This window comes from Vitis riparia, chromosome 12 (genome assembly GCF_004353265.1).
Source record: "Vitis riparia cultivar Riparia Gloire de Montpellier isolate 1030 chromosome 12, EGFV_Vit.rip_1.0, whole genome shotgun sequence".
Taxonomy (NCBI): domain Eukaryota; kingdom Viridiplantae; phylum Streptophyta; class Magnoliopsida; order Vitales; family Vitaceae; genus Vitis; species Vitis riparia.
The window spans coordinates 746,308-818,396 of NC_048442.1; the positions used below are offsets into that span (position 1 = coordinate 746,308).

Below are 72,089 nucleotides of genomic sequence, written 5' to 3' on the forward strand. Positions count from 1 at the left end.
GCAAATCTCCTCATCGCTGAATTTATTCTTCCTTGTCTGCTCATTTCTCTTTGGAAGAGGGTGATATTAAAGTCACCCCCTAAGCACCAAGGTTCTTCCCAAACTCCTCTAATTGCCCCAATCTCTTCCCACAAGCATTCTCTTTCCTCTTTGGTGAACTGCCCATAGACTCCCGTGAACACCTAGACAACCTTGTCTTCCACATTCCTGAATCTGCAAGATAAGGAGAATTGACTCTCCTCCCAATCCAAAATTTCCAAAGACCTTTTGTCCCAACAAATCAAGATACCTCCCGTAGCCCTATCCGCATCCAATGCCCTCCAATCTAAGAATCTCCTTGAGCCTAAGCTTCTCACCATACCCTCTGACATTGGTTGAATTTTTGTCTCTTGAATACACAGTAAATCAACCTTTTGGAGCTATCATTTGCTCCCCTCACATTCCAACTTAACAACTTTAGCTTCATTGGGCTACTACAATTTGACTCCATTTGCCCAATGAGGAGCCTTTCTACTTATTTCTTCCCTCATAATTGACTGAGCACTCCAACCTCTTTAACTCCCTTTCGAATTTTGACTTCTCCACCAGCTCTTTGCTATGAATCCTCTCCCGTCTCTTTCTAATTTTGATAAAAAAAAACTCAGAATTTCTTTTTCCAAACCCTCTGTCGAGAAACCTAAAAAATGGCTGAACTTTGCCAGACTACTTTCCTCCCATCTAAACTCCTTCTCGTTTCTAAAATCTTGAGGCTCGGACAAAGCTGAATCCCACTCCCCACCCTTAACCTTGTTACTGACGCTATTAATTTCTACCAAGTCCCAACAGCCATTGCCCTCTTCTTCGGGCCCATCATCAGCTGTCAATCGCATTTGATTCTCCATCCAGATTTCCTCCCCTAAAGCCCCAAAATGATCGTAATACTCCTCATCCGGAGCCCGATCAAAAGGAAAAGAATTAAGATGAGAAGTCCTAAAAACCCTATTTCCCCCCGTATTTAGAACAGACCCATACCTCAAGGCTTCCTCAACAAGAGCCTTGTCTATCGTTGAGTGAATAACTTTCGATTATTGTTTCCTCAGATTCTCTGTTTCTTAGGAAACGAGAGGCTTTGCCACTGAGAAGCACTCTCTTTTGGTTATTTTGCAATCCAGAAGCCAGGCTTTCTCCTGAGGGCCTCTGTCTAGGGCCTGGGTTGTAGACTTATTTGGGCTGATCCCATCCAGATCAGCTAGCCTAATTGGCGTTGGGCTGTCCACATCTGCAGCCCACCACTTGGTCGATGGCCCAGCCTTTGCCCCAGTAGCGTCAGCCATAGCTCCTTTTAACTTTAGGCCATTTGAAGGACATTGCATGGAAGGCCCACCAACCCTTTTCAATTCTTTTGAGCCCATGATCGGGCCTAATGATGGAGGCCCAAACACCAATGCATCAAAGGAGGCCCGAGTTGCCGATTCTTGGGCCCAGTTTGCAGTCACCTCTCGGCCCAACCCACTCTTCTGCACACTCATCCCATCAACTGGCAGAAACAACGCCTCAAGCCGCGTAGTTCTTGACTCTTCCTCTATGCGCGAACCAGCGCGCGAGGAGTCATCACCCCTAACCTCACCACTTTTTCGTTCGGTCGTTTCATGACTATCCACCATGGCTTTCCTCAAAGACGATTTGAGCTCCCATTGAAGTCCAAGGGAGTAAACGTCCTTTTCAACTCCAATCTCCAGCACACTTGGCAAGGATTCTCCGTTCGTCTTTACCAAGATCCGAGCCCATTGAAGCTCCTCCAACTTCTCCGTCTGAGGGTCGATTGCAATGAAGCCACCACACTCTTCCCCTACTCTTCTCAAAATGGTCGGTCCCACAACGAAATTGGGAGCCCAACAATTTTAACCCAGGCTTCATTTCTTATCTCTTTCTCTTCCCGACAGCTGGCCCTAGGGCTCCGGTGCTCCAGTCCCAAATGGAGCCCTCCCATTGAACGCTTCCCTGAAGAGAGAACGCGTTTGGCTTCATCCAAAAATTCAAACTCCAACAAAACCCTATTCTTCTCCAATCTTGCCAACCCTAATTTTCCTTTTAACCCCCAAGAATTTGCCAATAACCTCCCCAGCTTATCCAAATCCTCTCCTCCAACTGACCTAGGGTTCCAACTCCCAACAATACAATGTTCCAATTTTCGCAAGTTTCAGTGGGTTTCCTTTCTTCGTACTTCCACTCTGACTGAGTTTCTATCACTACCTCTCGGTCTCTTTACCACTTCCGCATACGATCTCTTCAACACAGGTTTCCCCAAATCCCTTTCTTCTTGCTTGTTTTCTTTTCTGCCAATAGATCCTCCCATTAGTTTCATCATTCATATCCATAAATGCTAAATTTGGTTGATGGGTTAGAATACAATAAGATACGTATATCATAAGATATCATATCTAATTGTATGGAAAATATATATTCTAAGATGTGATTTTCAATGGGATATGATATTTTTAAATATTAAATCTAATGAACATGATACTTTAATGTAGATTATATTATCTATGAAATAAGTAATAAGATAACTTATTCTATTCCATTATTAATCAAACATGGAAAAATATATTGATTGGACGAACAATGGGCTATATTATCCTATTTCTTATCCAATATTGTATTGTATCAGGTAGAATGCAACTTAGGTGGGCTGACCCCATCCACCTTGAAACCAACCTGAGATTTGGGCTAGCTTAGGCAATCATTTTCAATATTTAGGTTGAGCTTGGATTAGGTTTTTTCAACTCAATTTCAATTTGGGTTGGGCTTAAGGTAAGGTTCAAACAACCTGAGCCCAATCCGAACTCAATTTAATATTTTTATAATATTTATAATACATCTTATTTTACCAATAATATTTATTTTCCTTTTCTATTTTTAAGAAAAAAAGATCAAATTATATTATATCATATGTTTTTCATTATTTTTAGAAAATGTATAAATTTATATTTATTTTTTTTTTTAAATAAAATTGTCCTATTTATTATTTAAAATTTCATATAAATACATTAAAATAATATCATAAATAAATTTTAAATTATGCAACCCGATTCACTTGAGCTTAAACTTAATATTAGCTTAGAAAAATAAGATTGGATTAGAATTGTATTGATTATTTCTTAATTCGGATCGGTTCGAATTAGTCATCAACTCAACCAAGTGCCCAATTTGCAGCCTAATAAACATATCCTAAGTATTAAAAAAAAAAATTCACATCCGAGACAGGCCGTTTTATCTTGATGGGCTGCTGTTAGTGGGCCCAGCCATAAAAATGGGCCTAATACCCGAAAAAAAAAAAAAACACATAAAAGACGTTCAGTTTGAGACGGGCAGGGTTTTGATGAGTTCGTCTCTCTTGTGAACTGTCAGGATTTAATCCACATATCAATTCTTTTGCGCTCTCTCTCTTCTTTTCAAGTAATCACAACACCAAAATCAGTCTTTGAAAGGAGAAATATGCAAGGCGGAGAAGAGCTAAGCATCGATGAACTCGCCTCCAATCTCTCCACTTACAAGGATCAGCTTCAACAGGTTTTTTTTTTTTTCCCTTAATTTGTAATATTGAATGAATTTTTGGTTTTTGAGTTCTGTGCTATGTTTGGTTTCTGTGAAAATTGTGATGGAAATTAGAAACGGCGGAAAAGAGAAATAAAAAACAAACTTGGAAGAGCCCGATTGGGGGTTTCTGAGTTTTGCCATTTCTATTCTTTTCCTGTTGTTTCTCGGCAACCAAACGGGATGGGGGTTCAGTTTTTTGCTGATACTGCTTCAATTCGGGGTTTTTTTTTTGTTTTTGGTTTGGGTTTGATTTGGGTGTGTTTTGTTGGAATTTACTGAATTAGGGTTTATTTAAATACCTGTTTGTTGAAATTCTGCTTGGTTCCTGTGAAACGAGGGGAAACGAACATAAAAAAGGTTTTTTTTTTTGTGTTTTTTTTCGCCTGGGGGGAGGTGAAGGGAGTTTTGATGGAGGGAGAAAAGGGAAAAGGGGATCCTTTCTTACTTTTTTTTCTCTCTCTTAAATTAGTTCGCGTCAAAAAATTCATTTGGTTTTAAACAAACTAATTAACTAACTTTGAGCATTATTGGATTTTCCACGAAAATTGAATTGTCAATTGATGTTTTCTCTATGCTTTTGGTGCAATACATGTGTGCAACATTTACCGTTAAAAAATTAGCAGTCTTCTCTGTAAATTGGAGTGAGATACTTAATACTCTAATATCGTGGAATGAAAAATGAAACAAAAGAGAGGCATGACCAATCGTTAAAGCATTTAAAAGGTTTGATGAAGCTCCAAGACAGGGAGTTTTACAATGACATAATAACCGAAGCAGAACCCATGACTGGGAGAAGCAATGACTTGGGCATTTTCCTTGGGGGTGCTTGATGATCTCACAAGGGTCTGTGGATTCTATGGTGGAGCAGAAATTGATCAACTTTACTCCATGACCTTTGACATTGAAGGTTAGTCTAATCCTTTTGGGGTCTCATTGAGGAAGGAGAAAAGGTATTCATGGTTTTAAAGGGTTGGGTTGGGTGAGTCTTTTAAGTTGGAGATATGCGGGATTTTAAAGGAAGTATTGATGAATAACATTAGTGAAAGAAGTCATCCTTATCAATAATCAGGAATGAAACAGAATAGTGAGGGAATACTTCCTGCAAGATTCCTCTGGAAGTGGAAACAATTTGTTAGTGTTTTTTTTCCCTCCCAAGAAAGTATGCATTTGATGTGTGCTTTGTTTCTGCATGTGTTTTCCTCTTTTTTGGATGCAAAACTTTAAGTTATTGGCGATATTTATTAACTCATTTAGCAGGGTCAAATCACTGTTCCAAAACTTAAGAGTTTATATTAAATGCTACATGAGTTGGTAGAAAAATGAGTTTGGGTTTGCGGCTGAAATAATTGGTCAGTGCCTACCACAATATTGCTAAGGCATCTAATTAAGTTGATAATTAAGCCACCTATCCTGATTGGATGAATCTGAATAGTACTTGAGATTTTATATGGCTCGAAGGATGAGAAAACTAGAGTTATTACTTGTGGTTATGATGACCATTTAACCACCTTTTTTTCTTTCTTCTGCGAATGAAATCTATGAGCTGTTTACTTTTTCTTTTTTTTTGTTGGAGTTGGGGTGGGGGAGGTGTTTTGTTCTACACACACTTGTCTTGTTTATTAATTTAATATCTTTAATAGGGAAATAAACATATTTATCAATAAAAGTGCCGACTAAAAAGGGGATAAAATCCAAGTACACTGGTGTATACTTGGTGCACCATGGAATAACTGATTTAACATGACCCTAGACTATCTACAAAATCTACAGAGGACAGGTTAACATCTAACAATACATGTTTTGATCACAAGAATAGACCTTTTATAAACTGATTTTTCACCATCAAGATTGATGACTCCACAATTTTGAAGAATCCGTTTTCCTTTCTATCCAAACTTGTCTTAAGAAGATGTATGTAATTCGGAAGCAGGGAAGACTGAATTCTTTGTATTTATATTGGATGAGGATATAAGGTTGTACAGATCTGCTTATAGTTCTTTGTGTGCGCTTTGGTGTATTGATTAGTTGCTTTGTTCTTAGGAAATAGGTGGACTAAACATGGGATACTTAGAGTGCCAAAAAAGGTGAAAATTCTCAACAAACAATTAATCCTATGACTATAAATACACACATCTTAATCTTAAGTACATTTTCTCTGTTGATTTTGGTGTGTGTAAATTATTGCAATACTGTTGTCTAAATGTTTTTTTATCTTAAATGACTCCATCCCACTTATGTATCAGGTCAGAAAGCTTTTGGTTGATGACCCAGGGAACTCTGAATATGTGGACATGGAAAAGGAGCTTGAAGAGGTGATTTTTATCCATATTTCTTCTCCTTTACATCTGTTTATCATTTTTTTTTTCTGAATCTTTCTTCAGACATGGAGAAGGAGCTCCAAGAGGTGATTCTTTTCCATATTTGTTCTCTTTACATCTGCTCTCTCTCTCTCTCTCTCTCTCTCTTTCTCTCTCTTTTAATCTTTCTTTGTTTGATTTCTCATAATGTTCATCTCCTAGATTTTCTCATCAAAATTTACAGTCTAGAGTTTTTATTTTGAGACAAGATAGAGGACTTTTCATAGATGTGATTATTTGGTTGTTTTCCACTACAATTATATTTCTTGATTTTATGTCTATTTTTTATCTTTCTTTTAAGGACTCATTTTGTTGCTCAAAAAGAAGCAGCGTTAATGGCTGAGAAAATTTCTGTGGAGGATTGTTGTGATTTTTGGTTGAAAAGGTGAGGATGGCCTTCATGTAAGAAAAGAGTTTAAAATATTGATTTCAGGGTATGTTTCAAGGCTTAAAAATTAAAAACATATAGGTGGGGCTACTGGTGCAAGATTTTTATTTTTATTTTAGAAGAGAGTTAGCAATAAAATATCAAGATGAAAGCTTTTGAAGAAGCAATCTAATTGTTAAAAATATGTAAATATTAAAAACATGCATTATTAAACAAGGTAAGTGTGATATGTTGCAGTTAGCTGTTAAAATAATTCAAGTGATGAATTATCTGTCAAAAAATAATTCAAGTGATGAATGCCACTGGATGCTCAAGTGCAGGGTCAATATATCAAAGTGTTAGAAAGAAGCCTTGTGTAATATCGAGTTCTCATTGTTGGAGTTCAACTAATATTTTTAAGTATGTGTTGAGTTGCATTTAAATATGAGAGGTTGCTTGAGTTTCTAAATAATCACTGATATTGCTATATCTGTTGTATGTTGTTAAGCATATCTGTAATATCATTAGTGTCTCCAATCAAAAAAATATCATTAGTGTCTCCATCATCTGGAAATTGCTTATACATGGACAGAAATTATGACATCGGTAGATACTCTGACATTTCAATATTGATCTTCTAATACCTACAACTATTCTAGATATTGGATATATGGATGGGGATGGTAATATTGATATTTCAAGGGCATCTAAAATCATAAACTCTGGAAATGGTAGGTCTGTGGACAATTTAGAAAATAATACTTAAATCTGCATGTGAAAATTAGAAGTATTATCACGATGCCCATCATTTGTATCTTGGTTCCTGTGCAGGTGTGCTATGTGTCGTGATGGCCAGCCTGCTTCTCTCTCCCCCTGATTTCAGATGTTCACACTGAGATTAGAAGTTCGAAATTCAACGATAATTTAGCCTTTATGATGTATATAATTGTATTTACTATCTAGACTTGGGCTAAAGTATGTGAGACTGCAGGTGATTGTGTTAACGGAAGAACTCTTGGCAACTGCAAAGCAAAGTGAGATATCTCTACCAGCATTTGGGACAAATGCTGATGCATCTCCCATTCAGCACCAGTCTGGGGGAAGCTCTGAGCATTTAATGGTAAATCTGTTTTTAAAGTATCCTTTATCCATGCTTAATGTGCCATTGTTATTACCTCTTTAATGTTTGTTTGCCTTGCATGTAAGATCTTTAGATTTTTGTAGAGGCAGTATTTAATTTTGAGTGGTAAAAGAGAGAGAAATTCACTCTGGCAAGCTGCGGATTCAGCTTTGGACATAACTGCTAGACAAGTGAACATGTGTTGGACAATCTCCACAGATCTAGAGTTTTAAAATAATATTTTCTGTACCATATGGATGTACATTGGTCCAACCCACCATGGACATGCCAGAATAGAAGTATTGTTTAAATAAAAAAACCAGGAAGAAAACACTTCATTAGAGATTAGTACTAGTAGTATATATAATATAATTATGTACTACATTTGTCAAACTACTCATTCCAAGTCATGCAATTGTATAGAAATTTTGATAAACTAATAAAAAAATTTACATATTTCATATATATAATATATAATAAATACTCTCTCTCTCTCTCTCACTCACTCATTTTTTTATTTTATTGTTTACAAATAGGAGCCAGGAAACAACTCTGATCATTACGGAAAATTCCCTATTGGCACAAAAGTTCAAGCAGTTTGGAGTGAAGATGGGGAATGGTGAGTAAAATAAAGACATCTAAACTTCTAATCAAATTCTGATTATTTTTTCATTTGTTTTATCTATTTTTTATTGTCTGTTTTGATTAGTTGATTCCTCAGGTATGAAGCAACAATCGATTCCTTGACCCCAGATGGGTATTATGTTTCCTATGATGGATGGGGGAATAAAGAAGAGGTATGATTTCTCTCATTATTCTCTTGTATTGTTGAAGACTTATTTCTACTGAGATATTTTTGCAACCCTCAAACAATGCTCATCAGGGGCTTTACTCAACATCTTTCTCCCCCATCTCTCGGTGAACCAATGCTTGTTTGTAGGTTTATGGGATAATCCACTTAAAAAATAGAAAGAAATATAGACCACAGGTAATGAGCCACTGGGTAGTGAAGCAACATTATGATCCATGGTGTTGTCGTTTGACAAATGCAGACAACACTCTTTTGGGGTAATTCACCCTTTTCTAACTAGCTGGTTAATGGTGAATTCTCCAACCTTAGCTGCTGCCTGCGCAGAGCATCCCCCCTCTGTAGGAACCCAGGTATCTTTGGCTGGATTCATCAGTACCTCCTTGATTGTCTCCTTATAGAAAGACTTAACCAAGAAATTCTTTTCTGAAGTCAGCATCCATAAGAAGAAGCCTTTAAAAAAATCCATAAGAAGTCATCCTGTCTATTTGTACATGCATTCACAAGCTAAATTTGATTAAGAAAGGCTACTGAAAGATTGTCTAGATCCTAATCCTGAAAATTTTAAAAATAAATCTCAGATTCACTGTCTAACCAACCTCTCAATTTCCAATATTCAGCTACTCTAACGTCCTTACCAACTGTAATCAATCTGCGGCCCATGTTCCACCTTGAACCTGTCAGTGAGCACTGCCCCTGAGCTCAATCCTGATTTATTTCCATAACCCCAGTGCAAAGGAAACTTTCATTGCCTTGGACCACTATTCTTCCAATTCTTCCCTCATACTATCTGACCACTCTTCTTCAGCAATTGTCCTTCTCAGTAATAAATCTTTTGAAGGAATAAATCTAGTTTTGATAGGTAAATAATAATTGTATTATCAATGAAAGGAAATGTTTTAAGTATGTTCTATAAATGATGTATACAATGAAGCCAAAAGACCAAAAAACAGTGTGAAGGCACAAAAAACAGCACCCACTCCCTTCGTAGAACCTAACCAATCCACAAAGTCCTACATAGACAAGGAACAATCCCCTATAGACACTCTTGGCCATTCCAAAAAGATACACAAGAAAGAACGTTCAATTGCTTGGTCCATTTTTTCTTAATTTTCATAAGCTCTCCTGTTTCTCTCCCTCCAAAATGGTCCAAAACAAACACAAAGGAGCAGCCTTTTATGCCTTTTTCTCTTCTTTCCTACCCATGCCTGCTCAAATGAGCACCCCTAATTGAAGAGTGCATCATCCACTGCACACCAAAAGAGCATAAATTAGCTGCCACAAAATGCTTGCTTTCAAACAAAAAATCTACTAAGCCAGTTTCCCAGAATAGCCTTATTCATTGCCTCAATTTCTGATACCTACCAAAACAACCAAAAGAAACTGAACAAAACAAAGCCCAACAAACACCACTCAACAATGCAAGGGTGTTAGTAGTTTCCTTTTCACACAACTTGGAGTTCCATACACCATTTTGTCAAAATGTTCTCCTCCAGATTTTCTGATCTTTGCACCTGGCTTAAAGAAGCCTCTAAACCTTGGGAAAGGTTTAAAGCCTCCCCATCCAATGATTAGAATGCAAGATCACTATTCCCTATAGTACCCTAAGAAATGATAGCCAAGGAATTTCCCCTAGTGACAAGGTTATGATAGCCAAGGAATTTCCCCTAGTGACAAGGTTATCCCCCATAACAGCAACCTCTTTTAGACCCTCCAGCAGATGTAGATCTCTGCTTTGGTAACAAAATCACTTAGGATAGAAAGAACACAAGCCTAATTATTACCATTAAAAGTTCTTCTATTCCCATTTGACAAGGATTGGCCCCTAAAAAGTTCCAAAATTAAGCAGAAGTTTACTTGAATGGGGAGGGATCCACTGACTGAAAATGGGCTGATACTTCAGAATGATGCTCAAAGAAATTCCAACAATATCTTTGTTCACTGTTAGCTAAATAGAAGTTAGGTTATCCGGTGACCCATGGTTTTCATCAAAGATCCTGTCATCCCTTGCCGACTAAAGTACTCCTAACATAGCTGTAATGGCACAGGACCATAGATATCTCCTCTTGTTAGTGCAAAGTGACCAAGGATGTGACCATAACATCTGAAATTTCCTTTTGGCGCACACAAAGCATGCAACTCGTCTTGTTTATAATAGTTCATGGAATATACTATGTAAATATGTGTAGATCCTAACTACTGCTGACAGAACATTAGCTGCCACTCTGATCACCGCTTCTTCCACTGCTGTTACCATAACCACCTCTTCACAGTCTCCTCCTCCATTGATCCTACCATCTGCACTAACATTGTTGTCAATTGAACCACCATGATCGTCGTCAGACCACAGCAACGCATACTTTCTTGCTTTTAAGAAAATATATCTGTTTGCAAAACAAATTCTGCCTGGCCATTCCACCTTTTGAGTTTATTATTTTATTATTATGTCAATAGTGATATTATGCAAATTTTGTTCATGTTCTTTTATCCTTTTATGGCATATGGAGTTCATCTTTTTGCCTGATTATTGTTCATGTATTTAGTTTTCAAACGAAATATTGGGAGCATGGTAATTTACTAACATTGGCTAATTCCAGGTGGATCCTGGCAATGTAAGGCCAATTCAAGAAGAAGTAAACGCTTTGCTGGAAGCAGAGAAGGAAGCAGAAGCTACAAAACAGGCAATCAAAAGGAAGATTGCACAGGCTGCTGCCACTGACTTCCAATCACGAAGTTTACCAGCAAAGCTTCGTATAGAACCTGATGATCCTGAAGATGTGGTGGGTGGAGTTACTATTCAAATTTTCACCATTTTCTTTTGGAATGAGTTACAGCTAAATTAAAAGCCTTGCATAGGATGCATTTCTCTTGCCATTATGAAATCCTATATTTTTTTTTAATTGAGAAATTAGCTTAAATCATATTTTCACAGCTTTGGTCCAAATTATAGAAATTGTTTGTGAACATAGGTGCTTTGGTTCCAAAATTTGTCATCCTTCTGAAAATATAGAGTGCCTCCCTTCTGGACAGACTTCTGAAGTATGATTTTGAATAAGCTATTCTGGTTTTACAATTCTTGAAGTAGTACCTTTAGGCAAAAATAAGGAAGGACCCATTGTCCTAATTCCATTGATGATGTGTTTCTTTTAGGTCATCCTCCCAACTCCCCAGCCACCAACCATATCTAATTTCTTTTCTTATGTCAATTTGATGAGTTTGTTTACAATGACTCAATCAATAATTTGGCCACCTAGAATGTTTCATTGTCCATGGGTTGTCTTTTACTTGTCAAGAAACTATGATGATACGCTTGTTGACCATAATATTTGCAGAAAATTGCTAAGCGCAAAAAGATACATGCTTTTAAGTCGAAGATGCGGTTTGAGCAACTTGAAGTCACACAGAATAAGCGGCAGAATGCTTGGCAGCAGTTCCAGACAACCAAAGGAAGGGCTAAAAAGGTGTGTTGGGAGCCATTTTTGCATTTGCAAACTGTCTTCTGTTGCTTTATTTTATTTATTTATTTTTTTTTATTATTATTTTTTTATAGCTTGTGGTTGGCCTGAGGCCTGCATTTGGCCTCCTGTCTTGTGGCCTCCTTCTTTTTCCCTCCATTTGGGTTTTCCTTGTATGCTTCCTGCATGCTCAGGTTCATCCCTTTTATGGTACCCTTCTATGATATAATTTCTTACCTGTTCACTCCCATCCCGTCTCCTGCCTCCCCCCTCTTTCTTTCCTGTCCTGCACCCAAGAAAAGATGGGTAAATACATGCACACATGTGGGCTACTTTTAAAAACATATCCACCCTATGAAAAGCAGAAGTGGGAAATGACATGGGAAACCAAAATGGGAAGCATAAACCAAAAAAATGTATGGGAAATGGAAAGAGCCATTGTCTTAAAATATGTATGGGAAACTCCCAGTCTAATGAGAAACTTAGACAAAGCCAGTAGAGGCATTGTTAAGGTCAAGAAAAATAAACATGAGAAATGATTAAAGAAATAAAAGGCTTGAGAAGCATGAAACGGATACATTTTGGGAATTGTCTTCCCTTGGTGTTGGGGCCGCTTTCACCCACAAAACATATTTTCTCAGTGTTTCATTTTCTGTTTCTTTAAACACATTTTTAGAAGTTCTGGAGATTTCTAGTTTATTAGTGTCTCCAGTACTTCCACTCATACAGAACTACCTAATAGACCTATACTTTTTGAGTAGAGCATGCACACCTCCTTCACTCTGTTAGCTTTTGTCCTACCTTTGATCTACATGGCTCTTATACCCTTTTTTTCTTTTCTTCTTTGTATCTGTAATGTTTTTAAATTCCCAGATTGGTTTCTTTTCGGGCCGCAAGCGAGAAAGCATCTTCAAGTCTCCTGATGATCCAAACGGCAAGGTTGGTGTGACTGGAAGCGGGAAAGGATTGACAGAGTTTCAGAAAAGGGAAAAGCACTTGCATCTCAAGGGAGGAAGCGCTGATACTGACGATTAAAGATTGGGACCCCTTTCCTGTATGTTAATTGTATGTTACTTCTTCAGTCTTGCCCATTGCCAACCAGTTCAACATAGAGAGAGTTTAGAGAACACAAAAGTACATGGTTCCCGAGGATTTTATCTTACTGAACAGATGCTTTAATCTTAACAACACTTCCAATTCTTACTATGAAGGCCCTTGTTCTTTTGATTTCTCTTCACCTCAACCCTTGTTGCCATTGCTTCCATCTTAAGAATCTAATTGCTGGTGGCCCTTGCTTTTTCTTGTTGACAAGTCTCTTTCAAAGGGTCTCGAGCAGATACACGTCTTTTGGGATGCTGTTCTTGTCAGCCTACTGGAATTGAATGCAAACAAATCAATGTTGAAACATGTGCAAATAATTACTATTTAAAAAATTAGAATGAAATCTGTTGTCCATGACACAAGGAATCTTCAATGGTGTCCACACAGGTCTGAGTGTGGTGGGATTTGTATTGCATCGGATAATCTTGTTTAAAAGGAGAAGAATGATTTTTCTTTGTCATTCATGTAATTAAATTCTAAGATCTGACAAATGAATGATTAAACACCAAGACACATACATTCATCCGAATCTATAGAACATGATTTGACCCACACCAACACCCGAACCCATGTAACATAATCCATCTTATGCTTTCTAGAGTTACTATTAGAATATGATTTAATCAAAAGAGGTATAGGTGGTGAAATAGGCCTAATTCATCTAACCAACCTATAACACTAATCATCCTTTATTTGAAAGCTTAAGAGACAAACAACATCTTCAGAGTACGAATGATATGAGACAGGATAAAATGGATAAGTTGTGATAAAATGGATAAGTCGTGCTATGATAGAGGATGTGGGTCACTTCTTTATGAGCTCCCGTGAGCTTCCTTTACATCAGATTTTGTCATTCTTATGCTACCAATGCCCCCCACTCATCTCTTACCTCATTTTCTAAACCTTCATGTTCAATGTACCTAACCTTGATTCTTAGTATTTCTTAGAACTTTAGGGTTTGGATTGGAAGTGAATGGCACCCTTTCGATATCATATTGAAAAAGCACCACCAATTAGGGGTGTTAGGTGTGCTTCCAAATCCCATTGCTTCATAATGTTTTTATAGCTTTATACTTGATATGTAGTCTTTTTTTTCTTTACACTTTTGTCTTATTTCTTTGTACCATCATTCAGTGGTTTAAATTTTGTCATATATTTAAATGGCCTAAATTAAAATTTGATTTGATACTAAATCGATACTACATGTTTTTTCGAAACTTTATTCATTTCCTAGATTTAATTTAAGAAATCTCGATCCATACATTTAGGCCTCGTTTGATAACTATTTTCCCAAATAGTTTTGAAAAAATAGTTTTTGAGAATAGTTTTTTTAAATCGGTTCTCTAATATTTTGTGGAGCGAAAAATTTATTTGGAAACATGAAATGTTTTTAACCAATTTTTAATACTTTAAAATATGTTTTAAAAATAATTTTTATATCTAGTACTTTATTTTTAATAATTTTACATGTTTGTATAATTATTTTTTAAAATAATTTTCAAAAAACAAGTGAAAATAATTGAAAATAAGTAAAAGATGTTATGTGAAAATACCATGTTTTATGTTTTTAAGAACAAAAAACTGTTTTCTGATTTATTTTTTAAATACAAACCTATTCTCGAAAATAATTATAAAAGAGATCTTAACTTTTTACAATTGCATTTGGAACTTAAATTTTATATCTATCTCGACTTTTGGCTCTGAGACTTAAAATCGATGTCTATTTGACCTCTTAGAAAGAGACAATTTAGATTAAAATACTTGTTATGTAATGGGGCACACACTCAACTTGGTATAGAATGATGTTAATTGAAGAGGTACAGGGTACTTAGTAGTGGTTAATTGAGTATTTAAGTAGAGGGAAACAAGGAGGAGGAGATTGGTGGAGATAGAATGATAAAAGGAAACCACAAACCAATCTTTTGGTCTATATGGCCACATCACTTTGCTGTGTCCTTTCCATTTTTTCTTTTTCTGTTTTTTTCTTCTGGTATATGCTAGATTACATTCTACTAGTGGAGCAATCTAGTGATCCATGCCATGAAAAGTTGTATGTTTTGGGTTGAGGAGAGGGACATTTGTTAGGCTTTTAGGCAACACTTTTATGAACAACATGGCAGTGGTGTTAGGAGGAGAGCAATGGCAAAGGGGGTTGCAGGGGGGGCCCTACCTCCAACACCAAAACATGTTTGGACATGTTCCATTGCAGAAAGGTAAATCATTAACAGAAGAACAAAAAAAAGAAAGTAAAAAAGGAAAAATGGGAACATCTTCCTGATAGATTCTCTCTCTCTCTCTCTCTCTCTCTCTCTCCCCCTCTCTCTTTATATATCTTTTTGACATTATTTATAGGGGTTTGATGATGTTCCATTTACATGCATCACATCACAATGTGGTTTAGATTGTGACAAAAGCAGTGGTGGCCATATTCCTCTTTTCATCATTCAAGAAAAAACTATGTGATGAGCTCCTCCCCATGATCAAGGAATTATACTATTAAAATTTAAGCAGAATTTGATGGCCATTGCAAATGGGCTTTGCCTCTGTTGAGTCTCTCACAGATCCATGGCACCCTTGTAACAAAAAAAGAAAGTGCATCATCTTCAATTTCCTCTTTAAACATACATATCTTCAACACCCCATTTGAGCTTTCTCAAATCTGCTTAACAAGAACAAGGACAAGACACTGGCCTTAAACAGCAAGGAGATGAGAAAACCCACATAATATTACCACCCCCACAAGCTCCCCTCAAGGCCATTCTTCTTCACATCTTTACAAAAACTATAAGCCTAAAACAACCCCGGGTTTTATCTATATATATATATATGTTTATATAGTATCAATACGGACCATAGAGAAATTCATCATTCAAGGTATGCTATTAACATCTGCAACAATTTTTGAGGAGTTGAAGCCTTGGCCCATGAATTCTTCCCCATGAGCATCACTCTGAAGTGGGACAGAGGAAGATGGCTTGTATGAATACCACCACCCGGCCCAGAAGAGATAGTTCAGGAAGTTGATGAAGCTCAGAACTGCTAGCAACCAGTAGAAAAGATCGAGTCGGTCCTTGTTGAGATCGTCGTCTTTGAGCCAACCATCAGAAGAGGAACTAGAGGTGATCTTGTTCACCAGAGAAACCAATACAGAGCTAAAGTAGAATCCAAAGGAGTAGGAGAAGTATGTAATGGCTGTCAAAAAGGCCTGCATCCCTGTACTGGACTGTTTGTAAAAGAACTCAATGAGGCCAACTGCAGTAAACATTTCAGATAAACCGAAAATTAGGAACTGGGGAGTGATCCAAAAGATGGACAGAATTTTTTTCTCATTCACCGCCGCATTCCTTCTCTTGTCCTCCATAATGGCAGCTGCCACCATGGAGAACGTCGCAACGAAGAGGCCAAAGCCTATTCGCTGTAAAGGGGAGATTCCAGAGACATTTCCAGTGAATCTTCTTGCGAAAGGCACGAAGAAAGCATCATAGAGAGGGACTAAAAATATGAGTATAATGTAAGGGATGGCTTGAAGGGAAGCTGGAGGGATGTGGAAGTTTTTTGTGAGCTGGGTGTTCATAGAACTCCCTTGTTGGACAGAAAAGGTCTGCATCTGAGCCAGAATGGTGTTGAAGACTATGGTGCAGGCAAAAATCGGGATAACTGATAGCAGTATCTTCACTTGCTGAACTTGTGCCACTGTGCATAGTCTCCATGGACTTTCTTTCACATTATTCCCATCTTGGATCTTGATGCAGGCCTTGTCCAAGAACCTATATTTGCTCAGTCATTAGGAACATCATATGAACCATTCAAAAATGGCAAAAAAGCCTCAGAAAGTATGCAAAATCTCTGAATTACTCAAAATATCAGAAAGAAAAGAAAGGGACAATAACAAAAACAAAATGTATGAAGATGGGGTCAAGCCATACAAGATTTGGATGAAGGGGACAGACACAGACAAATTGAAGAAATGGAACGAAAAAACTTACTTGAATTTTGACGTGGCAACGCTGCCAACCAGCACATTGTTCTGGCTCCCATGAAGCATATGTGGGCTAGGTGGGCACCTTTGCTTTCTCTTAAGAATTGCAGCCACAAAAACCTGAAAAGGAGTCCAATTTTGATTACTTCAGCCATCACCCAACAAATAAAAATGGTGGAATTACGACAATAGAGAGGTTATAAAGACTTTTTTCAAGGCAGGCAGGACTTGTGTTCTTATATCCACATGATCTTATTATATTCAACAAACCATCAGTTAGTTTTTTTGTGATCAGCACAAGGGAACAAGATTGCATACATAAGCAGCAGAATCAAATAGTTCAATTCATTAAAATAGTTCAAATGGAGTGGTTTCTGACCATTAGCATAGGGAAAATGGTAAACAATCCAGTCTAGTCCTAATCAAACAGCTAGTAAAATGGTGTCAAACACTAGAAAAAATGGGAAAATTTTGATGAAGTCAATAGAAATTACTTGTGCAATGGGGGTGAGGATGCTGCCTTGAGGGGGCTTATTCCTGTAAAGGAGGGTGCCAGAGACCAGGCTGATCAGCCCCATTGCCATGGCAGCTGCAGAGACTCCGAAGCCGACGTCCATGCCAGAATGGGTTTGCACCCAAACAAGGACAGTGAGGGCAATAAGTTCACCTATGGAGAAGGCAAAGTATGCAGCATTGAAGTAGGAGGAGAGGCTCTTGGACTGTTTGGGGCTGTCCCTGTTGAATTGGTCAGCCCCATGGGCAACCATGTTGGGCTTCACACATCCACTCCCTAATGCCACCAAGTAGAGAGCCAAATAGAAGATAAAGGCCTTGAAACCCTTTGCCTCTACACAACGCTCTCCATCTGATACCATGTTGCACTGGGGTGGTTTCAGTTGGGGGAGATGGGCTTGGACTGATAGCAATATGAAACCCTTCACAACACAAAAAAAACCAAAAAGAAAAGAACACCACTTTGTTAGAATACTCATACCTTACACACAAAACACATATGTTTTTATTATCATCATTATAGAATTTGAGCCACTTTTGTTGAATGACTGGAAGGGTCAGAGAAAGACAAAAAGTGCAGAAAACCAAAAGGAAGAAAGAGAGAGAGAGAGATGATGAGAGAAGAGGCTTACAGAGAGCTCAACAAACCCAAAGATGAGCATGGTCCAGAAACTCCCAAGATAAGAATCAGAGATGCAGCCACCAAGAAGGGCGAGGAGGAAGACAGTCCCTATAAAGTTGGTGACTATGTTTGCAGACGTTGACAAGGGGAAGTGCATCTCGTTTATCACATATGTTATCAGGTTGTTCCCTACTGCTGCAATTCCCATAATCTCAAATGCTTGAAGCCCTGCAAAAAAAAATCACAAAAATCCTGAGTCGACCACCACATATATATCAAGAAATGAAACAATTCTACAAACTACACCATAAAAAAAAACCCACTTCCATTAACCACTTTTTCTCAACAAGTACATCAACCCATGAGCCAAAGAGAGATACAAACCAAGAACAAAGGAAGCAGCTCTCATTCCACCATGCTTCTCAGGATTAGAGGGTCTGCCTCTCCAATCAACAGTAGTAGCAGTAGCAGTATCTTCATGACCAGTATTTACACCCATGCCCTCCTCTCCCTTGTTAGTCTGCCTTCTTGTCTCCATTTCTCTCTTTCTTTGCAAAACCAGAAATATTAATTTCTACAGACCCACAAGTACAAAAACCAATTAAACTTCCTCTTTGATCACATTCAATACTACTGGAAGAAAGTTTTCCAACTTTGCTGATTTTGAGGCAAGCTGGAGAGTCCCATATTTATAGCTACAAGGCTTTGTTGGAGACTTGTGTGGGGGACACAAACAACACAAAATTGCAAAGCCCACATGCATTATAACTGCTGTTGACTGCACCCTCTCGAGTCTCATCAATGTTCATTGAATTTTCAGCCAATACAAAGGCCCTTTGTGTCTCACCATTGTTTTTTTTTTTCCTCGAAACTTATTGGATAAAGTTGACACCTCCACTATTCTGTTCTCTCCTCATTTCTTTTGGCTTCTCCACATTCAATGCATTTTCTTTGGAATTTAATTTCTTGATGACTTTTCCTTTTTCTTTTTCTTTTTCCTGAAAAAAAAGGGTCATAATTATTGGCTTAAACTTATTATTATTATTTTGGGTGAAATAAGATGGGGTTGTTAGTAGGTTAATTGTAATAATTAACATGATTTTGTTGAATTTTATGGGGTTGAATTAATTATGATTTTTTTTTATTACAAAAGAAATATTATTTTGCAAAAGTAGAAGATTTACTTTTCATATTTTTCTCATAAATATAACACTTTTATTTACATAAATATCAATAATATATTAGTATAATTGTAATAATAAATAGGTTTATTAAGTTTGTTTACCATGTAATTAAATTTTATCGGGCTTAATTCCTTTTTTTTTATTAAGAAAAAATATCTGTGTAAAGATAGAAAATGACAATAATTATGACACCAATTTTTCTTTTTAACTTATTTGTAAATATTCATCAATAGTTAGTAAAAAAAAAAAGAAATATTTTACTAATAATAATTAAAATTAAAAAAGGATTTGAGTTGATAATAAAGAAAAATGGAAATAAGTTTCATTAATATTGTAGATTTTATTATATTTTGGATTGTAAAAAAAATAAAAAAATAAAAAATGATTGATTTGCTTTACAAAAACAAATCTTTATTTGTCTTTCCACCACTTGAAAAAGTCAACTAAATTTGAGAAGTGGATTGGGCATGAGAAGTCAACTTTGGTACACTATTTTTGCTTTGTAAAGCACAAGAAAGTGAGTTCATTGGGCCGCAACACATTTCCATTATTGGTCAGACCAAAATTTATGGTGCCCAAAATTCAAAATTTTCAAATGGGTTTTTCACCAATCTCTTAATTTTCATTTCAAAAATTACCCAACTTTTAAGACCGACAGCATGATTTCTTTTATCCAATTATTTATATTTCTATTCATTTTTTTCTACACCTTAATCATACTTTTTCATACTTTAATTCCGATCTTACTTTATACATATCCAAATAAAATTACACCAATGAATTCGATACGCATTGAAACGTGTTACTATTATGAGAAATTAAACCGACATAGTGTTATATTTTAATTTTAATTTCGTAATCAAAATCATAATTGGTTGACAAAAAAAAATCTATCAACTATTTGAGAAATTAACCCAAAGAATCTTATACAACTTGTAACAACTATTATCATGAATTTTAAATACATTCATATAGAATGGTAATAAATTAATTCTAATTTATAAAGTTTAACAAATGAAGATATACATTTCAATTTTTCATCATCTTAAAATTTATGGCATGTTTGGAATACTAGAATGAAAATGGAAATCTTTTCAACTTTTCATTTTTTGTCATGTTATCATTTATGTTGAAAGTAAGAACAGATATGAAATTTCCCTTTAAATTCATTTTATAGTGATAATAAATTAATTGCAATTGTTAATATTTGACAAATTAAGATATACTTTTCAATTTTTCATCATCTTAAAATTTATGGCATATTTTGAATACTACAATGAAAATAGAAATCTTTTCTACTTTTTTTTTTTGTTATATTATCGTTTATGTTGAAAATAAGAATAAATATGAAATTTCCTATAAATTCATTTTATGGTATAGTATGATAATAAATTCATTGTAATTGTTAATATTTAATAAATCAATATGTACTTTTCAATTTTTCATGGTCTTAAAATTTATGGCATATTTGAAATGCTAGAATGAAAATGAAAAGGAGAAATCTTTTCCGACTTTCAATCTTTGTTGTGTTATCATTTATGTTGAAAATAAGGACGGATATAAAATTTTCACTTTCATGGAAACCAAAATTCATTTTTCATTGTAATTTAATTTTTTTTTAATGTATTATTCTTGTTTAAGTTAATATAAATCACTTTTATTTGTAGTCAAAGTTCAACTTAACACACTTTTACTTACTTATCTTTTGAATATATATTTTTTTTTTATTTTTAATATTTGTTTATAATATCTAGTAGCTTTTAGGAATGGTAACAGGACGGAATGAGTCACTCTCATCCCAACCCCACCCCGTTTAATCAAAATAATTCTCATTCATGTCTTATTAAAAAAAAAAAAATGGGGTAAGGTGGAATGGGTATGAGAATTTTAAAATTTCTTTTAAAATTTTTAATTACATTAAAATAAATATATTTTATAAAGAATTAAATAATTATAATGTTTTATTATTATATATTAAAAATAAAAAATTAAATTAATTTTAAATTTTAATTTTATATATAATCGGGACGAGACAAGGTAATACCCAAAACTCCCCTTGCCATCTTAGGCGGCATAAGAAAGATGAGAAGTTTTATTAAGGTTAAATATTTTTTAAATATTGTGGATTATTTTTTTGAAATTCCCCATGCAAATGGTTGTTGATTCCTTATAAATGAAGACACACAATTAATAATTAATTTTGCATAAATTTTAGAAAATAGTCAAAAGTGCTTTTGTTATTTAATGCCGACAACTTTTGACTAATGTTTTGGAAAAATTGTCTTTGTTAACATCCCATACATAATATTATCATAATAATAATAATAATAATTAATAATTGTGGTGCACTCACATGATCTTTTTGCTAGTACCAATCCAACTCTCCTTTTTTTTTGGATTTTTTTAATTACTTAATATATTTTAATTATAAAAAATAATTAAAATTTCATATTAATTATTTATCAGTTATTAATTTTTTTTCTCTTTTTTTAGATTCATCATTATTAAATTTGTCTCCGCCATTGGTTTCAACCCCTTGTTTCATGCAAATTGCAAATTTTAATTAAAAAATAAAATAAAATAATAATAATTATGTGTTGTGATGCATGTGCCTCCAAATTATCCAAATATTTTTGGGGCCAACTTGGAAGATTAATTTAAATTTATGTGGATATGTGTGTAAGTATGTAAAATAGAATATTAACTAATATTAATTTATTTTTAAATTTTGGAAATTGGTGGACTAAAAAAAAAAAAATAGTCAACCCACTAAATGATTTTACTTTAATATCTTTTTGTTTTGTCCTATGTTGTAAAAAAATAGTAATAATTGGGATTAAATTATAAACTTCTCTTTTACAAGTTCATTTTGTCCTTATCCAATATGGCCTATTTTGTCTTTTTATTTTTTATTTTTTTAATTTTGTTGTCTTATTATAGAAATTTTTTTTATCTAATTGTGTATCACTAATTTAAAATTTGTATTTTGTGTGTTTCAATGACTCCCAATTAAATTAATTTTTAAAACTTGAACAAATTATTTTAAAAAATTATAAAATTTTAATTTTTTATCAAAATAATAAAAATATTTTTTTTAACACCCTTTTAATTATTTTAGTTTAATATCGATTTTAAGAGTTAAAAAGAATAAGTTTATACATTTTGAGAGTAGGGGACATTGGCATTTGAATCAAATTATTTATTTTTTATTTTTAGGAAAATTAAGATTTATAGAGTTTGTGTTTTGATAATTTTTTTTATAAGTTTAACTAGAATTAAGAAAAAATGAAAAATAGACAAAGGGTACATTAGGTTTTGAATAGAGAAATGTTGAGAGAGTTTGAACTACGTGCGTGACCCTCATGTGCATCATGCGGGCATGCACAACCTATGCATGGCCCGTGTGTGCACCGTATTGGTGATTATACCAAATCGTAAATAAGGTATTGTAATTTTTTTTTTCCAACAAGTGTTATGAGAGCTTTTGCATGCTCACCACACAAGATTTCTAATTTCTATATGAATTCATATTTAAAAATATATTTTCTTTATTTTTTCATAAAATGAAAAATGTCAGGCTGGTTTATTTGGAAATCTTTATAACTATTTTATAACATTAACAATTAAAAATAATAAAATAGTAAAAAATGTGAATATTTCCTCTCTTTTTTTTTATGAAATTCTGCATTAGGGAGCGGCAATAAGGAACCTGTTCAATGAAAAAGGTATCATCATCAAGTGCCTTCAAACCTAACCACAAAATCTTTGTCAAAATATGCTTTAATAAATCCAAAAATAAAAAAATAAAAATTGAAGTACAAGGCCAGCATATCAAAGTGTTTTGAGTTGAAATTGGGTGACAAAGTGGGGACAAGCTTTTGAAATATTGGAGGTGAAACCCATAAACCCACTACTCCCAAATACATGAATTCAATTGTGTGAACTTGTGTTACTCCTAAATAAAAAAATTAAAATAATAATAATAAATAAATAAATAAATAAATAAAAACCAAAAGAGTATGTATGACACATTGGCACATACTCTTACTCATCCAATCTTCCTAGGATTAATGTCAAGTTCCATTATATAAGGTTTTTATATGATATTAAGAAATTGTTTTTGGTTATCCAAAAATAATCATTTGATCATAATAACTCTTGCTTCTTTGCATTCTTTGATTTAATTTTTATTTATTTGTACCTTTATTCTACCTAACTCTCAATTCGGCTCAAATTTCAAGTTTGATATGATTCCAAATCAGTTCTTAGATTTTTCCACATGCAAATCTACCTCCTACCATTAATGTTAGCATCAAAATCTGTACTTTGTTTCCCTTAGACATTCCTCATCAAGGACATTTATTTATTTGCTTGTAATTCTTAGTCTTTGACCCAACATTTGAAAGTACAAATTTGCCTATTATAATAATAATAGTAATATATATATATATATTAAAATTTTAAAATTAGACAATAAAAAGACCCTTTGTATGATTAAATCACATAAAAATTTGTGTTAGTTTTAAAATATTATAATGTTAGGGGTGGTTTGTGGTTACAAAAAAAGGGAGTCTTTAGATTCCTTTGAACATTGAAAGCAAAGCAATATATGCTAAGTATACTATTACTCTATACATTGAATTGTGGTAAAATGAGCTTCATTCAAAGCACCAAGCCTTCTTTACCAACAACCAACACCTCCATGTCTCTGTTCAATACATTACTAGTCAAAAAGGCTCCAAACTAAGTTGGTAGTTAGCCACTCAAAACCCAAAAGTGCCCTACACCATTCCACTCACTTTCTCACATTCCCCACTTTTCTTTTTTCTTCCAAAATCTATGGCCGAAGTAGGCATATTCCACCCATAATTACACCAACCACACACTTCATTACTTCTGTCATTATCCTCCTCCTCCTCGTTATTTAGGGTTTGAGGTTTTCTTTTACGTGGCATTTTACAATCCCACAAAACCATTTGTTAGTAATGGAGTCCACGCATTGGTTGTTCGTCTTGTATTATGATCCTCTAAGACTTTTATTTCCGTCATTATCATTTTTATTATTATTATCGTCGTCTTTCAGATATTATTTAAATGTCATGTGCAAATTCATTTGTTGGTAATAAAGTCCACGCAGTGGTAGATGCTTTCGTATTATTAGCCCATGCTTTGAGACTTGATGGAACACTATAGTATACTAAGCATTCCTCACTTCATGTGAAAAAGTGAAATGTATTTTGGACAACTCCCCTATGATGTACGACTTGCCATTATCCTATAATAGTCAAACCACTTTGTTTATGTTTTCTTTTCCTTTCTTTTCCCACTAACCAAACAAGCTAGGAAACATATTATTTAATCCCACAACCAACCACAGCTGAGGGGGGGAAACCTATCCTTTTCTGAATTCACTTTCACTGCAACAAAGGAAGTGGATTTGGCAAAGTCATGAGAGGAGGGATAAAGGAGAAGATTATTATAAGCTTATGCATACTAAGGATGTTCACTTTTGACTTGAGGGAGTGAATGAAATGTCAACCCCAAATGAAAAAAAAGAAGAAGAAAGAAAAAAAATAAAAATTACAGTGCCACAAACCCTAAATGTCAACCCAAAGTTTGAAGATCCTGGGGTGATCATCATAGTCCTTAAGAAGGTAATATCATTTTTTTAACTCGGGAAGGTTAAAAGAGGGGGGGAAAAATTCAAAAGCGAACATGTGATGAATGACAGCATTAAGCGCATCACCCGCAATGGCAATGGCATCAATGGAGGGTGGGGGAGAAAGTGTAGCAGAAATGGTGGTGGTAGAAGTGATGGGTTGAGTTGAGCATAATATGATGGTACGAGAAGTTTTGAGTGTATTAAGATATCCCTCAAAATCTAAAAAAGGATCAAAGCCGACCGTCTAAAAGCCTAGGGGCTCTATAAGCCGTTTAATTTGCTCAAAACTCTTTTATCAGCATGTCACAATCTGAAGAACATGAAAAGGAGTGGTCAAAGAGGCTCATACATGAAGAATGACTCGGATGGACCCGTGGATTTGATGCTTCATCATGGCCAATTCATTCCATAATCAAGCAAAATCCCACACGTATAGCCATCTGAAATCAGAGAAATAAGCAACAAGAAGTCAAGAATTGAGGACACACTTTCGCCCACCACACACTCACATATACACAAAGATTCATAATAGGAGATATTCTATGGAATACAAGAAAGCGCAGGCAGTACAAGTGTATCACGTATACGATCTTTGATTACGTTTACACTAGTGTTCCAGAGTGGCCAAGGGTTGAGATATGATCCCACATGATGTTGATGGTACAAAGGCCAAAACACAACTATTACTGTTGGCTTCTAGCCTACTTTCCTCCAATTGCTGGCCTCACCACACACCAAGTTTGGGTGTGAATACTTCAAAAAAGACACAACTTCATGGGCATCTCATTTGTCTTAAAGAAACCAGGGTGATCATAATAACCTCTGAGAATATATCTATGTATGGCTCAAGTCACACAACTCATGAGAATTTCATTGTCTCCCTATTTTGCATACCTGTTTTTTTTACAGCATAGCCTGGTGCATGGTGATGTGAGGCACGCACATCGACCTTTGATCGTTTGAAAGGTTTTCCTGCACAATTATCATTCGCAACAAGAAAAGAGTATCAAGGGAGATAATTTTGTTTTCTACAAGGCAGTTAAAATTCTGTGGCTGGTATGGGAGTAGATTCCTCTAACATATGAAAGCTCTATGTACTTTTCTCCTAGGGATAATTTTCTAAGTGTAGAGAGGCATCAAGTAAAAGGTATTGTTTCTAAAGAATGCTCTACGTCAGAGTGATGTTTCAAAGTGAATATGTGGATGAAGATGAATGAGAGATTATGTTGTGTAATAAAGCAAGCTCTACAGACTCACTCATCAGTCAATGTTTCCCAAAACCAACACTAGTGGCGAGTTTTCTGGGTTTAACAGTTCAATCATTTTCCAGACCTAACAACTCCTGCTGCAGTCAAAAGAACACCAAAAACAGAGCAAGAAAATACAATGTATGTGATTCATATGCAAGAAACTAAAATTTTTCCTTCGGTACAATTTAACAAAACATATCCTCTGAACAAGCAATATACATTCCAGATACATACTTCAAAACTAGATTACAGAACAGCAAAAAATTGAGCATCACAATAACCCTATTTACACCAAAGAAAGCTGAGACCAACGGTTTTAGCACTTCATACTGATGATAGATATTGAAATGATAGATAGAAGTTGTCCAAACTAAAGGAACCATAGCCATAGCCATAGCCATTATAATTAAATGAAGGCATGTGAGCATTGTCCAATGGTAAAGTGATGTGAAATGCTACTTGGAAGTTTGCAGGTTTTTGTCAAAGTAGCTTAAACTAGGACTGAACCCAAGCCTATGAAAGTGGGATTTCAGTGAAACCCTACAAACAAGGAATGCTTCTCCAGCTCCCTCTCCACATTCCATTGTTGCTACTTGTTCATAAATGCACCCCTAAGACCATACCCTTTCTTTAGTAATTCCCCACTGAAGGAGCTAATAAAGCTATGGAAGAAACCTCTATGCACAAGATGATAATGGCTAAACTCAAAAAATGGCTCCAATCTTTATAGCAACCTGACCCTAATCTAATGGCATAAGGTCTACTATATAGCCCTTGCTGTCATCCTGATCTCCCCTACTCATGCTACCCCTGCTCTCTATGGTGATACTTTCCCCTTTTGGATGGTGAAACAAGCACAATGGTGATATCATTGTTTCCCAAGAAGAAAATAAAGGTACTTCCTTCTTACCCTTGCTTTTTCTTTTTCTTTGTCAATACATGTGGGCAGTGTTGCACAATGATTGAATACCGTCTGTAGCTTGAAATCTGCTTCACTGGATTTCAGACAAATACACCATACAGAATAATATCACTTCGAGTGTTAAAAATTCACCTAAAATCTCTTAACTATATTTAAATCAGATTGTACAACCTAATATACATCCCGACATGAGTTATGCTGAAGATATATATCACCCTACATGTAAAAGTTCAAGCATATAAAGTAAAAGTCATGAACTCTATTATCCATAACCTCCTACAGCCAAAAGAAGTGTGGGATTGATCTCTATTATCATTCTTATACAACATGAAAAAGAACGAGGTTGTGTAATTAAAGAAGTCTGCAATGAACAAGGATCAATAACTGAGAGACAATGCAAATAAAAAACAAATTTTAACTCTCCCCTCAAACACTTATCAAAACTAGAAACAGTACCAGATCTGATTGCCATGGCTGAATAATAATACAGTAGGGTTTAAAAATTCAGGCCAAGGGCGGCAGCATAATACTCCAAGTCAAAGGAGGAAAAATGACTAGGAAGAAAAATATACATTTCTGGTGATGCATCAGTAAAAGAAATAGAGCAACCAAGGTAAGTTGTCTCATTTCAACAAAGGGTTCGCTTATTGAAAGACTCCACTGTTAAGTTGGCAGTGAAAGCTGGAATTGAGTTCAACTTCTGAATGAATATCTCAACCTGCAAAATGGATGTTCCAAAGAAAGAATTAGATTTGAATTGCAAATATTTGTGCAAGTCCAACTGAAAGTTACAAAAACAACTAAACTGGCTATTTTAATGGACAAACAATAAGATCAGAGTTCTCCTTTTTGGCCTTCGGAAATATTCATGCTCTTGACTTTCAAATTAATCACAAATATCAGGTTGACATGCATTAATTTGGTAATGGCATATGATATTTACACCACCTCCCAAAGGAGAACCCAGCACATCTAAATACCAACCCCACATCATGCAACCCCTTGGAAGAGAGATTTCTCAAGCCCACACAAAAAGCAAGAGATGGTAATTTTATCAGGTTTTTAAATGAAAGAATAGAAACAATAGTACTATTTTTGTGGAGAGGATCCCAAACATTAATTAATTTATCGTCCTCACTGTTCATAGGCTACCACTGCTCAGCACCAGCATGGTAACTCATCCCCTTGCCCTCATCTATTTATTTAGGGGAAGGCCTAAAGAATTTATAAATAGTTTTATAGAAAATTCATATCCACATTGAAAAGACCTAGAGAGGGGCAAACAACAGCAACATGAAAAATTCTAGACAAGCTCTCCTTCAAAACATTAGAAGGGAACCAAGGGGCATGTCCCACGCATCAATACAGCTTCTCCCTGTGAATGATTTATCTTTCAGCTGAACTTATCTTTATGAATTTTCACCTCCCCACTTTCTCTCTCCTTAAATTTGTACCAGTTTTCTTTAAGTTCATCCTTTTTCCAAATAAATTGATTTAAAAATCTATCACAGAATTTTCATTTGCAGAGACTGCTGAAGAGGACGAAAATGTAAAATTTTGTACTGACTTCATAAGTAAGAAAACCTCTACTTGTAATATACTAGTACAATGAAAAAGTCTAGTTATCATGCCTGATTAAATATAATTTTGGGAGGGGGAAAGGAAAGTATTCCTGATATGAATGTGGCAAATATAAGGATGCAAAGTTAAATGTATCAAAAATACTGAAAAGCACAAATCAGAAGTAAATACATTTGAGAAAACTTATGGCTAAGATAATTAGTGTCAAGAAAGATAAAACTTGAAAAAGATAACTTGGCAATAGAAAAGATAAAAGGCATTACCACTAATAAATCCTTTGACAAATTTTATGGCTCTAGAAGGGTGTGAATACTGAAAAGGATATGGAATGGAGTAGTTTTGAGATATAACCAAATGGTTTGATAGAACAATATAGAAGTTGAGTGATAGTGGAGTAGAAGGGAGGTTTTATTATATTTTTATCTTTTATATGACATGAAAGAAAAATAGATTTAGAGGGAGCTATCCCTTTTCCCTTCCCTCAATTCCCCCAGCTATGGTGGAGAATCAACCGATTAATTCCACAGACATCAATCTCCATGGGACCACCAAGAACCATCCAAAAAGAGGTCCTGCAAAGGCACTTTCAAGGAGAGGGCAGCGCTAAACCATGGAAGTGAAGAAAAGGAGACTGCAACAAACTCGGCAGGAATAGGGACTGCAACAAGAAATGGACAGAAGAGAGAATCAATGATTTGAGCCATTGAAGTGAAGAAGTATACCTTGAGCGACCTTCCCTTATTTCTATTTTTTCATGGTTTTCTTTATCATGTACAAATGAAGGGGTTGAAACCAGGAAGAAGCAGTCCGTAGGCCTTAATTAGTCAGCTTGCATATAGGAAGGTAAAGGGAGGTAGCATGGTTATAGCATGGGCAGGCAATCACCTGTTAGTGAATTTCTATCTGTAATGGTAGTCATTCATCTAACGAGAAAATAGGGGCATCTACCCTTCTATTATATGACAAAAAGGCCTTGTCACAAGCTATATCCAAATAGCTTAATAAGCCTAGGGAGGCACATGCAAATGTAACTGAACCAACCCAAAGACAAATGAAGGGTTCTGTCAACATAAGGCATCAGTCTCCTATCTCTGGATTAAGCACTTCACCAACTACTTCTATTAGTGTTTTCTTCTTCTGGTTGAGGAGTTTGGGTTCTGCCATCTATCCCTGCTTAAGAAGCACTATGCCAGGAGAATGTGGAACAGGTTATCCCAGTTGGTTGCTTTCTGTCCATATAATGCATAGAGCTCTGATTGCCAGTTGGGGAACTCACTTTGCAGGTCAGAACTATTGGAAGACAAAAGAGAACTTATTTAGACGAAAAGTGTGCCAGTGTCATTACCCCAAAAAACCCTACACTAACATTCTTTTCACTTTTATCTTTTTGTACTTTCTTATATTTGATTACTTGTAGTCTTGTTTCTCTTTGTTGGGAGGATTCCTCATCCTTCTATTTGTACCTTCTTTTTATCAATATATTCCTTTGTCGTTTCCTATAAAAAAAAAACATTCTTTTCACTAAGAGTATATAACAAAATAGAGTGAAAGGTTCTCCCCCGAAACCTAGTGGGTGAAAACAAGACAACTCGGTTTTCTGTCACTATTATATGATGTATCTAATTGCAATTTTAATCCAACTATCGCTGCTAGATGCTAGATTAAGTTGATGTTTTTTGTAAAGGATATAAATTGAACAGCTTTCTTAAGAAGTACTTTTCGCCTGCATATGCTTGGGGGAGGGGGGCTTTGCCTTTGTAACCTTTTCTCCAGGTGTATGTGAAAAAGAGGGGCACCACTGCTAGCATGAAAGTTTATCATTGAGTTGAACCTAGGAATTTCTCCAACAGGTAGGTGAACAACAGAATTTCTTTCTCTGACCCCTCTCATGCTTAACCAAATAACTGAAAACAAGGATTTGCTGATTCATAGCAAGCTCCCTAGGAGAGTCCTCAGAGATGACAGTGAGATACAAGGGATACACTATAAAGCTGCCTGTGGCCTTCTTTCACTAGAATCTGATTTGTTGGCCAAAATAGATATGATAAGGCAAATGGTGATGAAGACTTAATTGAAGTGCCAACACCAACTGAAGTGCTGACACTACTAAAACAGGATTGACATGTAAGAGGAAATGAAAGAGGAAAGCAATTGGAAAAAAGTGCAAGCCAATTCCCTGTCCCAATCATTTGGGTCACCTCTAACAGACACAGCATACAAGAGCATTGAATGTAGCTATTATTTTAAGTAACCTTCTTTGAAATGTGAAATTCTTTATAATAGACTGAAACCTTAGATTTAATCAGGTTACAGACAACATGCATACTACATAAGAGGACCTTACAGATTTACTTGTTACAGAATTTTAGCTTACATATTCTTTCCGTTCCAGAGCCTAACACTTCCAATTAACAGAACCTTATGGCAATGGTATCATCATTTTTTATATACCGTTTCCTCTTATTCTATTTCCAAATCATTTCCCAGGGATGAGAAAACAACAAATTGATAGATGTGCTCATTCACTCATTCAAAAATGTTTATTACCCATGTCCAATATTAAACCATTTCATTCATATTTTTAGCATTTGACTAGAATCTCAACCATGTTTCCCCTCTAATAATAAATGATGAAATAAGCAAAATACTAAACCTAGTGCTCTAAGTGATATTTCATATTTACCCTTTTAAAGTAGACTGAACCCCTTGTCCTTAACAAAATCTTTTATATTTTATTTGTTTCCTTTTTCAAAAAAATAAAATGAATCTTCCTAATCAATCTCAGCGTAATTTCATATAATCAAATTTCACTGACAAAGACTATCTGGCTCAAACAGCCTGAAAAGCAATGTTGATACTATTCAGAACCAAGTACAAATAAAAATATGAGAATTCTTGCAAGAAATTATACTCTGTACCTGCTGGGATATCTCAGGCTGCGAGGTGTAAGCATTTGCCTATTACATCAATGAATAAAATTAGTTTACATTTCCCATTGAATTTGGATTTAAAACATATTTTTGATAAGCAAATAGAAAACATAGTGGATCTTGTGAAAAACATTAGGATCATTCTGCATCCCATTTGCTCCATTTTGGAATCTCAAGGCATTGAAGCCATATATTTCCTTGAGACAAAAAAATTACTCTTGAAATTCTAAAAATTTTCCTAAGAACAAAATGAATACATTTTAAATTTATGTGAACCATGCAAACAACTCAAACTATTTGACCAGAATACAAGTTGACCTTACCAAAATGTTTGTATTCCCTGATTCATATTCAAATTCAAGCTTCTCATCATCACTTTGAGCATAAATTGATTGGAGGTTAAAACGTGTCACTGGAATTCCATTAGGACGTTGGTGATCGTCCATTACAATCTGCCCAAACCATGTCCCAAAATGAGTAACATAAATATCAACTAACATGCCAAAAGTAAATATATAAGTTCCATCCATGTTACATGTGCATATTAATGTGACAAGAATGCATATAAATTTACACCTATATGATATTCCTATCAGGGTGTACAAATGTGATAAAGAAGAAAACTTGAAATATATATTTCTCACTAATATGGAGGAGAGAGTGTTATAATGAATATGAGGACAGAAGAGAGTGTTATAATGAATATGAGGACAGAAGAGAGTGTTATAATGAATATGAGGACAGAAGAGAGTGTTATAAAGAATATGAAGAAAAGAGTGTCATAGCGAATATGAAGAGGAGAGTGCTATAGTACGCCTTCTGGGTGTGGCAGGGTGTTTCTCATTGCTGGCTGTCACTTATAAAAGTAAAAGCTACTTGAAACTTATAAGACTCAAAATAAAATATCAATGAGCTTCACCTTTTTTAGCTTCTTAGCTTCAAATATGTATGTAAAACAATGCACATCTAAAAGCATTATATTTATCACTACAAATCCAAAGAGACTGATCCAGTAGTTTAAGAACTGACCCCATAGCCTGCCCTCTTAACTGATTTCCTACCAAGATTTGATAGTTATACTGATAACTCTAGCATGTATATGCTATCTCCCTCATATGTCTCCCAATAATCAGCAGTTAGGATATTAGAAAACATGGTAAGAATCATTCAACATCCAATATGAAAGTTGAAGTTTATAGCATAACAAAATGCAGGACACATGAACTGACTATGCAGATGGTACCTTGTAACCAAAAAGTTCACAACATGCCCTTCTGAAAACTGAAATTTTATCAGCAAAAACAGTCTTGTATCTGTTTCATTGGAAAAATCAAAAGCTTGTGATTATGATCAAATTGGATCATAACTAAAGAACAGAATACACACTGAAAATTTTTCACCAACCCATCACCTTTCCTCACGTTTCTCAAGTGTTGCAATTTGTTCCTTGAACTGCACTATTTTTCCAGCTACATAGGAGTCTACCAGTTTCCCAGAATCAGCTGGAAGGTCAGCAAAACAGCTAATCAGTATGAGAAGGGAACTTATTATTTAGTGATTCAATTAAGAAGGCATATCAAACACTTGAAAGAAGAACATTGAACAACAAAAAGCTGTGTGGATTATGATTCATGAATCAAATATAGTTAACATGACAAAACACCACTAATTACATAGAACTTAGAAATTTATTAACTCTGCAAGCTTGAATGGTTGTAGCCAAAGAAAGAATGGACATTAAAATATGTATTCATTCCTAAAAGATGGGAACAATCAAGTTAGTAGAGCCAATACATGAGGATTCAACTGCCAAGCATTGACCATGATGAGAAAAAAGATCAAGATCAAGTAGGTTATAAACAAAAGGATAAGAATTGATGAAAGCAATACCAATTATCTAATGCACATGCAAGAATGAAGCTATAAGTGGGACATATAACATAGATCAAATTTGAGAATGAGTTCTATTTCAACAAGCAGAGTCAAAACATTCCAGCATCATGAGCCACATGATTGATGTATTCAAAAGGATGCATAATTTGTACAATTTTTCCAGATTTTTCTGCATATTTTAGGATTACTAGTTGCCTATAAAAAAATACATATTTTAGGAATAGTAGTCAGCTTTTGCCTATTAGCAGTCTTTAAAAAGCTTCTGAATTGTTCAAATTGTACAGAGAATAAAAATCTTAATAGATATATTAGTTAAAGAAATTTGGTTTTGAGAATTTTTTAATCTAGCATTTTGGAATTCAGTAAGTTTAGGAGTCTCCTAGGGTCAAGGCTTTTCTATTTAAGTGGTACTTTGGTATTTTTTAACCAATTTGAGTAAGAAATGAATTTTGGTCTTTATTTTTTTCCTTCTCGTTTTCTTTTGAATAAGTCCTACAATACATCAAATGTGTGACAGCCTGAAACATGTGCTAGTTTGTGTAATAGTTAAGAGATATTCAACTTGTGATCTTCAGTGAAGGAAAGCAATTCCTTGCTCAGCTAATCAAGTTGCAGACCAGTTAGCTGCTAAGGAGCAAAACACTTTGCTTTTTTTTTTTCTTGTTGGAGACTTTTTTCCACCTTGAATATGTATAGCTTTTGTAGTGTGTACATTGCTTTGTCTGCTTATAATCTATGAAGATAGGAGTAAGTTTTCTGAAGCAGTAAACATTTCTACTTTTTGGTCAGCATTTGTATATCTTGGAAGGATTATTAATCCTTCTTTGTATTTATCATTCAATGAAACAAATATATATTGTTTCTGCTATAAAAATAAATAAATAAATAAAATAAAAAAGGAAAAGAAAGAAAGAGTGAGAAAGAGAGAGAAGGAAAAGGACAGAATAATATAAAGGGTAAAGTTTAGGGTGAAAAGACGTGGAATACTAAGGGCTTATCTGGTAAGTATTTTCGAAAACAGTTTTAGAAAACAATTTTTTAGATTAGTTTTAAAAATTGCTCTCTGATGTCTTATAGAACAAAAGTTTGTTTGGAAATCAAAAATGTTTTAAACCTATTTTCTATGTTTTCAAATATGTTTTAAAAAAAAACTTTTATATGTAGTGTTTTATTTTTAGTCATTCCCCATATATGTATAATTATTTTTAAAACAACTGAAAAAAACTTAAAGATGTTCTCTGAAAACATCCTATTTTTTCTTTTTAAAAATAAAAAAATTGTTATGTGTTTTCCTGTTATTTTTGTTTGGAGAATAGAAAATATTTTCAAAAACAATTACCAAACAGGGCCTGACTTTGTGGGTTTTTCATGTTCATTTATATGCTATTTGGAGGATTTAACAACATCAAGTTGCAGAGAATCTTAGGCCCAATGTTTGTCACCTAGGCTTATTGGTAGCTTTATTTCTATTCTTCTAATAAGATACAAATGACTTTACATAAAAGCTAATAGCGCAATGAGAAATCTTCAAGGATCAAAGCTCAAGCCACAAGCATGCTAACATAAAAAAATGGAAGGATAAAACAAAAGCAAACTCAAAAACCAAGAACAAGAAACCCATTCTAAGAACAGTAAACCCATTAATTAAATAAATAATAAAAAACTCTGAACTCTTCAAAAGTCCAGGGTCCCTTTTTAGCTAGGTTCCAACCTCTTGATTGCCTTGGTAGCAATCTAAGATCCTTTTCGTCTACCAATGCCAATTAGGGTGGTCTAACTATTATTTTTTTTTTTTTGATAGGCAAAGGCAGCAATATATTAGAAAAGGGCACCAAGAGGAAAACCCAATAGCATACAGGGAGTATACAAAAGGCCCCTTAAGGCACACACAAAAGAAGAGAAAAAACAAACCCGACCCTCATCTAGCGCCTAGCCAATCAATAAAACTAGGTAAAGTAAGAGAACCTTCATTTACAATTGTTTTTGTCCACACCCAAAGATTACAAACAAGAGAATTTTTCAACCTATGAATCGAAAAGTCCTCATTATCGAAAGCAATCCTGTTTCTTTCCAACCAAATCGCCCAAAAAAGGCACAACGGGGCTACCTTCCACACCTTTCTATGCTTCTTGCCCAACATAAAGCCCCTCCATTCAATAAGGGTCTCTCTAGCCGAAGATGGGAGGACCCAACACACTCCAAAAAGGGCAAGCAATAAATCCCATAAAGCTCTTGCCTTGGAGCAATGTATAAGAATGTGATCAATTGACTCCTCTTCCTCACAGCACAGAAAACATCTATTAGCAACAGCCCACCCCCTCTTTTTAAGCTGATCCATAGTGAGCACCTTACCCCAAGAAGCCTCCCAAGCAAGGAAGCTCACTTTGGAAGGCACACTAGGGTTCCATATCACACCATGAGGGAAAAGACCAACTCTTCTTGAAGATAGATCATTATAGAGAGATTTAACTGAAAAAATCCCATTCGAATTCACCTTCCACATCAGTCTATCTTCCATAAGAGGACTAAGCCTTGCACCTCGGATTGCCAAAAGAAGCCTCTCCACTTCCTCCACCTCCCAATCATTGAAGGGCCTAGAAAATCTAGGACTCCAAGCCCCTTCCCCTCCCGAAGTGTCCCAAAACTCCTCAACCCAAGCCTCCTTAGAGGAGGCAAAAGCATACAAGGAGGGATAAGAATTGCATAAGGCGAGATTCCCCCACCATATATCTTTCCAAAATTTTACCCTTCTACCATTCCCCACTAAAAAAGCGACTTTATTTTGCATAAGGGCACCTTCCTTCCTTATTTCCTTCCAAAATCCAACTCCATAACTCTCCCTAACTTCTCTAGAACTCCAACCCCCTTCTTCCTCCCCGAACTTCCTACTAATGACGTGCCTCCAAAAGTTCTCCCTTTCAATCGCAAAACGCCAATTCCACTTGCAAAGAAGGGCCCTATTAAACATGGAAAGGCGTCTAACTCCCAAACCCCCCTTCCTTTTATCCATGCAAACAGTATCCCAATTAACTAAGTGAGGCTTCCTCTCCAAAGCACCCCCTCCCCACAAGAAATCCCTTTGAATTTTCTCCAACCTTAGACTAACCACTCTAGGCATTCGAATTAAAGACATCAAGTATATAGGCATACTTGATAATGTACTCCGAATTAGAGTAATTCTCCCTCCTTTGGAGATAAATTGTCTCTTCCACAAGGCCAGCCGTTTCCGAAATCTCTCTTCCACCCCATCCCAAACAGCCACAGACTTGTGATTCGCCCCCAAAGGAATCCTCAAATAAGAAGAAGGCAGCCTGCCCACTTTACAGCCAGCCTCAAGAGCCAAATTCTCCAAATTCTCCACTCTACCAACCGGCAAAATTTCGCTTTTGTCCAAGTTGATTCTCAAGCCTGATATGGCTTCAAACCACATCAACAACCAGCTTAGGTGGACCATCTGATCTTCAGAAGCTTCACAAAACACTAACGTGTCGTCGGCAAACAGCAAATGAGAGACCAAAGCCCCATTCCTACCCCTTCCATTAACCCTACAGCCTGATAGGAACCCTCCCCCACTGCTCTATGGATCAACCTACTAAGGGCCTCCATTCCTATCACAAAAAGGTAAGGGGATAGGGGGTCCCCCTGACACAACCCCCTTGAACTGTTGAAGTAGCCTTCCGGGGTGCCATTGATCAATACTGAAAACGTTGCTGTAGAGATGCACCAGGAGATCCACCCATTCCACTTCTCCCCAAATCCCATGTTTTTCAATACAAACAGCAAAAAGTTCCAGTTTATGTGATCGTATGTCTTCTCTAAGTCCAATTTGCATAACACCCCACTCTCGTTTCGTTTCAACAAAGAATCTATTGCCTCATTGGCAATCAGGGCAGCATCGAGAATCTGTCTTCCTTCAACAAAAGCGTTTTGAGCTGAAGACACCACTTTGCCCACTACCTTTTTAAGCCTGTTGGCTAACACTTTTGCCAACAGTTTATACAATCCGCCCACCAAACTGATTGGTCTGAAGTCTCTAAGGTCCTCGGCGCCGGCTTTTTTTGGGATTAGGACCAAGAAGGTCGAATTTAGGCTCCTAACGAATCTGCTGCGCTCATGAAATTCTAACAAAAAACCCATGATCTCTTCTTTGACAACATCCCAGCAAAACTGCCAAAACCTAAAGGGGAAGCCGTCTGGACCCGGAGCCTTGTCCCCGTTCAGGTCTGAAAGAGCCTTGAGGACCTCTTCCTCAGAAAAAACCTCCTCCAGTCTAGCTGCATCCTCATCTCCAATTCTATTAAAGTCCTGACCTTCCATAGAAGGATGCCAGCCCCCCGGGTCAGTCAATTGGTCCTTGAAAGCTCTAACCACCCCTCTCTTTATCTCCTGCTCCTCTGTTAACCATACACCATCCACTTTAATCTTGGACAGACAGTTTCTCCTTCTGTGGGAGTTAGCCATTTTATGAAAAAAACCTGTGTTTCTATCGCCCTCCCTTAGCCAAACTTCTCTTGATTTTTGTCTCCAAGAAATCTCCTCCATTAGAGCCCATTTCTCGAAGTCCCCCTTTGCTACCTTTCTAGCTTCCAATTCCTCCAATGATAAGAGGCGAAGCTTCTCCTGACCATCCCAGAAATTCACCTTGTCCAGGGCCACTTTCTTATTGACACCCACCTGCCCAAAAACATCCTTATTCCACGACTTTAGAATAGCCTTCAAAGCCTTCAACTTCTCAGCAAGGATGAAACTAAACGAGCCATTAAAGCTTAGACTCTGCCACCACCCCTTCAACAGATCCTTAAATCCCTCCTCCTTAAGCCACATAATTTCAAAACGGAAAGGAATAGGACCTCTTCTAACTATTATTAACACAAGGCTCTTATAATCTTCTGTATTCAAGTAGAGGAAATGAAAGTCTGCCAATTGGATCAAAAAACAAATAAATCTTCTAAAGAGCATGCATTGCAGAAGTCAATATTTTACCCAAAAACATAAGAAATTTGACTAAAAGCAGCAAAGCAGAAACAACATACACTTTCTTAGCAATTTGTTGCTCTAGAACAGAAGTTTTTTCAACAAGATGATTAAACCCCACAAGCTATGTTCCATTTCAGAAGGGATCACAAACAAGGAAATGTATGTGACAAGTGACAACATATTGCTCTACATTCAAAAGATAAGCTTGTTACCTGACTGTGTTTTCAATTCTTCAATAGCTTCTAACTTCTCCTTTGCCTTCTGCAACTCGGTTTGTAAAGCCTCTATTGTTTGCTTTGCCTCATTATCAACTGCAAGAGTATTCACCATACGCAAAACTTTTGTATTTGTAGCAGAAAAGTCACCATGACCCAACTGCAGAAAAAATGGGGAAAACCAGAGAAAAAAGGTCCTGAATATCATTAAGACAACAAGCAGTACCAACATGAGGATCTAACATTTAATGGCTCCCAAACATATGCAAGATAAATCAGTTATAACTATTCCATTTACTTTTTTTTTTTCTGAACAGAAATTCCATTTACTTATTTATTCATAATGTTCTTTTACTATCATCCCACCCATCACAAGAGTTGACACCAAGCCAGCGTAGGTCTAATGAGGACTCAAGAATTTAAATACTTAAAAAATAAAAATAAAAAGCACCAACAAAGACTCAAGATTTTTGCTTCAACCACTTGCTCAGATTTCATAAAAAGTGACAACCACACCTAAAAAAACTTGTATTGTATGAGTACGAGTTAGTCAGGAAAGCTCATAATGCAAATGATCTCTTTTTAAGGAAGCACTCCAGTCTTCATCAAAATGAGTGATAAATGTGTTAAGACCAGAGAAACTCTGCAACTACAGTTTCAATCATCCCTAGACACATCACTCATATGTTCAAATACATTTGTTTTTGGCACACGTACCTTGGATTCCAATAAAGAAATCTCAGAACGAAGCCGATCACCCTCCCGCTCTAATGACTTTATTCTTCTCGCTTCATTATTTAGCTTCTCGTTGAGCAACTTTATTTCATTGAGTCGACGATTATTGACTTCTTTTTGTTCACACAAATTGTTCTCCAATTCCTTAATACAGTTTTCCTTCTTGGCAAGAGATAATTCAAACTCCTGTTGTTGCAAACCAACAAAAATAGACTGTTAGGAAAGGCAACATAAAGAAATAAATAAAATAGGTATGGGCCCTGCAACCTGAAGAAGAGTGCCATTCTTCGTCTCATCCCCTGCTTCAACATTCTTCTGCTTCTTCAATTCATTAATAGCATTTCTCAATTGATCTCTTTCTTCAGTAACCAAACCAAGCTGCAATCAACTATAATTATTTACCACCCATATTTTATTTTTTATTTTGATAGGAAACGACAAAGGAATATATTAATAGAAAAAAGAAGTATAAGAGAAGGATGAGGAATCCTCCCGCCAAAGAAAACTAAACTACAATAATACAAAAACAAGAAAACTATTTACCACCCATATTAAGCAAAAGAAACACTCAACACAGCATATCAGAGTAACCACAATACCCATTAACTAGGCATCTCAAAGCAACAATAATACCACTATCATCAGCCCATGATGTATGTCATTTTTTCCACTGCTTGTATTCATAAAGAAGTTAGGACATGGCAAAATGGTCCATATCTTTCTATGGTCAACAGATTAGTTTGAAGCAATGTTTCCAAAGATTAGGTTATACAAGGGTTAAATGTATCTTCAAAAGATGCACTGGCCTATTCCCCTAAACTGGAAAATAAAATAAACAAGGCATGCAAAAATTGGACCCAAGCAATCTATGGCCTAGAAATTATATATAGCTTAATAGCTAAGAATGAATATGCAAGAAAACTATAACAAATCACACTATACTCCAGTATGGGAATTAAACAGACTTTTGGTCATACAAGAACAATTTAGATGAAAAGGCCCCTATTATATGCCAAAGACCAAGTTAACATACATACCGTTTCTTTTCATATACTATTTGTTCAAACAAGGACCAACGACAAGCATAAAATTGTTAGCAATGTTTTAAAAGGCCAAAGGCAGTCTTGAGGCGTTTTGCACAAATGAGGTGAAGCGTAAGCCTTGAGGCAAAAGATGGCATAAACCTTAAAGTAAAATAATAATAATAATAATAAATAATAATAATAATAATAATAATAATAATAATAATAATAATAATAAAATAAAAATTAAATGCTAAGAAAACCATACAGTGTAAAATAATCAAATTAATTATATATCATTTTCAATAGCTTCTAATTTAGTTTTTTTTATTCTCTTCTAAAATCCAACTCTCTCTTAGGCATTTATCAAATATTCTTCAAAACTACCATCACTATCGCTAGTAGGATCCTCTTATAAATCATTATCCAATTGCTCCATTATCCTCTCCAGCAATATTAATGTCAACCCAATTTTCTTCTTTATCCATTAATTACAATGATATTTATTCCTTTATCCATCAATAATAAGATAATGATTACATGTAATCTCAATCACTATGATGACCAACAATTCTTTTATTTCTTCTTCCTAATCTCTCCCTTTCATTTCCATTTAAAGGATTAATTAGTAGTTAACTAAGCCCTTATTTTTTAAAAGGTTTAACCCTAATCTTAGATGCAAGACAAAACTTATAATTATATACCAAAACCCGGTAAAAGCACAAGTCATTACAACCAATGAATATTAAGACTTAAACCTCTTAACAAATGTATTCAAAAAGCCATAAAGGCCCTAAACCCATCAAAACATTTTGAATATTTGAGGCTCAAGCCTCAATTAGGTGAGGCTTAAGCCTCATTTACCCTCTATTGAGGCTATAGCCTCAAGGTTAATTTGCATAGCCTCGCCTTGAGGTAAGCATCAATAGCCTTTAAAAACACTAATTGCTAGCAAGGCCCTGTCCTCCATTTGTGATGTTTGCATAAAATATATTCTTCGGGTTTGCAATTTCTCTATTTATCTCTCTAGTGTAGCAAATACAAAGGTTGTACTTCTATTTCAAAGCTTTTATTGAGAAACCATTTAGCCATACCTTGTGTCAAACCAAGAGAAGAAAGACAAGCCAAGGATCAAAAGATATCCACACTAAAGTAGCTACACTCACTCAAGGGAACAAAGAATCACAAACAAAATTCAATAATAAAGGAGCTCTGGTTGACCAATCCATCAACTGTTTTGGCAGTTGAGGCATCCTGTAGAATAAGCAACTCAACTCTCTCAAAAAAGATCCGAGATTTTGCTAATCCAGGCACCTCATTTCCACACTTCCTTCTTCCTATGTGCAATTCAAAATAGAACAACTGCCATATCCCCTTCCACAAGAACAAACTGAAAAAAAAAAATTATAGTCTAGAACAACTAAAATCATGACAGCCCAAAATTATATCATATTATACTTGCCATCAATTCAATCCGCTTAACCTCCGATTTGGATACTTCTGAACTCTCTTTGGCCGATGCAGCCTCAGTTTCAGCATTCTGTTTAGCATGTTCAGCAGCATCCAGAGATACCTCCATTTGTTTCAATCGTGCATTTGCCTCACCCAACTTCATCATGCCTTCGATCACCTCTCTGCATTGTAGTACTCAGCGTTAGGAAATTAGAACACTTGCTTGCATGAGTAAGTAAGATCTAGCCACAAAACTAAAGAACATAATAGTAGCTTCATTATCATGAGATCCTCCCAACTATTGACTGCACAGAGGTATAGACATATGCATGAAAACATGACCATATCCTGTTTCATTCAAACATCCATGTCTGTTTGTCTGAGCTATACATGTATGAAACTATGCTTAATGATTGCCTCAAAAAATTCAAGATATAAAATTAGTGGCCTTCATTATTTTGGTACTTATGAATTATTCAAGATCTGCATCTAAGCATAAACTCACATCAATTGATGTATGATGCATCGTCCCAGTGCACATTAACAAATACCTATAAGAAAACAAAAGGAACATGATGCATCTGCAGTTCAGGCCCAGAATGAAACGTCAATCACAACAACAATACACATGGCTCATCTAAAGTAGAGAAGGCTCCATCACTAGATGGTCCTGCCTAGGACACAGTCCATGTAAAAAAAAGCAGCATTGTCAGATGATTATGGAGCACCAAATTCAAAGACTTACCCCTTTACAATAAAGCAATCTAAAGAAACAAAGAGAATAGGAAGATTTTAAATTCGGTCACTTTCTTGGTGTTTTTCTATTTTTAAACACACTGCGTGGGACCATTGACTATCTACTTAAAATCCACATATGAATAACCTAAAGCTCTTCACCCAAGGCATTTGCTTAAATGTTAAGCAAAAGCTTTAGCATTTAAGTGACTGAATATATTCACACCCTCCCTTTGACCAAGACAAATCATCCCTCCAATTATACGGTACTGCACTATTGTCTCTGTTAGATAGTGTACAGTTATTTCAGTTATTTACTTTTCCTTTTCTTTCCTTATTGTATTGTGGGTCCCACTAACATGTATATATATACCCAAGTCCAACGTGTATTAGTTAACAGTTTTTCAATAACAAAAATTAGGGATTCTCCCTTTTCTCTCTTTTCACATGGTATCAGAGCCTAGGGAAAAAAAAACCTAATTATTTACGGCTTATCCGTGAATCAATTTTAGGAAACTTTTCTATGACCGTGTTTAATTCCGGTCACCTTTCCCATCTCCTAAAGCTTTCTGATCAACCGTATCGCCGTCAGAAAACGCTCACCGCCGGTGACTTTTCCGGTGACTTTTTCCGGCGATGTCCTTTTCCGACACCAACCATACCATCAAGTGCACAAGGAGGAGATCTTCAAGTTTTGTCAAAGCACCGGAGGGAGATTCTCAGCCACGCGCCGGCCACGCGCGTTTCTTCTCCGACGGCCTGAATCTCATGCGCTGGCGCGTGAGGGCACGTGGAGCACTTTCCGACCACGCGCTTCCACCTCCAACCTCGCCTGACGCCGTCTAGCCACCCTCCATCTGTGCTTGTCCCTTCCGAGCCCTGCAAGTGCATTTTTTGGGGTTTTTTGTCTCCGTCGGCCCTCTAAACAGCCTTTTCGGCGACCTCCGGTGACTTCCTCTCCACCCCGACCCCTGCACGTGTCTTAGGAAGTGTTCTACCCTTCCAGTAGTGCCACATTTGTTTTTCTTTACTATTTGGTCTCTCACAGTCCCGGATCCTCGGTTTTTCTTCTTTCAGCCGCGACCTGAAGCCGTATTAAGGCTCTCTTCGATCCAAACATATTTCGTTCTCCAGATAAGTAGATATGGCTACTAAAAGTTCCATTTTTTCTTCTGTCATATCTGGATCTCCTATGATTACTTTGGAGAAATTGGTTGGCAGTGAAAATTATTTGTCCTGATCTGCCTCTGTGGAGCTTTGGTTTATGGGTCAAGGTTATGAGGATCATCTTGTTACGCAGGAGGCGGATATCCTTAAGGTTGACAGAGTACAATGGAGGAAGATAGATGCACGGTTATATAGTGTGTTATGGCAATCAGTTGATCCTAAGATTTTGCTTCATCTTCGGGCCTACAAAACATGCTTTAAATTTTGGAATCAGGCGAAAGGGTTATACACGAATGACATCCAACATCTTTATAAGGTGGCTTCTTCTATTGTCAATGTCAGACAACAAGACATGGATTTATCTACTTATATTGGTCAGATTGCCTCTCTTAAGGAGGAATTCTTGACCGTGATGCCTCTTACTACTGATGTTGGGGATCAACGAACACAGATTGACAAGTTCTTCATGATTCTTACGCTTATTGGCCTCCATCCAGATCTTGAGACCGTCCGCGATCAGATTCTTGGCAGTTCCTCCGTTCCATCCTTGGATAATGTGTTTGCTCGCCTCCTCCGTATCTCCTCCACTCAGACTTTGCCATCTGATAACATTTCAGATTCCTCTGTGTTAGTTTCTCAAACTAACTCTCAAGGAGGATGCAGTGGTAACCGAGGTAGAGGCCAACGTCCTCATTGCACCTATTGCAATAAGCTTGGCCACACTCGTGATCGGTGTTATTAGTTACATGGGCGGCCTCCCCGCACTGGCCACGTGGCCCAGTCATTTGATCCTCAGCCGCCTCAACCTCCCAGTTCCTCCACATCTCAGGGTACTTCCCTCACTGACAGTGAGTATGATGACTATCTCTGCTATCAGGCCACCAAGTCAGCTTCTGTTGCCCAGACTGGTAATGTTTCTGCTTGTCTTACCCACACATCTTCTCTTGGACCTTAGATTCTAGATTCTGGCACTTCTGATCACATATCTGGTAATAAGGATCTTTTCTCTTCTATTACTACTACCTCTGCCTTACCTACTGTTACTTTAGCTAATGGTTCCCAAACTATGGCTAAAGGTTTTGGTTTAGCTCATCATCTCCCTTCCCTACCTCTCCATTCTGTTCTTTATGTCCCTGAGTGTCTTTTTAATCTTATTTCCATCAGCAAAATAACTCGCACTCTTAACTGTTCTATCACTTTCTCTCATGTTGCCAAGATAGCTTCTGTCCGTCTATTACTCTCCATGGTTGCTATGCGTTCTTGGCCTCTTTATCAATTAGATATTAAAAATGTTTTCCTTCATGGGGATCTTGCTGAGGAAGTTTATATGGAGCAACCACCTGGTTTTGTTGCTCAGGGGGAGTCTGGTTTAATGTGCAGGTTATGTCGTTCTCTATATAGCTTGAAACAATCTCCTCAAGCATGGTTTAACTGTTTTAGTTCTGTTATTCAAGAGTTTGGCATGTTCCACAGTACAGCAGACCATTCCGTTTTCTATCATCATAACTTTTTGGGGCAGTGTATTTATCTGGTAGTTTATGTGGACGACATCGTCATTACACGCAATGATCAGAATGGTATTCAGAAACTAAAGCAACACATTTTCACCCACTTTCAGACTAAAGACTTAGGGAAACTCAAGTATTTCTTAGGGATTGAGATAGCTCAATCCAGTCCCGGTGTGGTTCTTTCCCAAAGGAAGTATGCTTTAGACATCTTGGAAGAAACCGGTATGTTAGACTGTAAACCGGTAGACACTCCTATGGATCCAAATGTCAAACTTATACCAGGACAGGGGGAGCCTTTAAGAGATCCTGGGAGATATCGGCGACTTGTAGGTAAACTGAACTACCTCACCATTACTCATCCAGACATTTCTTTTCCTGTAAGTGTTGTTAGTCAATTCCTACAGTCACCATGTGATAACCATTGGGATGTTGTAATCCGCATTCTTCGATATATCAAAAACACACCAGGCCAAGGTGTGTTGTACGAGAACAGAGGTCATACCCAGGATGTTGGTTACACAAATGCAGATTGGGATGGCTCACCCACAGATAGACGTTCCACTTCCGGGTATTGTGTTTTTATTGGAGGAAACCTAATATCCTGAAAGAGTAAGAAACAAGATATAGTGGTCAGATCTAGTGCTGAAGCCGAGTATCGAGCTATAGCTCTGGCAACATGTGAACTCATATGGCTGAAACATCTTCTTCGGGAGTTGAGATTTGGAAAGGATGAACAGATGAAGCTCATCTGTGACAACCAAGCCGCTTTGCATATTGCATCCAATCCAGTCTTCCATGAAAGGACCAAACACATTGAAGTTGATTGTCACTTCATTAGAGAGAAGATCGCATCAGGACGTGTGACGACTAGTTTTGTCAATTCAAATGATCAACTAGCAAATAATTTTACTAAATCTCTTAGAGGTCCTAGAATTAAATACATATGTAACAAGCTTGGTGCATATAACATATATGCTCCAGCTTGAGGGGGAGTGTTAGATAGTGTACAGTTATTTCAGTTATTTACTTTTCCTTTTCTTTCCTTATTGTGTTGTGGGTCCCACTAACATATATATATATACCCAAGTCCAATGTGTATTAGTTAACAGTTTTTCAATAACAAAAATTAGGGATTCTCCCTTTTCTCTCTTTTCATAGTCTCTAATAGATTACCTAATTCTAGAAATCAACTATAAACAAATCATTATATTGCAAAGTCATGTACACAATGCAAGTGATCTAGGCGTAATTGCTCAAATAATAATTAATGCAATCAAGGATATAAGTGGGAACTAGAAAACATAATAAACAAATGTATTAATGAAATCTTATTATATTACATCAGGTCATGAATTCTAAGGCTCTAGCCTAACAGTGGGAGGATAGGAAAATCATATACATCAATTAATCATGCAAGAATATTAAGATCTATGAATTTTGGGTGAAAGTGGCCTTTAACCCAAACAAAATATTTACTTTGGGCTTTGTGTTGAAACTATTGTTCAAGATAGTCTCCTTCTATTATTTTATTTTTTATTTTTTATTTTTTAATTTGAAACTGTATTTCTTCATTCTCCCTCCACCGGCACACCCATTACTGTGACCATAGTTTATATAATTACAAATCCTTAAGATCACCTAAGGAAACAAACCATCTCAGTCCTATGACATATCATGATGTCTATCTTAAGAATATCTATCACCACTTGTCTTAATCAATAGTAATATAATCCATAGGGAATATATGACCGCCTTAAGGTCTTAACCATAGGTCAAAGGCACTGAAGACCTCAATACTATTTCACTATTCTTTATAAGTTGAGAATCCATGTAGCATATTAGTGAATTATGACTACCTGATAACCAATGTCATGTTCAATGTGTAACCATACACACTAATATACTCATCATGGGCTAACCATTAACAAGAGAAAGACATGTAACATGGGCAAGGGAGTGTGGGTGGGGGTATGTGCCTCCCTACCCCTCAACTCAGCTGAAGCCCCTCTTTACTAAAAATTAAATCAACCCAAAAAAAGAGAAAAAGAAACAAAAAATGTTCTACCACTCTAAAAAATAAAAAGAAAATAAATTGCAATATTTTTATCAAGCTAAGTTTAATATTTTAATTGATGAATTTTTGCATTTTTTTTAAAACTAAATGTCTAAATAAATGCTCTCACTTAAGCAAAATCTTTGAAAGCATTTCAAACTACATCATTTATAAAATATTAATAATGAAGAAAAAATTAAAACATAGTACATCAATCTTGAAAAATAAAGCTTCTTCTTCCTAATTTGTCTTGACATCATTTTATTTTTTATTTTTTTGCCTTTTTTATGACAAAAATATATATTAAAAAAATTATCATTATTTTATTTTACTCTTTGTCATCTTTGAACTTTTATAAAATAAAATTTTCATACCAAAATCATTGATTTTTTTTTCTTTTAATTATTGAAAAAAACATATTTAATAACATCAATGATGAGATTATTCAAATATAAAAATTTATCAAACAATAATAATAATTATTGAATAAAAGGATCATTAATTAATTTTTTAGTTCATTGTTGATTCAAATTTCTTTAATGTTCCTGTTATTGTCAAGAGTGCCCCTATGAACCAAATTCCTGGCTTCGCCAGTGAACAATAACATACTAAAAGGATTAACACATCTTATCTTGTAGCAAATTTTGTCTTGATTACACTAAAACTGTCTAATGAAGAATTAAAAAAAAAAGGAGATTCAGACAGTGAATGTTTTTCTTTTTTCAAATTTTTATGCAGTCCTTTCATTTCTGGGTAAGTTTAGAAAACAGATCTCTGGTAATGAAGCCAAAAGAATTGAAAAGAAAAAGTTCGGCACATACTTTTGTAGAGCTGCAAATTTCATAGGTACATCGTCAGAACATGATACACCAGGAATGCCTTTAATCATCAATTTCCAAGACAACAACTCATCCTCCAACTTCTTCATGCTTAGCTGGATCTCCGGTAATTTAAGTAACTCTGACTCAGCCCTTTCTCTGCGGCCTTTTTCTTCCAATAATTTCTCCTTCAATAATTCAATGTTTTCATGAGACGATTTCAATTTTCTCGCCTCTCGCACTTCAAACCCCTGGTAAAAATGTCGATGCAAATCCATCAAATTCACTATATGGTTTTATTAGGAAAAACATATGAAAATGCCAGTAGCGTACCATGAAAAATCAATTAATAAACCATTTACTTAATCTAGAGTAGGTCAACACCCAAAATTCATGGTTAGAACATAAGTAGGTATTTTTATCCAAAAGTGAGAACATCATGTTCAATGCCACAGGAGAATTACATAAAGTACCAGGGCAATGCATTACTGCCTTTTTGATAGGATGCTAACAAGCACTTTGAGCCTCAACACAACTTCCTGTTATGAGCTTTGCATATTTTTGTATTTTTCCTGTCTAACTAAACATGTTCTTTTGCATGTGCAACTATAGCCAACCTACATTTAACCTTAATCACTGGAGAGTAAAGCTGAATTCTCATTTTTCTAATCTCAAAAGTATGAAACATTATTTTGGTCACATGATGAGTTCTGAGACTGAGCAGGTATTGATTGGCTATCAAAAAAAAAAGTTATCAGTTGGTATTGATGCTTATATGACCAATTCGTAAACTCTCCAAGCTTCCTAATGTTTCTCTTTGTCTATAAAATTCTAGAAGGCGGCAAAGAGGATTCAAGCAATCCCCACACCCACAAAAGAGATCCAAGAAGCATCAACAAAGAACCAAAAGAAAGAGAAATAAATTCCCAATCACCAGTATAGAAGCCCTAGGCACTTCTCAGAAAACAGAGGTTAAAACCAAATTAAACAGATGACATTTAATTTTCTCCTTAACTCTATTGACAAGTTGACATAACTCTCCTAACTCACAATTCTAGCACTTCTTTACTTCAGATGCATAACTGCAAAAAAGGAAACCATTCAGAAATAAAAGCTGCACAATACTATCCTCAAGCTTGCAAACAAGCTGTAGCTGAGAGGACCCATGAAACAAAGAACCAGTCACAAATGCATGATCTGGGCCCAAGAATTTACAGACCAAACTCAAGACTGAGTAGTTCAAGGTGGCCTGAGCCTGAAAGAAGCATTAATAAGCCATTAGGTACAACTATCAAGAATATATGGCTCAATACACAGCCTGGCTCAACATGTTTGCAACCCTGTCATCCCTGTTTCCAGGGGATAACATCATTTAGATTGTCAAAATAACAGAACCCAATTTATAAATATGATACAAATAAATAAATAAACATAATAATTCATTGCAATAGGGTAGAATCTGTAAATGGTACGATTATGTTAGCAATGATGTCAGCTACAGAATGAAGAGTTAAGATGCTAAATATGAGGGAAACAATGCATGAGAAACAAAACTTACATAGTTCCTCAGCTCCTCTTGCAGATGCTTCACCAAAATATCAGACTCCATAGAAGTAGTAACTTCTTGAGATGTAAAACTCGATAACTTCTTCTCTGCTTCACTCTTCTGGTGCAAGCACTGGTGAAGAGATAGGGAAAATAAAACTATCAAGTCATTTTCTAATGAATGAATGAACTGTAGAGAGCCACTATGTATGCTCATATAAACAGGCATGCTAAAAAAGAACCCAGCATCTATATCAAACAAAACTGCTTTCGGCATCTTGGTGAAGCAGTCATCAAAAGAGGATACACAATCAAGATACAAAGAAGGAACTCCAGTCTACCACAAACAAAGGAGTATAATGAAAGTTGGGCAAACCGTAAAGTGCCAAAGATTAAAAGCTACAAACCTCATTAAGTTGGCTTTTAAGTTCTTCCAGCTGCTCTTTCAGTAGCTCTGATTCTTTCTCAGCATTATTAGCCCTGCATTCCATTCTTTCAAGCTAAAAACAAGAAAATCTTTAAAAAGTTAACTACTGATAAATATTTAGACAAGGACAATTTTTAATGAATTCAAGAACAAAATAGCCACTCACATCTGCACTAATTCTAGAAACAGAAAGCTTTGACTCTCTTTTAAGCTGTGCAAGCTCATTCTGAAGACGCATTTTTTCTCTTTCTATGCTCTCAGAAAATTGGCTTAGTTTTCCTTCCAAAGCACTTGCTTTCTCCTCGGCCAAAGCTGCTGAAGACTCGGCATTCTTGCGAAGGTTCATTTCATTTTGAAGCTTTCCCTAAACTCAACATGGCACAAAAAAGGGTTATTCTGTGAAAATGGAAACCTTGAAGAAAATATAGAGGCAATAGAAACATGCTCCATAAAATATAATAAAGGGGCCATTGATTTTAAGAAAAGGTTGTGCACATTGGAAATAATAAGTTTGATAATTCTCCAATTAAGCCACTATTGTCGACAACAAAACTAATCATTCAGGTGGTATCTCCTGTCAATCGATCAAAATCCTTTGACATAAAAGTCTACATGATTGTATTGTTTTTTGACTCATTCTTGAGAACCATTAACCAAAGAATCATTGTCCTTGCCAACCCACAATATTCTCACTACTAGCTCTGCAAATGACACAAAGATCCAAAACTAAGCGCTTTGCATGGGCTTTTAAATTGAGGACTCTCTTTGTTGTTAACCATTTCATAGACAACCAACCACGAGGCACTTTGACTTCAAGGAAATTATTGTGCACAACAAAGCATTTTGAGTTCATGGGAAAGTAAATCACTGGCCACAATTTGGGGTCAGTTTCAATGAATTTGAACTTCTGATTCTCCAGATGAGGAGCAGGAAATGAAATGGAACCAAATTATCTCATTTATCCATGAAATGGAACCAAATTATCTCATTTATCCATTCTACAGAAGTAGGTTCAAGCAAACAAAGAACTGAAAGAATTTGTACCTCAAGTTCACTATATGACTGTATTTGTTTTTTAAATCGTCCTTGAGAATCATTGACCTCCTTCAGAAGCTGCTCTTGCAATGCTTTTTCACGCCCTTTGACAGCAGCAAGTTCTTGTTCTGCATAAAAGAATTGATCTCGAAATTTCTTCCTATCAGCCTCTGTAACAAGTAGAACAAAATAGATGGCAGCATAAGTTTACACCAATGAATGTTCTCATTTCTCAATGACATAATCCAAAGAGAACTAGAAAGATGGAAATGGCTATGGCAAAAATGGAGGGAAAAAAAACTTTCCAAACTGACTCCACACACTCATGAGCAACTGAACTGGATTCCATAGATTATAATACAGTGGTAAAATGTATCGCACATAAACATTCACACTGCATTAATGCTATTTTTCTTCAATTTAATACACATTTATTGAACAAGAAATTTGGTTACTAGGAGTAACTATACAAACAATCATTTGAGGATGCCAATATTGACGGCATATTATACAGGCAATCAGTGAGGTGAATTACTTCTGACAACACAAATAAAATTTGTTGGAATGCAAAGATACAAAATTCAAAAGATTAAACAATAAGCTGGAACCATCTATTTCATAACGCACCAGCTTTGCAGAAGTTTTCATTCGATGCCTCCAATCTAGATTGATAATCACGTACCTGCTTCTCTGCACTGTTTAAGGATTCCAGAAACTCAGCTTTAACCTGCAAAATGACAGGAAAAACTCTTCTAACACATAAATAACATATAACAAAATTGGAAGCATGATTGGCATTTATTATTTAGAATTTCTAAATACAATTTTTTCATGGTTTTTTTCTTCTTTTTTATTTTTATTTTTTATGCCCTGATGATAATTGAACTTGGAATATCTTGTATCCCCACTCCAAGCCATTGCCACTTGAGCCATGCCTCAACCCCCAAATCCCAATATAAACCATGCATTACATACCTCAAAAGGAGTAAATAGGGCACAATGCAAGTGAGTCTGAGACATCTTGTCTACAAGATGCCTTCCATTAGTTGTCTTTAGTCAGGGTCATATTGCTACTTCAGAAAAGCTATTTCCAAAGGATTCCTGGACTTCTATAGTAGCACTGATTTCATTATTAATGCTGGTTCAAAGATTTTTTTGGGGAGAAATGTGTAGTAGGGAGATCAACCTCTTTAGCCTTGATTCCCGAATCTTTTCTCTAATTTGTAATCTTCAGAGTCCCTTATTTCTTCCATTGTAGACTATTCTTCTTTTTCCATGTCCTTAACTTTGAACTTTCATTTAAGCTTGTATGACGAGGAAATTGATGAGGTCTTAGAGCTTAAGTCCCCTTTGTATTATGTGTGTTTATTGCCTTCCTTGCTTGATGAGAGAATTGGGCTACTAACTTCCTTAATTTCATTTGGAAATCCCAGTCAATTTCATTTGGAAATCCAAAGTACTGCCTCAAATTAAGGCCTAAGGCTTTACATGGTGGCCAACAAAGAGGTCAATATCAATGATGAGTGGCAGTTGAGAAAGGCAGAAATGTGAGCAAGGCAGAAACCCCTTCAACTGGTTTACTCAAGTAAAATTTTGATGGATATCTTTAGATAACCTTGGACAACCATGGATTGGCAGTGTGCAGAAGCCTGAAGGATCACTGTGGCATAATGTTCAGATCCTTCTCCAAACCTACTGGATATGGGGTTAGCCCTAGAGATAGAGATCCTGGCCCGGTAGTTATCTCCAATCAAAAAACAGTTCACCATTATCATATATAGCTAATTACAGACTTGATGATGATTTCTGTTATTCTAGCTCCATCCATCACCAAGCCCAAGGAGACCCAAAACCAAATCTAACAATAAAGACTACTCCTAAAATGCAGCAAAGCTCAACCCAAGCCAATAACCTCATAATTTCCCAAGGAAACGCAATCAATACCTAGCAATTTTGCGTTCTGCTCAAACAACAATTGCACACGATTTTTCAGAGTTACTACCATGCCACTCCGTTGTTGGAGCTTGGTATCATTTAGCATTACTAGTATAGTCTTGATCCAATATAGACCCCTTACTTATAACAAAAGTCTCGTCCAAATGAATGTTTTAGTCCCATCTTCACATAGGTTACAAAGAAGGAATTCTGAACCAAACAATACAGTCTTCCTTTTCATGGACAATTTTTTTCAATCAAAATCTTTGAATCAAATTATTCAAAATAAATTAAATGAACTAAACATCAAGAAGCTCCAACATTCATAATCTAATACAAAAATTAAGCTCCACTTTACCAAATTCAAGCCGAAAAACACACACACACACACACACACATCAAAACCAAAAAGAAAAAAATCAGAGCAAAATTGGTACCATCTGACGGCACTGGTAAGTGCAGAGCATTTGCTCCGACGGGCCGTGCGACGATTCCGGCACCGGATCTTCGTATATCACCAGGCGGCGATCAGAGCCGGGGCTTTCGGGAGCTCTGGAATCATCCACTCTCCGTTTTCTCGGTGGAGGCGTTCTCAGAATCATTCTCCACGGATTTCTAGGGTTTCTCTCTATAAAATCGCTGTTTCTCTCTCTAAAAGCTCCAGACTGGGAGAAAAATGTTAGAATTCAAAACTAAGGCGCCATTTTTGTGTTTAGAAGCTTCTGGGTTGAGAATTGGGGGTTTTCTGGATATGGGCTTATGCGTGTCCAAACACTCAATTTAGGATTGGGATTTGTATCCTTGTGTATCCAAACATATGGGATGATGGACCTCACATCATCAGGAGTTTTATAACCTAATAATATGATTAATATCAGTCTAATTAAAATTGCATTTCACAGTGATTTTATGAAGTGTTTTGTTTTAAACATTTCTAATACTTGAAATATAAAAAATTTCAAATATAAAAAATATTATAAACATTTCTTAAAATCATTATTTAACATGCTATAAAAGTCCGTTTGATAACAATTTTAGAAAACACTTTTAATTTTTCTAACACTTGAAATTTTTTATCATATAAGTGTTGGATTATAATCGTTCACAAACGCACTTTAACACTATAACCAATTATTTAAATATCGATTCAAATATATTTCATATTTATAAGTCTATTTGAAAAAAAACATAGTATATTTAAGATTTTTTTTATTAAAACATTTTAATTTTTTTTAAATAATTAATAACAATCTGTTTTGTAATGGTTATAGAAAACGCTTTTAACCTAAAAAATGTTTTTGAAAAAACATTAAAAGCTTATTTGGGAATAGTTTTTTATAATAGTTTTATGTTTTCAATAATAGAAAATAAAGTGTTTTCAAAAAATATCTTTTAGTTGTTTTCTTTTATTTTCACTTCTTTTTTTAAGCCTATTTAAAAAAAATTATATAAACATGTAAAATGATTAAAAATAAAGCATTACATATATAAAAAAAATATTTTTAAAACATATTTAAAAATGTTAAAATCATTTTAAGTTTTCAAATAGATTTTTGCTTTATAAAAATCAAATAACAGTTTTCAAAAACTCTTCTTAAAAATTAATTTTTTAAGTTATTTTCAAAAACAGTTACTAAATAGGTGACAAAATTTAAAAAACACTTTTAAAAATCTAAAAAATATTTGATATTGAAAAATCACTTGTAATTATGTTTTGGGAAAATATTTGATAGATGATTTTTTTAAATTATTTTTTGATAAAACGCTTACTAAAAATACTTTGAATAAAAATATTATCAAACGCACTTGTTGTAACATGTTCTGAATGTAGTCTCCTGTCTAGCTCTTTGGGGCTGAGAGATGGCATGGCCAACAGTAAGTATTCGTCTAGATCACTAAAAGTGCGAACAGTTGTGTTTCCTACACAATAAGATGTCCGAATGATATATCCAAGCATGCCTCTCTGATGCTAAAGTGAGTGAGTGGCCAAAACAAGTAAGAGAATGTTGCAGAAAAAAAAAAAAAAAAAAAAAAAAAAAAAAAAAAAAAAGTGTCCCCCATTTGTGGATTCTACATGGCTATTTATGTCTGTTCCAATGTAACGTCTTTCCAAGCATCTTAATTACGTTTGATTGTGTGGTATTATGGCGTTGACTATCGATGCGTAATGGTTGTCTTGCCTTGATAAGTCACCGATAATAGAATGTCTTCCAGTAATGGTTGTATTTAATGTAAAGCATGTTTAGCGCACAATCCGCGCATGGAAAGTGAATAAATGCATGGAGGACAATCGAGCGCCAGTCTTGCTATTTTCGACTAAGACTTGTTCATTTGATGTGAGGAACCAACCACACGGCCTTAGGGCCCTTGGGCTAAACGACTATAGGTGCGCCCCCAGACTACTAGTATTTCCTAGATAGCTTGAATCAGCAGGATTTCTAGATGACCTTTCATAAAGGGTCCCACAATGCCCCCAAAGTCTTGTAGTTGGGCTCGGGTAAGAGGCACACAACTAGTTGGAAGAGTTGCAACCTTTGGGAATTTGAAAATTTTGGCGCCAAGTTCTACGTGTCTGAATCTCCTTCGTCGTGGAGTCACATCGATCGAGGCATAATGTCAGGCGGGCGCATCCTCTAAAACACCTCGAACTTTGTAGACATACCTTATATAGGGTGAATGCTTTTTGGTGCTAACTCATTCCTTTGTCATTCCTCCTTTTTGCTATTTTGCTCTCCTCCTCACCATTGACGACTCTTCAAGTTTTCGTGGTCTCCATTTTTGGCAATCCGTTTTTTTGCATGAGACAGTTGTAGTTGCTATACATTGTTAGTCTCCAGGCACATGTTTTTTCCTTTTTTGTTGTTATTTCTTACTATTGTTGTGGTTTTTTTTTCGTCGTTGAACACACTATGAGCGATGTCTGTATCGTTGCTTCTCAAAACTAGCATAAAAACCGTTGTGGTGTAGGAGTTGAGTTTAATGTCATTTCCTACGTGTAATACATCGCATCTAGTAGAGTTCTTAGCCTCAGATAAGGGCATGGTGTGAAGTTTTGACACAACCTATGTGTGACTTGCTCTGCAAGTTATGTGCTCAAATTGTTTAGAGGAAGAGATGCATTATCTCTTCATTAGGTGTACTTCTAAGCCATTCTTGTGTTGATTAGTTAGCACTGCTGTCACGTAGGTGTTCATCCAACCGTTTTTTTCGTCTGCACTTAAGGATAGAAGTGGGGTCACATCTACAAGTGGCAAAGCTCAGTGTGGCAAGTCTAGGTCGTCCTGATCTGGTCGTTCCCTAATGGAGCGTTCAATCAATGAGTTGTCTAAGCAGGAATTCTGTGTCAGTTGCTACATTCCAGACTCGATTTCCATTCAGCTATCAGATGGAAAGGCTTCGTCTACTTCCTCACAATATGGTTTACTTCACTAAAGAACAATTCATAGCGAGACTCCCGCTGCCTACCACATCCTTAATGAAGCAATTCTTTCATTTCTCAAAGATTCCACATGCCTGTATCCATCTCAATGTCTTTCGGATTTTGATAGGATGCAGTGTTTTAAATACCTTATAACAGTTGGACTTGTCTTTGCTAAAAGTGTTGTTTGTCTACACAATTAATATGAGCCCTAAAGAGTGCTTCAATCTATCGTCTCACATCCCATCCTTGCAGTTCGTAACCAGATTGCTAGACTCCAACAAAGGTTGGGCCAAAGGACACGTCTTAGTGTCTAACCCATGGAGTAGATCAATAGAGGGTTCGAACAAGCTATTTCAACCCACGCGGTCCCTAGAAATCCCAAGTATCGAGTGCTTTCATGATTTGTTTCCTTCTTATACTTATGTTTTTGTAGCCACACTAATAGGTGCTCTGTCCATGCATGCAAAGAGAAACTAGGTCACTTGGTTGAGTGGGTGGAGAAGTCGTCATTCGTCCATCTTAACAAGTTGTTCAGAATTGACCAAATTGAACAGAAGCACAACAAGCTGCTTACAAAGAATAACTTGAAGACCATTTTTGCCCAGCCTAAACCGTTTATGATATCTCTTCTCATCTGGCTAGCACCACCGACTTTTGTGTCAGGTGAGCACTTCGTGTTAAAGAACCTACTTTTTTACGAGGTTGCTCGACTTGCTGACGTTGAGGTATGACAAGCTCGTTTGGACGTTCGAGAGAAGAAGCGCCAAGAAGGGACTTTGCGTCAAGCTGTTGGTTCAACTTCCTAGGCAGCTTCAAGCCTAGCCCCTTGGTCGGCAAAAAAGTGTACTATCGTCTGCCCTCAAGCTCAAGAAACTATAAGTGAGTTGGATGAGACATTCGGGGTGGAGGAGACCGAGTCATGTGAGAACGTCAAGCCAATCATGCTGCCTATCATTGAAGGAGTGGACGAAGAAGAAGAAGAAGAAATTGCTACTAACCTAAGAGAAGGCTTTCATGAACGACAACAAAAAATGTTGACTGAAGCCATCACGGTCGGCCCCTTAGCCAAAAAATAGAAAACGGGTCGTGAGAAGGGTTCATCTTCTAAGCTAGTTGCCACACCTCCTTTAATGTCGGTTCCCACATCTCCTTCTATGCCCAAGACAGTGAACGTAGAGAGTATCTTGTTTCACGGGTTAGGGGAGACGGTCACCATTTCAATAGATGATTTTACGCCTAGTACACAACCCCTATCGGCTGCTCCTACTGATGTGCCTAGCTAGGAAGAGCTAGACATCCTGTTGGAGCATTTCCCCACATTCATTGAAATGGAGCTACCAACTTTCTACATGAATGAGCTATTCTCGATTATGGAGAGGATCTCAATAGACATAAATATCGATCCCTCCTATAACTTCATGGCTCGTGTCTTGCACAGGACTATAGATGTGACTATCAAGGCCATCATGCGCTTGGAAGACTATATGACCATACAGACGATTGAAGTGGTATGAAATTTGCGTCTCTATACTTGTTTCATTTCTTCTATATACCCTATGACGACCTTTGATGAGGTAGTGTGCTCATCTCTTTGAGCAGTTGTGAGCGACTGAGAAGATCCGGGCATGCACGACCCACAATGTGGACGACCAACAGGAACTATGGGCCAACCTAGAGGCAACAAAAGTAGCTAAGGTTGTCGCTTTTAAGAGGATCGAAGAGGAGACAAGCTTGTTGAGGAAAACCGAGTTGGAAAATGAAGTCTTCCAGGCTAAGATCTTGTGGTTGAAGTCAAACAACATTGTCATAGGGACTTCCAAAGCAAAGGCAGAGAAGAAAGGTGTTCGGCTCAAGCTGGAGCTTGAGCATGCTAAGGTCAGCTTTGTCAAAGAGAAGAAGCTGGAGGTGGCCTACCAATAACAAGTGGATGAAATGTTCTTCTATAACTACCATTATTATATGAAGAAACATGGCATTATCGAATACATCCCTAGCATTCTGTCGGATAACGACAAAGAAGTTGTGCTGAGCGAAGGGGCCAAGCAAAGTGATAGTTCGACCTATGGTGAGGGCGCCATAGCAGCTGGTGATAATGCTTTAAAGACTCATTTGAAACTGTTACTTATCACTTGTTTTTTTTTTTTACTTTCATTTTGCATACAAATGTTAGTCGTTTTTGGCTTTGTTGTTTCCTATTAGCAAATGGATATTATATGTTCTTGTTTGACACATGAATGCTAGCTTGGTTTTTTGTTTGTTTAATACTAATGCCTATGTGCCTTGGTTACTATACTTATCTTTTAGCCGCATTAGCTAGCTTCAATCGTTTAAGCTTTCTCTCATAGTGGTTGATTCTTTGGCTAGGCTTTTGCTTCGTTAGTTATGCCCTTATGCTAACTAGAGTTGTGGCGTACGCCATATGCCATTATGATATTGCCTTTTGGGTTCTCCTTATAGCATCTGGCTTGTAGCCATTTAAGCATTATATATAATGAGGCTTTTAGCCATTGGCATAAAAGGCATACCAAACCCGTTTATTGATAATATTTTTTCAAGTTAGCTACATTCCAAGGGCAAAGTAGTGGCATGTCGTCTATTGTTTGTAGATGGTACACTCTTGACTCTCTTGCATTGCTTACAATATACAGGTCTTTTCAATTAGGCTGGAGTTTGCTAACTTCTATTTCAGTCATGTTCTCAAAGACCCGTCTTAGCACCAAATCTCCTGGGTGGAACAACCGTAGTCATGCTTTCTTGTTGTATTACGTCATTGCTCTTTGCTGGTAAAAGGCCATCCGAATAGTTGTGGGCTCACGCTCTTCATCCACCCAGTCTAGATGTCTTTCAAGATCTTAACCGTCTGCCCATGACTCTTGCATTGTTGTTCTGATTGTGGGCATCCCTATCTCGGTTGGAATGACGGCCTCCATGCCATATGCCAAAGCAAATGAGGTGACCCTAGTTGGTTGTCTGCTAGTAGTTTTATAAGCCCATAATATTATAGATAGTTCATCTACCCATTTGTCTTTTGCCCCTTCCGACCGTTTCTTTAAGGAATTCAGTAATATCTTATTTGTCACCTATACTTGTCCATTGTTTTGCGAGTATCAAGGCGTTGAATAGAAATCTTCAACTTCATACAAAATGTCCAGAAAACACTACTATTGAATTGCGGCCCATTGTTTGTAACGATAATGTGAGAAAGTTCGAACTGACACACAATGTTTTTCTAAATGAACTTTGTCACATCTTTATTTTTTATGCTAGCATAGTGTCACGAACTTAGTTGTTCACTAAGCTCATGCGGCACTTAGGCAAGTCAAGATGCTTGATCTTGCTAAGTCAGTCTTGCTCCCAATGCTTAGCTTGCCAGTCTAAGACGTTCACGACTCGAAAGCTTAAGAAGCTTAGTAGGCAACTCTTTAAAGAATGGAAGCTCTTATTAACTCAAGAAAGCTTTTACAAGTGCTTGGAAGCACACTTGCTTGGTGTCTTGGCCAAATGAGGCCCTCGCCTATTTATAGGAACCAATGGAGCTCTCTGGAACCTTGGAGGGTTCCTTACAACTCAAGTATATTCTAGAATGTCCTACATCTTTCTAGGTACAAGCCTATGTACAAGGATATACAAGAGACCTCTGGAATTCTCTAAAAGGCTGTGGACTCCTCTCACGTCTTCCACCATAGTGTAGAGTTGTGTGGATTTCTCCAGGCATCTCTAAAACCTTCCACACTCTTCCTACTCTAGGAGTCTCTAGAAGCTTCCTAGCTCTATATAAGCCCATTGGGAGGCTCATTTGAATCAGCTTGTGACAATAGGCTTCAACTTCAACCCACTTACTGAAATAATCGGTGGCTACGAATAGAAACTTTTTTTAAAACTACATCGGTTGACAATGAGCCAACTATATCCATTCCCCATTGGGCAAATGACCATGTGCTAGTCATTGGGTTAAGGTAATCAGATGGGAGTCGAGGAATTGGTGCATGTCTCTGACACTGGTCACATTTTCTAACGTAATTTTTCACATCTCATTTCATAGTAGGCCAATAATAGCCTTGAGAATAGGCTCAATGTGCTACGGTTCGTCCCCCTAGGTGGTTGTTGCATACGTCCTCATGCAATTCAGCCAAAACATAGAACTTTCGAATTGGTCAGACACTTCAAATAAGGCCCCTCAAATGACTGCATGTACAATTGATCATTGATTAGAGTGAATCAAGTAGCCTGAATGCAAAGCTAATGTGCTTGTTTTCTATTCTCAGGGACTTCTCCAGTTCAAAGGTAATCAACGATGGACTACATCCATCCCATGTCCATTTGGGCTATATTATTGACTCGTTCTGGAGCAATAGAAGGCATGACCTGGATGTAGACTAGTAGCATTAGGAAATCTTTTATGGGCAAGGTAGTTGCTACTCCAGCCAGCACATCTGCCTTGTAGTTTCTTCACGGGGTATACGCTTGACTCGCCAGTTGTCTAGTTTGCCTAGACAAACTTCTACACCTTTGAGGTAATGGGTCATGCGTTCATTCCTAGCCTCGTATTCTTGTTGAATCTGTCCGACCACCAACTGGGAATAACTTCGCACTTCCACATTTGTTGCTACAAACACCAAAGCGAGATTGAAGCCAACTATCATTGTTTCATATTTAGCCTCGTTATTAGATGTGAGAAAGTTAAGGCAAGCAGACTTCTCAATCTGCTCCCTAGTATGGGAGACTAGTACGAGCCCTACCTAAGCTCCTGATGTTCTTGAGACTCCGTTTACATGAAGGATCCACCATTGGTCGGTTGTATCAATCTATACCTATTTTTGGGTTAATTCAGCTATGAAGTCCTCAAGAACCTGCTTTTTCAAACATAATTGAGATTTATATCGTATGTTGTTGTAGACCCTCTATTTTGTCATTCTAACACATGTCCTATTATGTGTTTGTTTGGTACTTTACAACAATTCTTTGATGGTCCATTATTACTGATGTAGCTTATCTTTTATGAGCCACCTTGGAGACTCTAATAGAGGGATTTATCTTCGCCCTCATTGTGACTTTGGCAACCTCTTGAGTTTAGTTTTAAGCTTAGGTCATTGAGATGTTTTTTTGGTTTAGGTTCCACTTAGATGCATTTTCAGACTAGGTTCCACTTAAGTGCATTTTTAGGCTTAGTTTACTTAGGTTTAATCTTGAATTTGATTGCATGATCCTAAGATTAGGTGAGCAGTTGCTTGGTTTTGTTTTTTTGCATGCATGTGAGTGATTTTTTTTTTATCTTATTTTTGCATGAGATCTTGATGATTTGAGTGGAGCTTTGGGTAGCTAAATTTTCAATGGTGAATCTAATGGAATTTGGTGGTCGTTAGTGCTACACCGAATAGGTTTTGAATAGAGATCCATGGGTGTTTTCCATCTTTGGTGGTTGGATTTTTTATGGAGAATTTATAAGAATCCATGGCCAAATTGAGAAGCTTTAACCTTTGTTTTTTTTTAATAGAAAAATCCTTGATGGCGGATGAGTAGTAGAAAATGGATTGATTGATTTATGGAAGATTATGTGCTGTCATATTTAGATAAGGAAGTAGAATATTGCGTCAAGGGCATTATGGCTATATTTGTTTTAAAAGGAAACAGGCAGCCACACATTGGGGAAAGTGGAGGCTGCAGATTTGATTCCAAAAAGTTGCAACCACACCATGGCATTGCATATAAACATAGTCGGCATCTAAAAAATGGAAGATTAGAGATGGTGGGGAATTTTTGTGGGCTCTAGCGAACATGATTAAGGATTCTAAGGAAATGACAGCCATATATTCACGCATGAGGGGTTGGAATAGAGGAAGCACAACCAGTTCAAATGTAGCACAAGCACACATTAGGAAGACATGGAAGGTAGTTGCATAAAGAAATTAAAAAATAAAAAAATAAAAATTGAGAAGAAGTCAGGCTGCCACTTGGGGAGTTGGGACACCACGCATGGATTTTCCTAAAAGGAAAAAGCCATGCACCAATTTTTCTCCAAAGATTAAAAGCAGACTACCACTTTGTCTTGAAGGGGGAGGCTGCCACTTCGTCTTCTAAAAAAGAAATTAAGCATACAGGAACGGGAAATGAGTGATTACAACCAAGATTGTCTTGGTACGCTTCTTGTTACTCTTAGAGTTCTTACTCATATTCGATTTCTCCATTTGGTCGTTTTTTAATATTCAATATATTGTTGATTGATGTGGGCAGAAAGAGCCAAAAATTGTTGTGTTAAGGTTGGTTTTTGTCATTTACTATACTCTCATTCACATTTTGTTATTCTTTATTCTCTTGCTAATTCCAAAACACCATTTGTATCGGTATGAACATCACGATCACTTGGTTGTTTGTTGAATCTGATCATTTGTGAACTTGCTCTTTTTTTTAGTCTTATTCTTGGATGTGTAGACCCTCTATTTTGTCCTTTTAATACATGTCTTTAAATTCACTTCCAGAGCTCCACGATAGTTCCTTGGTGGTCCATTGCTACTCATACTATTTATATTTTCTGAAACACATTGGAGACTTTGGTTGAGGGGTTTATCCGGCTCCATATTATGACTTTGGTTGCCCTTCAAGTTTAGATTAGGCTTCATTTAGGTGCACTTTAGGTTAGACTTAGTTAGGCCCACCTAGTCTCACCCTAGGCCCGTATAGGCATACCTTGGCCCATTAAACACCCCCCTAGGCCCTCTTAGGCATACATATGTTTATAAAGCACTTACCTAAGTTTCCATTTTTGCGAGATACGAGAATAAACATAAATACCAATTGAAAGAATAAGTTAAATTGAAAGTTTTTGATTCACCATTTTTGCTCCGCTTAGCCCTATCCCCCTCTAGGGGTATTTTAGTGATAGGTTCTATAGGAACTGGACGATCCTATTTGGTCAAATACCTAGCGACAAACTCCTATGTTCCTTTCATTACGGTATTTCTGAATAAGTTCCTGGGCCAATTAGACTTTTTTAACGTTTCTTGCATGACTCACATAGTCGCATGACTTGCATGACCCGCATAGGATTGACCATTTTATTTTATTGTATTTAATTACTTTGTTTTACTTTATTTATTTATTTTATTTTACTTTATTCTTTTATATGTTGCAACATTGCTAACTCTTTTTTGGTTTTATTCTCTCTATTTTCGTTTTTATTGTTTGACAAGAGAATGAAGGCTGCTGTTCAACTCTCACTAAGGCACATGCACTCAAAGAAGGTAAGAAAAATATTTTTGAAAGGAAAAAATGATTAATGTGGTTGCATACATATGGAAAGAGGAGATCCTACGTAGAAAGAAAGAAATATTCTGATTTTCGGAAAGAAAGGGAAATAAAAGAAAGGAAAGTAGATTTCCTTCAACAGATTGAGTTTTTGGGAGGCTGACACAAATACATAAAAAAAAGAAGGATTGCAAAAAAAAAAAAAATTCCTTTTTTTTGGAACAAAGGAATTTTGGGATTGTCTTGAGGAAAAGCATAGAGGAAAGGGACTGGTAACACGCATTGGAGGATTTCAAAGAAGAAATGAAGAATTTTTCATTGCTTTCGGTGAGAAGAAAAAAAACTCGTGTCCACAGGTTTTTTTTTTATATATATAGGATTTCGAAAAAGAACCATAGTTGGAAGTCAAGCGAGTTGTGTCAAAGTTGTTGGGTACATTCCTTGTTTTTTTTTTTTTTTTGTGTTCCTATTTACATTCGGTCCTCCATTATTCTCTGCCATCTTTGAACATTCAATCTTTGCCATTTGGTGTGGACGTTAAGGGCCACAATTGGTTCTATTGAGTTTGGTTGGTTTTTTGTTTATTTGCTCAGATTTTATTTTATTTTTTTAATTTTCGTTCTTTTCAACGTCATTGATTTCATCTAAGAGTAATATGCATTTGGGTCTGTTTTTGAATCTGATGATAGAAATCTTGCCTTGTTTATGTCAAAAATATGCTTTGAATCATTTTCTCATTTTAGCCTATGGATTTCCCATTGAAATGAGGCTATTTATGCTCATCTTCTGTTCTTCCTCCCCTGGAATTTTTTTTTTCTTTACTGTTTTCATTTATGCTTTCTGCTCCTTCTTCCATATGGTGTTGGAGTCTTTGTCCATACATTTGGGCATGCACTGGAGAATGACAAAGGTTTTGACATGAGAGCGAATGAAGAACTTGAGTGGGAGGGCAAAAACTGAGGGTCCAATTGGCAAGGGCAATCTATAGTGATTCAAATGAATATCTCCTTGATGATCCTTTCAATATTGTTAATGCATATACCATATCACACCTGTTCCATAAATGCCTTATGCAAATCTTGTCTCAGAAGACTGTCATTTGTGTCACCCATCAGCTGGATTTCTTAGATGCTTCTGACCTTGTTCTGGTGATGAAGGATAGAATAATTGTTCAATCTGGAAAATATGAAGATTTGATTGCAGACCCGAATAGTGAACTTGTTAAACGGAGATTGCCCACAGCAAATCTCTAGACCAAGTGAACCCATCCAAGAGAACTGCTTAACTAACAAACTCCCGTAGAAAAATAAAATTGGTTTCATAGAAGGAAATTCGCATGACCCCATCAGTAATGGCAAGCTTTTAGATGGCATCCATGAAGAAGAAACAGAATCTAGTCGGGTAAAATGGCATGTTTATTCAACCTTTATCACTTCTGCCCATAAAAGAGCTCTGGTTCTAGTTATCCTTTTTGTGTTAAGTTCTCTCCCAAGGACTGCAAATGGGTGGTAATTACTGGATTGGTTGGGCAATTGAGGGGGGAAGTAGGGTTAGCAGAGAACAATTGATAAATGTATTTTTTTTTTGTTGACTGGGGGAAGCTCCATGTTCGTATTGGAAATGGCAGTTCTGTTATCAACTATCGCCACTGAGACCGCACGCCACCTTTTCGCTGAAATGATCAAAGCAATTTTTCGGGCACCCATTTCGTTCATTGAGTCAACCCCTCTCAAGTCAAATCCTTAATAGACCTTCTACAGATCAGAGCACAGTAGACACAAACATTTCATACAAATTGGCTGGATTAGTATTTGCACTTATTCAGCTATCAAGTATCATTCATGTCCTAAGTTGCTTGGCAAGTATTCCTTCTCTTTGTATCCATCTTTGCGATCTCCATATGGTATCAGGCTTACTATATTACTACTGCCAAAGAATTAGTTAGGATGGTTGGGGTTCGAAAAATTATGATCATTCACCACTTTTTAGAATCTGTCACTGGGGCAATAACAATTCGTTGCTTCAATCAAGACGATCGCTTCTTGAGAAGAAATCTTAACTTGATTGATGATTATTCTTGTGTTACCTTCCACCACACTGCCACAATGGAATGACTATGTGTTCAGATAAACTTTCTTCTCAACTTTGTTTTCTTTTTTGTGCTTGTCATCTTGGTGAGTTTGCCGAGGTTAGCCATTAGTCCTAGTTTGGCAGGATTGGCAGCCAGTGAGAACAGAGTAGGCAAGCCATAGGGTTCATACAGACATGACTCGTTTCATTTCAATTAGTTCCAAACTGATCCAAAACAAATATACTACTTATCCATGGAGCATCTTCAAGGGCGTGTCTTCTTGTTTTCTCTCCATTCTTGCTTGTCATGTTTGGAAACGATCAACTGCCATGGCTAATTGGAATACGGGAGAAATGTTGGTCATAGTGCTTATGTGGTTTTTTATGTATTTCCCATAAACGATGTCAATGTTATAGCACGGTTCGATTGGAGTCTCCCGCCTAACTCGTAGGGGTTGAGGGATGACACGACCAATAGTAAGTATCCGTCTGGATTGCTAGAGGTACTAACGGTTGTGTTTCCTACACAAAATGATGTCCGAATGGTATATCTGGGCACTCCTCTCTGATGTTAAAGTCAGTAAGTAGCCAAAGTAAGTAAAGGAATGTTGTAAAAAAAAAAAAAGTGTCCTCCATTTGTGGATTCTGCGTGATTATTTATGTATGTTCTAGTGTAACGCCTTTCTAGACATCTTAATTGCGCTTGGTTATGCGGTATTATGACGTTGACTATCGATGCATAACGGTTGTCTTGCCTTGATGAGTTGCCAATAATGAAATGTCTTCTAATAACAACCGTATTTAATATGGAGTGTGCCTGACACACAATTTGTGCATTGAAGTTGAATAAATGCAGGAAAGACAGTCAGCCGCTAGTCTTGTTATATCCGACTAAGACTTGTCCGTCTAATGTGAGGAACCAACCACATGACCTTAGGGCATTTGGGCCAAATAGTTATAGGTGCATCCCCAAACAACTAGCATTTCCCAAACGGTTGTGAATCAATAGGATTTCTGGACGACCTTTCATAGAGGGTCCCATAGCACTCTAAATGATTTTTCATGAATCACTCAATTTGATTTTTCTAAGTATCGGTTTGAATACAGTGCTTACCTTTTATTTATAAAATAAAAAATGGAAAAAAAATAGGTTATAAAATTTGTGTAAAAAAATAAAATATGAAAAAAATTGCTGCCTCAAATTTATTTTTTTTAAAATAACAATAACATATATATATAATAAATACATTATTGTAAAAAAAAAATATCTATTAGTTTGTGTGATTGATGTGGCAACAAGCCATTGGACATTTATAGAAATGTAGCTAACCACTTGCCATTGTAACTTGTCTTTATGTCCTTACTGTCAGCCCATTAGCCTCTTGACTCAACCATGGAGGAAAAGGCCTCATGGGTAGGCCTTGCACTCATGAGAGCCTAGGCAGAAAGTAAGGAAAGCTTGGAGGTTTGGTGGTTCAAACTTTAGGGGCCAAGTGAGGAGGTCGCGGGCGAGCCAAACGTGCACCGCGCGCGCACCACACGCACACACCATGGACGAGCCAGACATGCACCGCGTGCGCACCAGATGGGCATCGCGTGCATCGCACCAAGGTGGCACCATAGCACAGCCTTGGGCGTGCCTAGGACACACGATCGTGACTCGAGCACGCACACATGGGCTCCACGACATTTGTGGTGTGCACCCCATGGCCGCAACGACACGGGGCCTGGTGCGACCTACCTCCTTCCCACGCAGGCACGAGGGTGCCTAAACCTTGTGCGGTGAGCCAGTTGAGAAAGCCATGGGCGCAATGCCATGGTCTATGGGGCACCAAACAACAGTTGACTCGCACCATGATGCCTACGCACAACATAGGGGCACGATACCCTGTGCACCAAGAGAGATCAGCCATGGGCACAATGCCATGACTCGTTGCTATAAAGCTGGACTTGACAGGGGAAGCAAGCAACATGCCCAAGTCGTGGGCACTTAGACATGGCATGGGCTCACACATTAGTGTGGGGAAGGCACACTGATGCACTTGACACTTGGTTAGCTGGTTGGTGCACGCTGCCTGACTCAGAAGGCCTTGATCAAAGACATGCTGATGGGCATCCGATCACAAGAGGCACTTGCGGGGAAGAAGGCAGCTTGTTAGGGCGACTCTCCAGCATCTTGGTGAGCAAGGCTTAAGGAGATGGCAGTGCAGCTAGCTAGTGGCAGCTAGCTTAGACAGCAAGTGACTAAGTCAAGTAGTTAATTGACTTGTAGTTAGCTGAGGGCTAATGGCTGGTGCAAGTGGGTGGTTCATGTGCATGCCATTATCTGGGTGGTGAGTGGTTATGCAAGGTAGTTATGGGCAGTTCTGGCCAATTGCATAACCACCAGATTGACTTTAACTTTTGAATTTGGAAATTCAAATATGTAACTGCAAGCTGAGTCTTTTAAAAGGGCTTCTGCATCCTTGAACTAGAGAGTGAGAGATTGGGATAGGGTTATTCTCTTAATGCTTGGGGTGTGAGCATTATACTCTGACTCAGGGGAACAATTTTGTCTTGTAGAGTGAATTAATACAATTTGGGAAAAGTTTCTTGTAAATTGTTGGTGTCCCTGTTACTGTGCTTTTACTTTGCTTGAGTTTGCTTTTACTCTGTTGTTCTAAAAGCTGGGAAGGAAGGTTGGCTAAGGAAGAGTCCTTAGCACCGAGCACTCGTGAAAAATTTAGTGTGATCTTCAGGGGTGTGACACTTGCTATGGTCAAAGCTTAATTTAACTAGAGTGAGATATCTGTTCATTGAAATCCTAAATTTATGAAAATACCCTTGAAACAAAACCACGTGGTTTTCCACTGTTGCCCCATTTCTCGGATTGGTCTTTAGCAACTGGACCGCTATTGGACCAAATTGCCCATTGTCTTTTCCTGCCACTCTTTACAAAATCCATTCTATAATCTAATTTATAGTTTTTCTTCAAAATAAAACTTTTGCTTATTTTTTAAAAACTATTATCTATTTCACTTTATTTTAAAATCTGTTTATGAGAAACAACCATCAAATAATATTATAAAATTTTTAAAATACTTTTTTTTTAAAATAATTTTTTTTTTTAATTATACCACCAAACGGGCTAACAATCTTCAAAACGATTTTAAACAATGTAAGTCATCCTCGAATGAATCATATTAATGAAAACTCAACAAGTTAAGGATTTTTTGTTTTTAACTTATATGTCCTTGATTGTCTTATCATCTCGTGGAATTGAAATTTCATGAAGTAAAATTAATAATATTTTTAAATTATGAGCATGCACACAAAAAAATATTAAATAATTTAGATTAGATTGATATAATTAGTAATCAAGTATTTGGATTAAGAATAAGTTGTCATTTATGAAAATCTTAGGTGAAATAAAATGATCATATGCTTACATGTTTTTAATAATGTTATCTTATGCATGCCATATGTTGTATATCCTCTCATTCCCTTGCATTATTTTTTGTCAAATTATGTTTTAAATTGGAAATGCTTTAAGTTTGAGCCGACTCTTATGTTTTAAAAGAAAAAGTAAAATGATTTCTTATTATATATTTCTATGAAAAACGACGATATGCCTAATGTTTATATTTACAAAATATTTTTTGATTGATATTACGATTCCTTCATTATGCTTAGTTGAGATTTTTTCTTGATGACACAAAATGGAAGAAGTGATGATAAGTTTCTAACTTGAGGTGAAGTAATTCTAAAATATTATTATTGTTTTAGCTTTCTTATTAATATTAATACCATATGGTTAGTTCGTCATATATGCATGCATCGGATTTAATGCATGGCTTCTCATATTGTTAATTGTTTTTTATGCTATTTATATTTGGTTATATTATTTTTAGTACTCCCGATATACTCGTTAGAATTCTTGAACTTTAATATTTTCATAAATAAAAATGAGTATATATTGAGGGAGAATATTCTAGCAACATTGGTTTTGTATTTGTCAAAAAGGGGGAGATTGGAAAATAAAGGTTTGGTTGATTTAAAATTTGATAATAACAAAACAATATTTGAAACTAATAATTTATCATAAGTTTGTTTAGGCAAGAAAATTTTTAAAGTATTAATCATAAAGGAAAATTAATTCAAAGGAAAATCAAAATAAGGAGAAGATATAAAAGAGAAGATAAATCAAAACTTATTTTTTATATTTTATTTCCAAGGTTGTTAGTGCATTAGAATCATGCATTTCATCATTAAAGGGAATTTTTTAATTTTAAAGTTTTCATACTAAAACAATTCAAGTCATTCAAGTTCATTTATACATCATCTTCTTACTTTTTTTTTCTTTTTTTTAGGTCAATTAGGTGGACCAAGAGGTTGATCAATCGAACTAAGAGGTCAATTGATTAGACTAAGCAATCGATCGATTCAAGAAAATTTTCAAAGTGGAAAAAATTGGTCTCAACTAGTTAAAAGTGTAACCTTGACCAATTGAGGTATTGGTTGAGTCTATTGCTCAATTGGTAGAGTTCTTATGACCTAATGGTCACTTTCCATATCTTTTGCCACCCAACAGTTTGTAATCAGTTTGACCAGTTGGTCAATTATCCCAAGTTGTGTAAAATGACTTTAGCTTTCAACTCATATTTAAAGACTCAAAACCTTATTGTATTCACGATGAAAGGGGTTTTAAATCATTTTTGAATATTATTTGAGCCTTGAGGGATGTTTTAGAGTATACTTTCAAACTTGCATTTCATCTTAATGCATCATTCAATCATAATTTCATCAAATCCCATCGTGCAAAATTACAAACTATAACTTTTATTTATATAAAATATTTTTTTGTATACTTTGTGAGGTGGACTCAAATATAGGCATCAATTGAGAGAAAAATCTAAATGTGATGTATCTTTTGAGAGTTTAAGAGTGAAACATCTCTTGAGAAAAATTTGGAAGTGCTCATTGAAGTCGATTAATCTAATTATAAAATTTGAAAGCTTATATTACAATCATTTTTAATGGAATCCTCACTCGATTAAAGCTTGGGGAAAATGAACATAAGTTGACTTATGTTTAACTATTATAAAAATATTGAGTTTGCATCACCTCTTATTTATTTATTTATTTTTTATATGCAATTGTTTTTTTGAAACAATTTTCTATTTTTTAAAAACAAAAAATAAATTTCTAACTTATAAAACATATTTAATAAAATTTCGATAAAAATAGTTATTTCCAAAATCTGTTTTGAAAATTACTGTTTAAAACAAATTTAAAATATTTTCACTAATCTTTTTAGAGTGTTGTAAGCATTAATTATGTTTTCTGACTTTTCTCCATTTGAGAATTAAAAACTCCTAAATTAATTTTCTCACACTAGACTTTATTATTGAAAGGTCAAAGAAGAAGGGCATAAATGTAAATAACGAATAGTAGAAGGGGCTTAAAGAAAATGTGGAAAGCGTTCAAAGGACTGAAGAAGAAGATTATGATGATGAGCGATATTAAAATGATTTATATTTAATATTAAAAAACAAATTGTGGGCGTAGACACGGGAAAGGAAACTTGTAGGGATATCAGGGCACCCTTTGAATCTCTGCTCCTCCTTTTTCCACTTCTATCCTAGGGCATGTGCGCACTGCGCACCCACCCTCCCAAAAAAAAAATTGAATATTTGAATTTTTTTAATTCAAATTTAATATTTTATTTTTATTTTTCAATGCAGTTAAAATAAATTTTTGTTACAAATTAATTTTTTTTTTTAAAATTACACTGCCCATACCTTCTACCATCTTCTGAAAATGCGAGGAGGTATGCGCAATGCGCACCCGTCCAAAAGGGATCAAAGGGAGGAGCAGCCAGCCATACATATAAAGAAAAATAGCGTTTAGAGAGCAGAACTAATTAAGAATTTATATTTATTATTAATTAATATTTTTCTATGAATGGTCGTGTCGGCTTCAACCAGGCAAAGACCCATTGATTCTTCGATCTATCCATCTCTCCTCTCTCTGGTTTTTTCTCCTGTTTCCAAAAAAAAAACCCTAACCGATTCGACGCTGCTCTTTTGCGGGAAGAGTTCCAGCGAAACGCCGCGTTTCGTGCCGTTCCATTCGCTTCTTCTGGATCCGAGGTGAGTTTTTTTGGTTTTGTTGCGTTTGGTAGCTGAGAAAGTAGGGGGGAAAAGGAAATTTGGGAGGGCGTGTGACTGTGCTGGGCTCAGCTGAGCTGAGATGCGGTTTGGTGGATTGGTGCATTTTTCTATGCGGCCGAACAGTGCGGTTTGGCTGATTCATTCACCTCGCGTGGATCCGAGTTGACGCGGAGGTTGATTTTAAGGTTTGGTGTGGTTTAGTGGCGGAGGAAGTGGAGGTGGGATAGAGAGAGGATGGAATTTCGTAGGAGTGCGGT

The 72,089-nt window shown here is 36.2% G+C and overlaps 4 protein-coding genes across 7 annotated transcripts in view; 2 read left to right on the forward strand and 2 right to left on the reverse strand.

The window, feature by feature from the left end:
* Positions 1-3,338: 3,338 nt before the first annotated feature.
* On the forward strand, positions 3,339-12,923 carry LOC117926866 (survival of motor neuron-related-splicing factor 30). 4 transcript variants are annotated; one of them, XM_034846160.1, is made up of 11 exons: positions 3,466-3,552; positions 5,620-5,663; positions 5,823-5,891; positions 6,238-6,321; positions 7,135-7,207; positions 7,295-7,423; positions 7,960-8,042; positions 8,145-8,220; positions 10,829-11,011; positions 11,564-11,692; positions 12,560-12,923. In XM_034846160.1, the coding sequence occupies exons 5-11, from the start codon at positions 7,187-7,189 to the stop codon at positions 12,719-12,721; spliced, it is 783 nt and encodes a 260-aa protein (XP_034702051.1). In that variant the 5' UTR covers positions 3,466-3,552; positions 5,620-5,663; positions 5,823-5,891; positions 6,238-6,321; positions 7,135-7,186; the 3' UTR covers positions 12,722-12,923. The 4 variants fall into 4 exon arrangements, with proteins under 4 accessions (XP_034702049.1, XP_034702051.1, XP_034702053.1 ...); XM_034846162.1 differs by lacking the exon at positions 6,238-6,321; XM_034846159.1 differs by lacking the exons at positions 6,238-6,321; positions 7,135-7,207.
* A 2,441-nt stretch (positions 12,924-15,364) lies between these two features.
* On the reverse strand, positions 15,365-18,661 carry LOC117926235 (protein NRT1/ PTR FAMILY 4.3-like). The gene is made up of 5 exons (XM_034845313.1): positions 18,286-18,661; positions 17,912-18,129; positions 17,261-17,701; positions 16,774-16,886; positions 15,365-16,554 (listed from the first exon to the last, which is right to left on the reverse strand). Exons 1-5 carry the CDS (start codon positions 18,437-18,439, stop codon positions 15,657-15,659), a joined length of 1,824 nt encoding a protein of 607 aa, XP_034701204.1. The 5' UTR covers positions 18,440-18,661; the 3' UTR covers positions 15,365-15,656.
* Positions 18,662-27,196: 8,535 nt separating this feature from the next.
* On the reverse strand, positions 27,197-53,679 carry LOC117926798 (mitotic spindle checkpoint protein MAD1). The gene is made up of 16 exons (XM_034846089.1): positions 53,385-53,679; positions 51,640-51,739; positions 51,022-51,182; positions 50,144-50,341; positions 49,958-50,050; positions 49,564-49,683; positions 48,009-48,256; positions 41,735-41,906; positions 39,518-39,628; positions 39,233-39,436; positions 38,513-38,675; positions 32,842-32,932; positions 32,674-32,743; positions 31,754-31,882; positions 31,419-31,457; positions 27,197-27,637 (listed from the first exon to the last, which is right to left on the reverse strand). The coding sequence occupies exons 1-16, from the start codon at positions 53,547-53,549 to the stop codon at positions 27,548-27,550; spliced, it is 2,154 nt and encodes a 717-aa protein (XP_034701980.1). The 5' UTR covers positions 53,550-53,679; the 3' UTR covers positions 27,197-27,547.
* Positions 53,680-71,596: 17,917 nt separating this feature from the next.
* The window catches only part of LOC117926592 (auxin response factor 1-like), a 9,850-nt gene continuing 9,357 nt past the window's right edge, over positions 71,597-72,089 (forward strand). Inside the window, exon 1 of the mRNA XM_034845745.1 lies at positions 71,597-71,811. The gene's annotated coding sequence lies outside the window, so the exon portion shown is untranslated. The remainder of the gene's footprint in view (positions 71,812-72,089) is intronic.

Excerpts from the sequence above, each read along its gene's own strand:
- LOC117926866 (XM_034846158.1), top strand. The coding sequence starts at position 3,478 with ATGCAAGGCGGAGAAGAGCTAAGCATCGATGAACTCGCCTCCAATCTC. Across the intron at positions 8,043-8,144 it reads TGGAGTGAAGATGGGGAATG|GTATGAAGCAACAATCGATT; the intron begins GTGAGTAAAATA and ends TTGATTCCTCAG. Across the intron at positions 11,693-12,559 it reads CCAAAGGAAGGGCTAAAAAG|ATTGGTTTCTTTTCGGGCCG; the intron begins GTGTGTTGGGAG and ends TTAAATTCCCAG.
- LOC117926235 (XM_034845313.1), bottom strand. The coding sequence starts at position 18,439 with ATGGAGACAAGAAGGCAGACTAACAAGGGAGAGGAGGGCATGGGTGTA. Across the intron at positions 17,702-17,911 it reads TTGGGTTTGTTGAGCTCTCT|GGTTTCATATTGCTATCAGT; the intron begins GTAAGCCTCTTC and ends TGTGTTGTGAAG. Across the intron at positions 16,887-17,260 it reads TCCTCACCCCCATTGCACAA|GTTTTTGTGGCTGCAATTCT; the intron begins GTAATTTCTATT and ends ACTCCTTTTCAG.
- LOC117926798 (XM_034846089.1), bottom strand. The coding sequence starts at position 53,549 with ATGATTCTGAGAACGCCTCCACCGAGAAAACGGAGAGTGGATGATTCC. Across the intron at positions 39,629-41,734 it reads TTAAGCGGATTGAATTGATG|CTTGGTTTGGTTACTGAAGA; the intron begins GCAAGTATAATA and ends AGTTGATTGCAG. Across the intron at positions 38,676-39,232 it reads TTTCTTTATTGGAATCCAAG|TTGGGTCATGGTGACTTTTC; the intron begins GTACGTGTGCCA and ends TTTTTTCTGCAG.